Source organism: Phodopus roborovskii, unplaced genomic scaffold (genome assembly GCF_943737965.1).
Source record: "Phodopus roborovskii unplaced genomic scaffold, PHOROB, whole genome shotgun sequence".
NCBI lineage: Eukaryota > Metazoa > Chordata > Mammalia > Rodentia > Cricetidae > Phodopus > Phodopus roborovskii.
This window is the reverse complement of record NW_026126434.1, coordinates 4325942-4397650: the sequence shown is the minus strand read 5'-3', so window position 1 is coordinate 4397650 and position 71709 is coordinate 4325942. Positions and strand designations below refer to the sequence as shown.

Genomic DNA, 71709 nt, shown 5'->3' with positions numbered 1-71709 from the left:
CTGTCCTGACCCTGGACATGACTTGTGCCACAGTAGCTGCAGGAAGAGTCAGTGGTAGAGAAGGAGAAGGAGGTCACATGTAATCACTGGTATTTAGGACTCTGGCAGCACGAAGCAGCCACCATTCAAGACTGCCCACTCTCAGGGAGCCCCCAAGTGGTAGGCTTGGTGTGAGCCACCAGATCAAGGAGATGCAGGGAACCTCTCTGGGGAAAGCAGAGTTGAACTCAGAATCAGAGAGAGGAAGGCAATACTGAGTGAAGATCTCTTCTTGGAGACTGACTCTGAACCTTAGCTGTCTTTCACCCCACACCACACAGTGGCTTCTCCAGGCTTCAGAGAGGACCCTGCCACCACAGGGGCTTGGGCTTCAGAGCCCTGGGTCTAGCCCTGAGTGTGGGGACCTGCTCTTCTCTTGTCCTGAGTTCTGGGACCAGTCCTCTAATCCCAGGAACTAGGAAACTTGAAGAATTTATTTGTTCCCAAGATGTCAAGATTCCTGCTGTGGCCTGCACTGACTTGAGTCTGCAGAGTCAGAGGGTGCAAAAGTGAGGTCCTGTTTGACACTTCTTAAACCACAGCACCTGCAGTCAGGCCACATCTGTAAACAGCACCAAGTAAACCAGGGTCACTCAAGCAAGTACATCCAGGAAAGATGATAGAATCCCTGCTGAGAACAGCAGGCCACAGTCAGAGTTCATCTAAAGTTCCAGTTATCCTTCCTACCACTTTTTACCTTTGTCCTCCCCCAAAACAGAAGAAACCAGAATTCAAGTCAGAGCTTATTAATCTAGAACCTTAAGTAAATCAGTCTCTCAAGGTAGGGGAATTGATAAAGCAATGCTAAAGATGTCTGTGCCCACTATCTGGCTAGTGCCACCTAACTAGCTCATTACTCACCAAGCTCACACATCAAACAGCAGGATCTGACAGTCAGTAGTATTGACTTTATTTCTTCACTGATTTATGGCTAAGGATATCAAGCCATAAAATATCTATTTATGGCTGGTGGGAAGAACACTCAGGACCCTGGGCTTGGTAGTTTTGGGAAGGGCAATTTGGCAGTCTGTTTGCATCATAGATTACTAACTCTTGATTCATTCAAAAGATGGATGAAAGAATCAGGGAAGGGGGACACCAAAGACACAGGACGATGAAGAGACAAGAGCCCCTCATTCTGGCTACTTCCCCCAACTCTGTTTCAGGATTTAGTGCATTTTTAATCACTTCACTATGACTTATAAAAACCTAATAGCAGGTTCCTGGTGGAAGAAAAAAATAATGATCCAAGCCTGAGAGCCATTTTCCCACTGATTTCCTTTCTCTCCATTTCCTTCTGACCTTATGGGGAAAGGGAGAGCTTCACCCTCCGAAGATACCATAACTTAGTCCTCACTCATGGACTTTGTGTAAGAAAGGGATTGCTATTTTTCTTTCTATGTCCCAGGGAGCTACATTTCAGGTGATTAATCATCTTTACAGCCCTAAAATATTTGGGATTTATGGAAAGCATTAAACTCAGTTAAAAAAAAAAAAGAGAGAGAGAGAGAGAGAGAGAGAGAGAGAGAGAGACTTTCCCAAATTCAGGGTAAATTTAGACTCTCATTATGGGTGCCAATTTATGATCAGACAATGATTGTAAGGCTGTATGTCAAACCTTTTGGGGCTTGTATTTTCTTATTATTCAGCCAGGTTTTATTCTCCATGTCAAATGAATCACACACTGAATGCCATGGAATAAACAGCATGTTATCTTACCCCACACATATGATTCAGAGTCTTCCTCTCCAAATAAGAGCCCCCTGAGGAAAGGCCTAGGGAGTCCTTGTTTATCTCATTCCTCTGTGACAAAAATGTCTAATCCTTCAAAGATTGGGGTTTTGAGGGGCCAGTGCTCCTGGGGGGCTGAGTCCTGGGGCCAGGGCTCCTGGGGGTCCAGGCACTGAGTACCCAGGACCATGAAGAATTACTAGAGAAAAGTCCTAGGGCCCACCCAGCTGTGACTCACCCCCCCACCCCTCCACCACTACCCCACTCCTACACCACCCCACACCCACACCACCCACAGTCGCAAACTACCCCCCTACCCTCCAGCTACACTACTCTACAGACATCTCTATAGGGACCCTAGCAATGCTACTATCTGGAGCTGTGAATCTTCACATCTGCCTTCCCTGATCCCATTCCTGCCCCTGGAGTCTCTCTTTCTGACAAGCCCCTCTCATACTGATTGTTTCACTATCTGACTGGATTAGGATGCTGAACTGCTCCCCTCCCCAACAAGATGACTCCCTTATTCTTCACATGAAACAGATCATGTCTCCCATAAAACACACACACACACACACATACACACACACACACCTCCCTCCAGGATGCTCAGGTCTCCATGTGCCTAGACAAGTAATCAGACAGCCTGCAAGACCAACATTTCCCAAGGAGGAGCCAACTTGCTCAGTGATCTCCATAGGCTTTTTCAGGAAGCTGGTCTCACTGTCTCTGAGAAGACCTGTGTTCTGTCTCATTCCACCTTCCCCTATTACATCTGCCCTCCCCCATGTCCCCAGGACCTGTTGGGTCAGAGAAATACTAATCTCTGCTCAGGCAGATGTCTTATTCACCTCTAATATAATACAAAATATGTGTTACAGAAATTCTCCCTGACAACTGAGGTATCCCAAAATTCAGAGTGGATTGCAGAAGCAACAAAGGCATATCTAAAGGTGGTGTCCATGAAGACATGGAATTCCAGAGTTTTGATGAGCAGGATGGAAGAATCTAACAGGGAAAGTCAGTCTGCATATGACTCATATCACAGTAAGTTGAATAGAGATTCCATAAGAGAGAAAGAGACCACTCACTTAGCACCTGTGTCAGGCCCTAGCTCCTCATACAATGTGTTGTCTTCAACTCCAACTGCTCACAATCTCACTTTTAGAAAACAGAAGCTAAAAAGCTAAAGAGATTAAAAGAATTAACTCTCACTGTCCAGCTAGGAAAAAGCAGCTCTGAGCTCTGACTTAAGCCTCTATTTCCTTTGGAACTCAATTTTCTCCTTCAGCATCTTCATGGTGATGGGCATTCAGCTTCAGGAGATGCTTGCACTGAAGCCAGCATTCCATCCTGAACCCACTAGCTATGGGTGTGGGGTGCTTCACCCCAATTCTCTGCTGTCCCCACAGCCACTTGCCAACCCAATGAAAGGTATTGGTTGAGCCACCACTGGTGCATCTTGCCTTTAGGGGTTATTAGGGGGCCAACTACCTCTGTCATAGACTACCCCACCACAGGCCACTTTGGACAAGTTCTCCCTCTTTTCAGGGCTCCTGGAGCCTTGTCATGGGACTCTTGGTTCTGCAGAGCTGTTCCTCAAGGCATGAGTGCAGAAGGAGAGATCCTGGGTTTGAACCCCTAAGGAAACTTCTACCAGACCACTGCTCAGCCAGCTCACCCATAAATTTGTGTTGGGTGTTGGTGGAGCACACCTTAAATCCCATCACTTGGGAGGCACAGGCAGGTGGATCTCAGTGAGTTCAAGGCCAGCCTGATCTACAGAGCTAGTTCCAAGACAGGTTCCAAAACAATACAGAGAAACCCTGTCTTGAAAAACAAAAACAAAAACAAAAACAAAAAATTGTGGCTAAGAGGGAAAATTGCATAGAGGGGTAAGGAGATCTGAGGGATCTTCCTGGTATAGACGAATTCTGCTTCTTACTGCATGAGCTCATGCCATAGCAAGGCAAAGGATCTTTAAGTTCTGGATCTTTAAGTCCATTGCAGCGCCCACGTGCCTGAGATGCTTTTTAAGAGATGCTTCTGGGATCTAGGGATGGGCTTGGTCATTAGCATGCTCATCTGGTATGCAAGGGGACCTGGTTCAATCCCCAACGCTGCAGGCAGGAGGATCAGAGTTCAAGGTCACCCTCAGCTACCTACCAAGTATGTAAAAAAAAAAAAAAAAAAAAAAAAAAAAAGGAGAGAGGGAAGGGAGAGAGGGAGAGAAAAATAGCCTCATATGAGAGACTTTTCCAATGGGCTTAGAACCCCCCTTCATAACCAAAGGGATCATCCATTTAACTTTTCCTTTTTTCAGTCCTAGAGATTAAACCCAGAGCCTCATGCCAGCTCCTCCAAGCTCCTTCACCTCTGACCTTTACCTAGCTGAGTCATCCATGGTCTTGCAAGCTCAGCTTCTCCTACCCTGATAGTCATCCACCCAACTCTCAGATCTACTGGGAAAGCTGCCAACCCTCAGCAGACAGTATCCCCTCCTCCCCTCATCCCTACATCCTTTATTTCATTCCAAAACATAGGGCAGTGCAGGGACGAAGAGACCTGCGTGCCTCAAGACTCACATCACTGCCTTACCTCCCCTGAACTTTTCTGGTCCCACAGAGGATCAGGTATAAACCAAACAATCCAAAAAGAGATGAGTGAAATGATTACTAGCTGGCAAGAAAAGATGCACTCTAGTGAGAGCTGAATCATATCCCCAAGAAAGACACTAACATCCTAGCACCCTAGGAACTGCAAGTGAGGCTATTGTCTTTGCCCAATAGCCAAGCATCCTAAACAAGTGACTGCTGTCTGTACATAAAACACTCAGATGAACACAGGGAGGCAGCCTGAGGGTGAGGCTGCACAGAGCAAGTGGGTCACTCTTGCCCCCAGCAACTTCAGAGGGAATGAGGCTCTGCCCACACCTTAATTTCAGACTGGCCTCCAGAACTAGGAGAGAATACATCTCTGCTGCTTTAGATCACACAATTTTTAGTAAATCTGTTATGGAGGCAGTAAGAAATGAATATATACACCACTGAGGTAAAATGGCCAAGTGAGACAAAAAAGCAAACCATGAGAGAAGAAATGCAGATGACAGCATCCAATTTCAGCAGTAATAAAATGAATGTGACTAAAGCTACAGTAGAGACTTAAAAGGAAAAACAGGTCTTCTAGAGAGTAATGGGGTAATACACGTTAGAAGCCATAAAAAACAATCTTCGTATTGTAGGAAACAAGTAAGTAAACGAAGTTCTGTGCAAAAACACTGTCACAGCCCTGAGTAGGGAATTGTTAAATGATTTGATTTATGTTATGGTCACATGATGAGATTATTATGAAGCCATTAAAAATGATGATGTCAATCTGGGCTTATCAAAAGAGGAGAGAGTTCAAGTTCATCGCTGAGGGAGAAGAGTGCAGAACAGTCCAGTCCAACAGTGCACTATGTAGCTAGGAAAGGCAGTGATAAATAGACGCCAAATCACAGCTGCTAGTCTTATACATCATTTCTTTTTTGATTTTCTAATTTTTCTATAATGAAAATCAATGCTCCAAGAAACAAATATTCAAACAAGATGGATTTGGGTGCTTCTGCTGCTGAGCCAGTGTGAGTGACATCCCTGGAAGAGTCAGCCTGGGACCCACACCTGTTCACACTCACAGACAGAATGCACCAAGAATGTCCCTCCCCTGTGGTTTTCTTCCTGAGGCCTGGCTTCTCAGCCTGCAGTGCACTTTGAACTCTACCATCTCTAGCACCCCCCAGGCAGAATGGGCCAAGAATGTCCCTCCCCTGTGGTTTTCCTCCTGAGGCCTGGCTTCTCAGCCTGCAGTGCACTCTAGCACCATCTCTAGCACCCAAAGGGACATGTCCAGAGCAGTCAACACTTCCAGTTTACAGACAAGGGGATGAGTACGGGAAGCTCTGAAGGTGCTAGCCAGTCAAACAGGAGGCCAGACTTCTTGCTCCTGAGCCAAGCAACTCCTGCCTTGTCCACCCACTCTTGAATGAAGCTGTGATCCTAAGGCCTGGGCTGAAGACACTGCTGACAGTTTTAAAAGGGGTTTGAGAAGTTCCTAGGGCCTCTTGGAAGTCTAGGCTCACCAACACGCTCCTCGGACATTGCCCTCCTGTTCTCAGATCTCCACACACATCCCCACCTGTCCTCAGATGCAGCCCACCTCACTCATCTTGTCCTGAGCCTCTGACTGATGCCCCGCAGTCCTCCAAGTCATCCTCAAGCCCAGGTCAGTCCCAAGGCAACTCCTGTTCTTAGTCATCACCTGTGGGGTCCAAGAAAGTGGCTGGGCCCTGCTGCCTCTCCAGCCTTCACATATCTGTTTACCCTGACTCCCTCCTCCCAGCCAGGGGAGCACAGTTCTTCCCAAGTGACAGCTCCTGAACCTTTCTTCTACTAAATGCCAGGACTCAAGAACCCTCTACTAAGTGTAACTTTGACTCACAGTGGCAAGGAAGGCCACAACCAGCTCACTCTAACCTTTCTACAAATGGAACCCATTCCTCTAACCCCAGGAGCCTTTTGCTCCCTGCAAGAGAGAAGGGATGTCCCTTACTTTTCTCATTGTTGTGTCAAATACCTACCTAAACAACTTACAGGAGGAAGGGTTTATGTTGGTGCACAATGTAGTCCATCACAATAGGAAAAACTTGGTTGTGAGACCAGCTCTTGGCCATGCAAGTGGGAGCTTTGTACTGAAATTCTTCATATTCTGTGGCCCAGGAAGCAAGCACAGAGAGCTCAGGATGATCCGGGCTCTGTGATAACCCTGGAGACTCCACCCAGAAGACCACTTCTTCCATCCAGACCCTACCTCCTGAAGTTCCATGACCTCCCACACAGCACCACCAGCTGAAGATTAGGTTTCCAATACCTCAGCCTGTGGGGAGTATTTCACAGCCAACCCACAAGACTAACTTGTGATGGTTACTAGCTTGACAGGCTCTAGAATAAATGAGGAGCTGGGGCTCTGGCCATGTCCATGAGGGAGTGTTTAGATGCTTTGACTGAAGATGTGGGTGACAGCATCCCAGGGTCTGGAGTCCTGACTGGATACAAAGGAGGAAGTGAGCTGAGCAGAACCCTTCATCCCTTTCTGCTTCCTGACTGTGGACGGCATGAGCAGCAGCCTCGTGCTCCTAGAAACTTGATCTCCCAACCATGATGGGCTGTATCTGTTGCAGAATATTCCTTTACACTGTGAAGATGTGCCATGGTGATTGTTTTAATAAGAGCTGAATGGCCAATAGCCAGGCAGGAAGAGGTTGGTTGGATCCTCTGGGGACAGAGAGATCTCAGAGAAGAAGAAAGGCAGAGTCACAAGCCAGACACAGAGGGACAAAGATATGCAGGAGGAGAGGTGAAAGCCACGAGCCACGTGCCAGCGTGTAGGTAACAGAAATTAGTTGATTTAAGTTATAAGAGCTAGTTAGAAACCAAGCTTAAGCTAAGGCAGAGCTTTCATAATTAATAAGGCTCTGTGTCGTAATTAGGGGATTGGCAGTCCAAAAAGGCCTGCTACAAGTATCTTCGAACTGTGAGCCACAATGAAGCCCACCTTCCTTAAGATGGTTTTTATTTTTGTTTGTTTGTTGTTTTTTCCCCAAATATTTCATCACAGTGAGGGGAATAAAACACAAAACTCGCTAGCAAAACCCATGCTCAGCTAAGGGTCAGTAGACAAGTACCAGCAGCCCCCCCCCCACATACACCTCCACAGAAAACGAGTCCTTCAGGACCCCTATGACATGGCAAAGTGCCTGTACCTGTAGCAGTGACCATTCTCAGCTTACTCAGTACTCCACTTGGACTTCTTTTATATATTTTGAAATTCCTAACTATACTAGAGAAATGGACACTATCGTTAACAAAATGAAAGATTTTTGTTTGTTTATTTGTTTGTTTTGTTTTGTTTTTTTGAGACAGAGTTTCTCTGTGTAGCATTGGAACCTGTCCTGGCTAACCTCGAACTCACAGAAATCCACCTGCCTCTGCCTCCCAAGTGCTGGGATCAAAGGTGTGCACCATCACTGCACAGCAAAGTCGAAGTTTAAAATAAAAGTGGAGTAAAGTATCAGAAGAAGACAGGGTCTCAGGACAAAGGCAGAATCCTTATTATCCTGATTGGAATCTACACTCATTCATTCCACAAACACTCTGGGTTGTCCTGTGCTCCAGGAAGCGAGTCCAGGCCATGCTTCCTGTCTGCTGCAGTGTGATCTGAGTCTCTGGAGTTGGATGGGTTCTGAGGCCTGAGAGCCTGCCTTGGCCTGAGCTTCAGCTATCTGACTAACTCCACAAAGCAGGTCTAGATTCAACAGCCAGCATCTACTTTGTTTATCTTTGTGCCACGTGGCCGGGCTCTGAGGGGGAGTCCATCTCTGATCTGAGCATTTGACTGAAGGCTTGCATGTGTGTCTGGCAGTTGTCACTGGCAGCTGCCTGGGTCTCAGCTGGAGCTGTCAGTAACCCCATGCCTGCTTGCTTCCCACGGTGTGGTGGCTGGGTTTCAAGAGGGAGCCCCCCAGAGAGAAGTGGCAGCTGCTGGCTTCTTCGGGCCCAGAGCGGATGGCAGAACATTGATGCTTTCCCTACCACCTCGTGGTGAAGTAGCTACAGGGCACATACTACAGGAGAGGGGATATAAAACTGCAGGGAGCAATGCATGGTGGTACACACCTGTAATCTCAGCACTCAGGAGGCTGAGGCAGGAGGATCACAAGTTTGAGGCCAACATGGGTTACAAAACCAGACCCTATCTGAAAACAAAAAGAAATAAAATCAAAAGAGCACTGTGACCTGGGGACTGAGAAGAAATGAGAGCCACGAGGGTGAAAGGAATGCGGAGGACTTTGAACCTCGATGAACAGCCCTACCCCCCATGAAGAACCATACTTATCAGTGTAAGTCAGAGCACCAGACCCAGAAATGCCCTCTATAGCATCATGTAGCCCATACCCTCGTGTGGGAACTTGGAGCAGCTTGAACAACGACAACGGTTCCTTGTCATCACGCCAAGATATAGGTAGCCTCAGAAAGCACTGGTAACTTCCCAGCCCCTTCTTTACCACTCTCATTTCCATGTATCTTCCTCAAGCTGGCAAGTATCCCTGGGCAATGTTCCTCTGTGTATCCTAGAAAGGGCTACCAAGGGTCCACTCCATCAACCCTAAGGCCCAGTGTTTGCAGCAGCCTCTCCATCCTGTCCACTCATGCTGAGATTGCAGGACCCCAAGCTGGTCCCCTGAGGTGCTGTCAAACTATGGCCCCTCATTTCTAACAAAGTCAGCTCTTCAGCTACTAAAGGTGACTAAAGAAAGGGACTTTGTGTGACCTGCAGAAGGGAGAAGCCCCAAGGCAAGGCACATTTAGGTTTTCCTCTTTGGCAGCATCTTAGCTAAAGGATCCTACAGCCAAAGTAAGGATGACACACAGCCAGCAAGTTAAATATTACCCACCAGGGGATTTCCACCAAGCTTCAGCTACTCAAAAGGGCAACAGAATAATCTAGGGATGCACCAATTCCAACCTGACTCCTCCCAAAGCTACTGGCTCCCAAGGAACACAGGAGGGGGCATATCCAAGAAAAGTCTTGGCTCCTAACCTGACAGGTGGTGGCACGGGGCTGGAATTATTGAGAAATAGCTAATTAAGCTCCCGAGGAAGCTAGTCATCAAGGTGTTTAATTGGCAGCATGTGACCATTAGAAGCTAATGAAGTCATTCCCTTGCACTTTAATTAATGTCTGTCGCTCTGGCTGCTGCATGGAGTGTCCAAGGGTAAGAGAAACAGAAGGGCCTGCTGGCCAGGCCTGGACAGCCCCACTCACTGCTCTCAGAACCAAGGCAGAGCAGAACAGATGGGCTGGTGGGCTGAGTGGCTCCCTCACCCAGCCAAACCCCAGCCAAGCCCCTGAAGTTACTTTGGATTCACTTAGTGGAAAATTGCTGAGGCTCAGTGTGATACCTTCCAGGAAGGCCAAGAAGACAGTTAACTGGGGGACTTTGTCAAGACTCAGACACCCCCCTCCCCCCACTTCACTCCATACTTACAGCCCTGTGCCACTGGCCCCTCTGACAGTTCTCTACTTTGCTTGGCTTGACTCGGCCTGGCTTGTCTTTCTTTCAAAAAAGAAAATTGGAGAGAAGGTCTCAGATAGCCCAGGCTGGCCTCAAAACAAGGATGACCTTAAACTGCTGATTCTCTTGCTTCTGTCTCCTCAGTTACAGGTACACACTGCCAGGCCAGGTTAGAGAAGCATCCGGGACAGACATAGGGGTTCACTGCATGCTAAGCAAACATTCTACCCATTGGCTAGATCACCAGCCAATTTTTGTTGTTGTTATTGTTTGTTTGTTTGTTTGTTTTTGATGGGGTATCTTTGAGATGAGATCTAGCTATGAAGTCCGGGCAGTCTACAGACTCAAAATCCTCAGCCTCAGCCTCCGCCTCTTCGGTGCTGGCATTACAGGCTAGTTTTGAAGGCAGAGTTCTTATTTGTGGAACACCTACACCACTATTACTACAAATAGAAACCAGACCTCCTCAGTTCTGTGAGCAGCATTTCAGAGGAAAAGAAGGAACCCTCATAATGAGCAAGAACCTTTCAGACTTTCTGCTTCTCCTTCCTCCTCCCCTTCCCGTTAGCACCCTTCCTTCTTCCTGTCCTTACTACAGCCATATTATTCTTCCTGTTCCTTGGACACAGCACATTTCCCTCTCCCCCTCCTCACCACTCCCCCAACTCCCACAGAAGGGGATGTCCTTCTGTATGCTGTGAATATATATTACTCTTATTGGTTGAAGAATAAAGCTGTTTAGGCCAATGGACAGGCAGGATGTAGCCAGACAGGACGTATAGGCAGGAATAGCAGAGTAGGAGAGTTAAGGGAGGAGAAAGACAGAGAGTGAGTCAGAAGGGAGATACCATGTAGCAACCAAAGGACACATTATGGGTAATCCACAGCCTCATGCCAATACATAGTTTAATAGAAATGGGTTAATAATTAAGAGAGAGGTAACCAGTAAGAAGCCTAAGCCATCAGCTAAACAGTTCAATAATTAACACAAGCCTCTGTGTGTTTATTTGGGGCCAAATGGCTATGGGACAGCAGACAAAAGGCCCCTAGTGGTGAGACTGAGCAGCTGCAATCAGTGGCTTAGGATCATCCAGTTGTTGGCATGGCTTGCATGACTTTGTCCCACACATTCAGGGGCCTGGAAGTCGTGGTGGAACCTTTCGTGGAGCTCCATGGAAGGTGGCTGTGTCCTGGATCGCGCTGGGTCTCACAGGATTTAGTTTTCGTGAGAGTGGGTCGGTGTGGATTGATGGCCTCTCCACACACACCCAGCTCCCACACTGCTTTTCCTCCTCGTTGTGATGCCACCAAGGGCCCTTACTAACACACTGGTGCCGCGCCAGCTCCAGACCCTAGTTACCAGAATCATAAACAGAATGAGTCTCTTACATTATAAGGTCCTCCTCCTCCTAGCAACCCTGCCCCAACAACACAAAATAGAAAACTACGCTGTCTGCTAGATTGCAAGCCTTTCTCTGAGGGCTATGGGAATTCTGAACAAGAAAGGCACACACCACATGCCTGGAAGCACAGAATCAGGACCAGCACACTTTGCTGTCAAGGTCATAGATTTGCCTGTAAGGTCATGTAGTCTGTCTCCACCCTGCCACTCCACACTGAAGCCACAGGCAGCTTTGAGGCAGGCAAGTGAACCGAGCTTGCACCTGCGGTCCACTAGAATTGTGTGGACGCAGGAGTTTGAATGAGCATAGCAAAACCACCAAAGTAGAATACTCCATGGGTATATAAATAGTTTATTGGGAAATAAATTTCCAGGCTACCCCAGATGACAGACAACAGTGGCTTGACTGGAAGAGAAGAAACAGTTTTATGGGGCAGGCAACTGTGGGAAGTGGCCTGCAGACTAGACCAACTTGGGAGTTAGTGTGGGGAATGTGGCTTGTTTAGGCTGTTTGTGTTAATTGGGAACTAGGTGCCCTTTGCCTGAAGTGGTTGAACTAGGGAGCAAATAAAGGAAGTTGTGGCTTTTCTGACAAACAGACCCCTGCTGACAAGATTTCTGAGGAACACTGAGTATAAGTTTTTCATTATCAGATAATAAGAATCCAGCCTGAGTTGGGCCCAGGCCATAGTCTTTAGGATATTGTCAGCAATACTGCCATTGTGGGGGCCACTTTTCCACCTAGCAATTACAATGTATCACAAAGTACACTTTTGAGTTCTCTCCATCATTTAAAACTATCAAAACGGTTCTTAACTTACAGACTATATGAATAGCAATGGGCCAGGTTTAACCCGAGGGCCACATGTGGTTGACTGATTCCTGATCTACAAGAGGAATAAGGAAGAATAAAACTCGGTGGCTTATCACTAAGGTTTAAAATGCAGCATTACTCTCACCATTCATCAGAGAAGCTTCTCTTTGCAGCAGATGGAGGCCATTGCATAAAACCACGACTGGTCAAAATGCAGACAACAACAGACTGTGTGGTACCCTGCCCCAATGGATACAGCTGTAATACATCTCTTGCATCTAAGACCCAGGAGATGCTGCAGAAGAAGGGTGGGAAGACTGTAAGAGCCAATATGACTGTGAAGTTTGCTGTGAGATTGTGTCTCTTAAATATGACAGGGAAGCTAAACCCATGAAGCTTAAAATATAGCTTCCTTCAGTACCAATTGACTAATGTGGAAAGGGGATATCTTATGGGGCCCTACCCCTAGGCAAAGAACTACAGGAAACTGCTTGCTGAGAAGGGAGAATTAATCCCCCCCAGAGCTGAGCCTCATAATTAGTTATCCAATACAGAGTGGTCATCTTGAAATCACAGACATATAAGCAACACTAAGTAGTCTCAGAGGGTTATATTTTTATATTTATGTGCATATATATATATATATATATATATATATATATATATATATATATCATGGATTTGAGAGGGAGGAAGAGGGAAGTGGGAGGGGTTGGAGAGGAAAATGTAATTATATTTTAATTTTTAAAAAGTTTTAAGATCTGGTGCTGCCGATTGTGATGATACCTTGCTTGAACAAATAAAGCCTGTTTGAAGGTCAGAGAATGGAGCTTGCCACTGGCTAACCATAGAGGTCTACAGACCTCCAAGATCAGAGAGAAGGAGCAAGCCACCTCCACACTTTACCTCCTTAGTGTCTCAGCAAGCAAGAGAGGGAGTTCCGTTTCTCCCTCCTTATATCCTGTTTCTGCCCAGCCACCTTGCTTCCTGTCTGTCTGATAACTCCATGGTACACATGGCTCTGAGGCCAGCACCTTCCCAGCACTGTTTAAATGGAATGCTGCTTACCTTTGAAATGAGTCTGGGGTTTGAAAGGTTAAAGATTTTCCCAGAATCTCAACCCAGGTCTGGAAACTTTCCCATTCTGCTCTCTCCACTCCTGCCCTTTGATCCAGCCTTCTCCCTTATGCTACAGGGATGCTGTTGTCCCTGGTGGGCTTGCATTCATGTAAATAACTTCTCCTAAATACACTCAATGAAAAATCAATTACATAGCAAAGTGGCTGAGGCTTGGATAAACAACCTAATTGTTCCCTCTGGGGCTGCTTGCTAGCTGAGAGATCCCAGTTGAGAGAAGAAAGAACTAACATTCATTAGCATCCTGCCTTGGGTTCTGATTGCAGCTTGAGCCCAATGGCCAGGCCCCTACAGGACCTCAGAAGAGATGCCGACCTTCTGTACTCCTGCACAGAGGGTTGAGACCCTCAGGTTCAGGGTTGACCTCTTACCCAGGCCTACTTGAGACTCTAGCACCCCACACATACACCTCATCACTACCAAAAACCCTCTGAGCTGACCACATTTCCTCCTGGAAGGCTGTCCTGTTCATGGCCCTTGCTGCTCATGAGTTCTGTTCAAACTTGGACTCCAAACCCCACTTTCTCTTTTAGAGACAGGGTCTCTCTGTGTAGCCCAAGTTGTTCTCAAATTCATAGCGCTCCTCCTGCCCCTGACTCTCGAGAGCTGGCATTAAAGGCTAGGCCACCACTTCCTGGCTAGGACTTTCCTTCTCCTAAGTCAGGATACTAACTCTAGTTTCTAAGGGCTTAGAAAGATATCACATGACTTTTCCTGGGGAGATGTAAACAAATGTCTGTTTGGCCCAGATAGGGAATCAACAAGAGACTAAAAACAAGGATTCCATTCATGTCTAGCCTGGTGATCCAATCAGTTGAGTAAGAGTTACTTACAGGAGCATCATCAACTCATGGGCACTGCACCATGAAGAAAATACTCTATCCCAGCAGCTGTTAACTGTCTATCACTCGTGGGGGGGGAGCTTCTGGAGCCCCTCCTCTACTCCATGACGGTAAGATAGTGGGTTTCTTTTGCAAAATCACAGGTGCTGAGCACCCAAAGGGGAAAGAACCAGGTAACATCTGAAAGACACCATTTAAACCTGAGCTCTGGGCTGAAGAAGATGTGGCCTGGGGCTTAGGACAGAAAGAGAAGGCTAGAAGAAGAGTAGCCTTCACTCAGGGGACCCTGAGAGGAAGCTCCAACATCTAGAGTTGATAGCCCATACTCCAGCCCTCTCCCAGCTGGAATTATCTATGTGGCAAGGGCAGAAGATGGGTATCTAAGGTTAAATAAACAAGATGCAGTTCCTACCCTGGCCTCTGGGGGGGAACACAAATGCACATCTGCCAGTTCTAGATGATAAAGTGTCTCAACCATACAGCCATAGGAGCCATGGAATAACTGAGTGAGCCCTGAACAGACTAAAGATGTTAAGGTTCTAATGTCAATTCGTGTGTGTATGTGTGTGTGCATGTGTCCTTACATGAGCATGCTTCCCCAAATGTCCTTATCAAAACAGTCCCTAGCAGAGAAAGAAGCCCCCACCCATCTCTAATATGGTGCTTCAGGCCCCACATCCTCCCATGGGCCACAGAACATGAATGTTGAAGCACAGACACAACAGAAGCACCTTTTCACACCTCACGAAACCATATTCTTCAGGGTGTTTGTGACTCATAAATTTCTGCTTATTGAAACTCCAGAATGCTAACACTTGAGCTGCTCAGTCCAAACCATCAATCATGTATTTAATATCATGGGTGACACAACAATTGTACTTTCTGTTTAGTCACTGATGCTCAAGAGAGATAAAAGCATAGAAAGCCATGCATCCACACTCCTCAAGGCCCTGCCAAGTGTGTGCCCTCCAGCTGCCCGCCACTCCTTGCTGCCTGTCTCTTCTTCACCAACCCTGTTCATGCCCTGTGCTGAGCTCTGTCTCCTCTAGCTATCCTGGAAGGCTCCTAGGAACACAAACAAAAGGCAAAATGTACAAGAATTGGCTAGTAGAAGAGGCTCTGTTGGATGGGAAAGCCCAACAGCTTTTTTTTTTTTTTTTTTTTTTTTTTAATCTCCTGTAGTACCTGAGACCACAATGGAGCACACTGGAGTACAGCCATCAAAGAAGGTTTCCCCCACTGAAAATCCTGCTAACACTGTCCAAGTCCTTTGCACAAAAAGCTAAACTCCTGTCAAGAGAAACACTGATGAATTCTTGAAGGTATCAATGGCTGCTACTTTGTAACCCAGGCTAATTGTGTCAGACTGTCCTTCCTTGCCCTATAATCTTAGCTCATCTTCATATACAATGTGCAGTTCTGTAAACAATTACTCCATTGAGGAGACATGATCAAATGTAAGTTTACCCCCAGAAAAGGCACCAAACACAGACCAAAGAAACAATTCTGCCATGGTGTGGATTGGTGAACCCATGACTGTTAAATTAGGATTACATTCAGGAGCTGCATCAGCATATAGCCCACCCCTATTGGTTGGAAGCTGAGTCCCTGCAGTTCCCTGTAGGGCTTGGAGGCAGCTACTCCACAGAAGGTGCCAGGGGAAGACCTGGTAAGTCACATGACTTTCCTGTGCAACTCATGAGCCTCTAAGAGGAAATGTTTCAACATTTTTAATCTATTCTGACATCATCTATCCTTCCTTTCACTTATTCACACACTGTAGTCGTATAATTAGTCATAACAATATATTGTTGCCATTCTTATCATCATTGCTATTCATTTATGTAGTTACATAGTTTTGAGACAAGGTCTCATGTATCCCAGGATGGCCTCAAACTTTCTATATAGCTGATCAAAGTTGAACCTTCTGTCTCCCTCTCCTGACCACTAGGATTACAAGAGTATATGCCACTATGCCTAGTATATTTGGGCTGGGTATCAAGGGCTGTGTGAATGCTTTACCAATTGAACTACATCCTCCTACCTAACCTAGGGCATCATACATACTGGGGGTAGGATAGAACTCTACCATGGTGCTACACCTTCATCCCCTTTACTGTGTTCTTCAAACACTTGTCTGTTAGATCAAATAAGAATAACAGAGCTCCCTTACCCTGTGTCTGCCTGTCTTTTTCTGTAGGATTGTTCCCTATTACAGATTCTTAGCTGGTGGCTACCTTCTCAACACTTTAAATACTTGACCCTTCTCCCCTCAGCTCTCATGGTTTCCACAATGACCCTGCTACAATTTCTACATTTGCTCTTTGCTAAATAAGTAAAACTTCTCCTCTGGCTTCTTTGAACAGTTTCTTGTCTTTGAACCTCAGCATTTTTAATTGGGTGCACCTACATGTACCCTTTGGCGGATTTACCCTACCTGGTATCCTCTGAGATTTCTAGAGCTGGGGTTTGGTATCTGTCACTAATTTTAGAAAGTTCTGGGCCATGGTGAATTCAGATATTCTTTATGGCCCTCTCTCCTTTCTTTTCTTCCTGGTTCTGGACATATGCAGGTTCTTTCTTTTGTCCATGTCCTCATAGTGAGGTCCCTGCACTTGAGGCATCATCATCTGAAAAACAGTGAACTACAGATGACTCCAGCACAGACCCTGACACTAGATGGGACCCAGAAGTGTATATTTAGTGACCAGTGACAACCCCTCTTTGACAATTTTGCATGAGGAAGTCTGAAAGCTATTAGCTGAAGTGTGACTGTGACCCTGAGCTACATAGCATACCTCAGGGGTGATAGAGGAAAGAGACTTCTCCCATTGGGAACATTTGTGGGCCTGAACATTTTTCTCTGGTCTCTGCCTGCATGTCAGTGATACTTTGTATTGGGCCTCACATGCCTTTGGTGAGATCCAAAGTACAATATGATATTAAGGCCAAGTGAGCTACCATTCCTCTGCTCTCCTTTAACTCTTCCCCCAGACAATGGCCCCCATGCCAGACAGCAGGATATCCTGGGAGTTGATTGAAGATGACTTTAGACCTGCTAAGACAGAATCCCAACTAACTCATTCTTGGCAAATCCCCTGGGTGTTCTGACTCAGTCAGTGCATGACCTGGTGGATGACATCACTCATGGAGCCTGAAAGTCTAGCCTGTGGGTTAAATCTCAATGCTACCCCATCCCCAAACCCATCTGATATACTCCAGACATGCTTAAATAGCCTCTTCTTTAGCCTCCTTCCCTTCTTTCTTGGGTGAATGAGGAAGGAGCATTACAACCCTCTGAAACATTCTCCAGGGCCCCAGAGCCCAGTGTCAGATCCTATTCAACTTCCCTGAATGCCTATGAGGTTATCAAACACAGTATATAATTTCCCTGGATTTGGTGACATTGGTTAATAGATACATTGTTTCTGAGATATAGTCATTTTTATTTATCTTATCCCATCCATTCCATGAGGCTACCTATGGAGACATGACTTCTCTCAGAAGTTTGAATAGTTACCTTTGTATCCCAGGTCCCTCCCTATAGGGCCAATACCATCCAGGTCTGCAGCCAGCACCCTGCTTGTATACATACTTTCACTAACTGAACATCTAAAGACCATTCCCTGCTTCTGAACCTCAACTAGCATGGTATAGTCCTGTATGCACCCTTACAAAGATATCATGTGAGGGTTAGCCTTTTGTCTGTATGCAGAATGTCCCTAAACCCCCAGTCCTTCTAGATTTTAGGATTCTGGGGAGATTTGCACATGCAAGGTTCATCCAAACATCCAGCTATGCTTCAGTGTGAAAAAGAATTCTTTTGGTCCTACAGGTTCCCAGGGTAGACCCATTTCCAACTTTTCCAACAGTTGGTTCCCACTAGAGGAGGGGTGCCCCAGACTGGGCATATGGGGTGGCCAGAAATGCTTGCTATCGGGATCAGCACAGGGTCAGAACTCTCCAGAGAGCTGATGTCTTCAGAAATTCTGTCACAGGAATCCCTTACTCATCACACCTTCCAACTTTACTCCTGTCCCAGGCTGCCATAATGATCCCTATACCAAATGAATATACCCTCAATTCAAAAGGCTCCATGAATCCTACTTACTGTGTAACCCCAGGTGACAAAACACTAAGCCTATGAAACACTCAACAACACAGAGGGGAAAATATACCTGTAAGCAAGAACTAGAAATATCAGGCTGTTTAGAGCTGTGGCAGAGGCCCATTAAAAGATGAAGGAGGCTTGGATTCACTGCAGTGAGAGACAGCAAGAGAATAATTCAGGAAGGAAGTGGCTGTTTTACCTAGGCTGTGGGAAATTCATAGGTGATGTACAGGGAGAGAGAACGGGAAGCCAACAGCAGGCAGACTTTAGCCTGAGCCAACTGAAGAGTATCTGAGAGCATCAGGTGACTGGGCAGGAGAGCAGGCTTGAAGACCCATAAAGAGTGGCAGGAGCTGAGGTGAGGTATAGTGAGATACCCCCCTGCCCACACCTGAATGAGGGTGAGATGGGTATGTCACTACAGTGAGGAGGGCCATATGGGAAGAGCCTTGACACCCTATTAGGCAGTGATAGGCTTCTGCCTATGTGACATCTGAGAAGATTCTGAGGCCTGGGAAGAAAGTCATTTCAATTCACATCCTAAACAAAGAATCCAAAGTTGAAAAGTGAACAAGATCAGCTAAAGGAAGGGATTGGAAGACTGAGGAGCAGCTCCCAAGTCATGTCTGATTTTGAAATACTGGTGAGTGGAAGGCTAGAGGCTGCCATAATGCAGGCTGGGAGGGGGCAGCAGACAGGCCCCAGCAAGGCCAAAGCACCAGCCTTTGCAGATCATAAACCTACTGGCCAGAAACTTCATGGGGCAGCAGCCTCCAAGGCTACCATTAGAGATGCCACCCAGAAAGGCACAGGAACTACATAACTGCCCACATTTAACAAGCTCCTGCCACTCAGGAGATCTCTCTCCATCCAGAAAGCACAGCCCCTTTTTGGGCTCACAAGAGTGAATGTCTAGACAGGACAGCTTCATTCCTGCTGTGCTACCGGGTTCCATAGCTTTAGATGTAAATAACTCTGTCCTGCAGAGTTTCTTGTTTCCTGGATGTCTGTAGTGAGTATGTCCATCTTCACTGCCCTTGCCTCTCCACCCACACTGGCATCACTGAGCCAGGGCTCAGCCACCGTCCCCTCACCTACATAACTAGAACTGTCTGCTTGTTCTTTCTGATTTAGCCCTGCTCATGTGTCTCTATTTTTCCAGAGAAGCCAGAGTAGAATATCTACAGCATAATCCCACCAGGCCACATCCCCCCTTTTAAACCCTTTCCTAAGTCTTCAGGACACATCACACTCCATTACACGACACTCTGGGACACACTGTGATGCAGCCCATGGCCTCTCCAGTCTTGGCTCTTACCAACCCTTCTCAAACCCCATGCTCAGCCAGGAAATATCCCTTCATTTCGCTATGTCTTGGGAGCCCCCACCTGAGCTCCACATGGACCATTCTCATCTCCCTGTATGGCGCTGGCCAATGGGAGAAGAGCCTTGGGTGCAGCTGAATTGTCTAGGAACTGCCACAAGGGAAAAACAAAGCAAAAGAAATAGGTGGGCTTCTGATTAATAATACCCTTTACAACTCCATCTCTCCCAGAGGTTCCCATTTTATCATTTGACCCTTACCAAATGAGCTTGTATTCTTTCTATGCCACACTCAAAACCTAGTGTGTATTATACAATCCCAGCACACAAACTTGGGGCAAGGACTCCCCAGTCTGTGGCTTCAGCGCTGAACAGAGTGAATCAGGATGCCATCCTCTTCTGCAGCCAGTGTTTTGCATCACTCAGGCCTTAGCAGCAAGTCCCTAGGTGTCTCTTCTTTCTACTCTGGTAGCTCCATCCTAGACTACTTAGTACTTAGACAGCTCCATCCTGGACCATACAGGTAGCTCCATCCTGAACCATGCAGGCAGAGGTAACAGGCTAACACACACACACACACACACACACACACACACACACACACACACACACGAGAAACCTCTCTCCTGGATAGTATAGTGGAGGCTAGTGGAGACTAAAGCCTGAGACATAGGTGCAGCAGGCTTGAATTCTGGCAAAGGGTTTAAAAAGGGGGATGTGACCTGGTGGGATTATGCTGTAAATATTCTACTCTGGCTTCTCTGGAAAAATAGAATGAGACTCACGAGCAGGGCTAAATCAGAAAGAACAAGCAGACAGTTCTAGTTATGTAGGTGAGGGGCCGGTGGCTGAGCCAGGCTGCTGTCAGTGTGGGTGGAGAGGCAAGGGCATACTCACTACAGACATCCAGGAGTTACTCACCAAGAAACCCTGGTTTTCCTGCCAGCCTGGTCCCACAGCTGCGCCAGTCCCAAATAACACACAGAGACACTGTATTAGATATAATTCTGTTGACCTGTTACTAGCATTTCTTATTGGTTAGCTCTGTCTTAAATATTAACCCATTTCCATTAATCTAAATATTTCCACGTGGTCTGATCTTACTGGAGAGAAGGCCGGCATTCTGTTCTCTCTGTCCTCCATGTTGAATCTCCTCTCTACTACTTCCTCTCTCCTCCTTGTCTCCTAGTCCCACCTATCTTGCTTTCCTATTGGCCAACAGTGCTTTATTCATTAACCAATTTGGGAAACATATTTGCAGAATGACATCTCCCATCAAGCTAGTTTTATGCCAATTTAACACAAGCTAAAGTCATCTGAGAAGGGAGAACCTCAGTTAAGAAAATTCCTCCATAGGATCAGGATATAGCCAAGCCTGTTGGGCATTTTCTTAATTAGTGATTGAAGGGGAATGCCCAGCCTGTTGTGGGTGGAGCCATCCCTGGGCTGGTGGTCCTAGATTCTATAGGAAAGCAGGCTGAGCAAGTCATGATGAGCAAGGCAGTAAGCAGCATCCCTCTGTGGCTTCTGCATCAGTTCCCACCTGCAGGTTCCTGTCCTGATTTCCTTCAATGATCTACTACAGAGTATAAACCAAATAAACCCTTTCTTCCACAACCTGCTTTTTTGTCATGGTGTTTTGTCACAGCAATAGAAATTCTAATTATGACAGTCTCCTTCCCAGTTTGAAGACTGTCAGTTCTGCTGTGTCCTCACATGGTACACAGGGTAAATGGCTCCCTCAGGCTTTTTTCATGGGAATATGTCTCATCAACAATGGATCTAGCCTCCCAAACTGCACTGCATGCACACTGTGCTCCCTAATCCATGGCTTCATACTAACATGCAGTAACAGATTTGTTTGTTTGTTTGTTTGTTTGTTTGTTTGTTTGAGACAGGGTCTCTCCATGGCTTTGGATGATTATGTATACTTGCCGAGATTAGAGGGAGGCCCAGAGAGGTTGTTATTTGTTCCAGGTCACAGAGCATATCTGGAACTATATTCCCAAAGTAACTGTAACTATGCTAGGGAGGGAGGGAGAAGTTATGGGAGAGAAAGAAAGAGAGAGATGAGGAGAGATGGGAAGGAGAGAGGGAGGGAAGGAGAGAAGGGGGACAGATGGACAGACAGAAGAATTTCTGAGCAGCTGGAACAGCAGTTTTGTTTCAGAACACTAATTCTCTTAGACACAGGGGCTTGCAGAAACACTAGTATGCAAGTTATACTAAGACTGAGATAAAAATTTGATGTGATTTCTCTCAAATGCACTGTGCACTATTCAATAAGTAATTAAAATCTATTTTATCAAATAATATAATAAAATATTTTCCAATTGTAATGAATCCTGAGACATTTAAGCTTATAAAATGTTTAAAAATGTCCTTCTACACCTCTTATTAATCAAACGATAAAATTAAACTCTAGTGTCTGGATCCACTCCTTCCTAGCAATGTATACCTTTCTGTTTCATTAAATTGGTTGAAGAGTTTATCTCAGTGTCTAATCAAATTAAAGAAATAATTTCTGCTTATTTTTACAAATTATTCTTATACCCAGAAGCTAATTCTGAAGTTCAGAACATAGGTGCACTAAAAAAAAAGTGAACGTCTTCAATTATGTTTTGTTTATTGTAAATACCTGCCATTATGGCTACATGGGCCATTTATATGTGGCCAACTGGGTCGTGAGAAAAGTCTTTTGTAATCTATTATAAAATGGACTATTTCCATCATATCATTCCTGATTTTGAACTTTACTTTCAGTAATCTTTTTTTACAAGATTAGAAATAATCCTTCTTACAATGGTTCTTATAACGGTCCTAAACACATGTATTGTAATGTTGGCATGAATTAAAAACTTAATTCAGGCTTTTTGTCACAGAAAATAAGGCAGATCTCAGATTGACTTAGAAAGGAAGACCAGCTCTGCTGAAGAGATGTCTATGTGCATAGCATTTCCTACAAATTAAATGAGCTAAATCTGAGCTTGGAGGTTTTGACACTTAAAGTGTGTAATAAAATGAATGCATTTACTTTTAAAAATGCATTGGAGAAAGTGTATTGAAATTTACAATATTTTAATTTCCCAGTCTTTCTTAATGAATTGGATGAGATACATTGCTGCTAAGTGATATAATTAATACTCTTTGAATAAATTTTGGAAATGGCTTTTTGTATATCCCAGAAATCAAGAAAATGAGTGGTTGTAATTATGGGCAACAAGTCCTGAGGAAGCCTTTTCTCTTTTAACAAAATTGAAGGAGAAAGTAATTTTCAATGATAGGTTATTGTGTGGTGTGGGCACTTGAACTCAGAAATGAAGTAACTGATGAATCCCCATAATAAAATATCCTGCTCCCATTAGCTCATTATATAAGCTTTGTGAGCAGGCACATCTATAAAAAATAAAATTTGATTTAGAGTTTGGAAGTCTGCTTACACTAACATTCTGGCAATAAGCAACACTGACAGGGAATGCACTAATGTCATTTAAAGCTATTGTGGTTGTGGAATATTCATCACAGACTCATGTGTTTGGACACCTGCTTCCAGCTGGTGGCACTCTTTGGGAAGGTTGTGGAATCTTCATTATGAGGTGGTGCCTCACTGGTGGAAAGTGGACCTCTGTGGGGTGGGCCATGAGTTTTTACAATCCAACCTTACTTCTAATCCTCTCTCTGCTTCCAGTTCCACTAAGATATGAAGATGTGAGAGTTCCAGCTGCTCACCCTCCTGCCATGGTGGGATATATCATCTCAAACCATAAGCCCCCCCCCAAAAAAACCCTTCTTCCCTAAAGTCACTTTGTTAGACATTTGGTCACAGCAATAAGAAAACTAACAAAAGAGTGGCAGTTCCAAGTATACTTTTAATGTTTAATCTAGAACTGACAAAATTCATACTATACTTAATGTTATTTTGATCATTTGCATATTGATTATTGTTGATATGATCATTCACTCAAGATATAATTTCAGCATTTAGAACCTTAAGAAATTTTGTTACCAAAGTGTCTGGTTACATATGACAATGAACTATATACTCATTAATGTTGAAATGTCAACTTTTAAATTTGTTTACCAAAATAATTTTATGCAGCTTTGTTTGTTTACCAAAAAATTTTTTTAAAAATGTTTAGGAATGAACAGATGGCTCAGCACTTAAGATGTGCTCTTGCAGAGGACCTGAATTCAATGCCCAGCATCTACATGCTAGCTCACAATCATTTGTTGTGCCATGGGATCCAGCGCCCTTTTCAGGCCTCCATGGGTACTGCATACACATGGTGCACAGACATATATAGCATACAAATCACTTACACTCATAAAATGAATACATCTTTTTTAAAAATTTCTAGTTATTTGCATAATGTTACTTACGAAAAACATACTGGTTGGTCAGTAAAACATGATCAAACATGAAAGCATGGAGATAGAATACAAAAAAAAGACAAGTTTGGAAGGTTAGAAAATAAAATTTTTTTTTTTTTTTTTTTTTTTGAGACAGGGTCTTACTCTGGAACACAGGCTGGTCTAGAATTCACTTTGAAACCCAGGCTAGTTTCAAACTTGTGGTGATCCTCCTGCCTCTATGTCCTGGTTGTGGAGCAGCTAAAATTTCTAAGTGTTAAAGAAACACTGTGCTCATGGAGTTTGGTGTAGATGATGGTGTATGGCTGCTATCTATATGACAGTATGACTCCAATAGTCTAATAAGGGACAGTGGCTCCCTTCTAAGAGTTCCTGCTTGGAGAACTCTGAAGTTGTTGTCTGTGGAATAACTTCAATTCCCTGAGATGTCTGAGAAGGTTAGGGGTTTTAGGATGCTACAGGAATGCATGAGCAGGGATGGTGGTGCTGACTGTGCCTGGCACAGAGCTAGCCCAGGGACTCCCGAACCTGTTCCCTCACCTTACACTTCACTGCATCACTTTCTCCTGGATAAATTAATGACCCCATGTGACAGAGTTGTCAAGGCCATGTAATCTTCACAGGCTCTGTCCACCACACGCAGCATACAAGCTAGGATTTTACTAACAGACTGATTGGATTCTTTGGGAAGGAGAGGAAAAGGGACCATTTGCCATGGTGCAGGGGTAATACTGATGCAATTGGAAGACTGAAGATGGCCACTGCACTGCCACTAGCTTGCTACAGGACTGCAAGGACTTTACATGACCTGCTCTTGTCTTAATAGTCCTTCGAGGTGGTTATCCTATCATCCTCAATTTGCAGACAAGAAGAAATAAAGCACAAAAGATGTGTAAGGTTAAATAGCTGGGAGGTGACCGAGTTTGACAAAGCACTGAAGACCACAGTTCTGAAACCAAATGCTGTCCTGCCCACTGACACTTGCTACAACTTGCCAAGATCAGCGCCTATAAAACTGTTGTAGTGTGACCCATTCATTCTCTCTTCTTCCAGACAGGAAATAGGGCATTTCCCCTCATAATTGCCTACATTTATGTTTATCTAGAAGTCTCCACATAACATCATTCCTATTGATTCTCTGACAAGATTATGAAGCATAATTGACTTCATTACTATCTCCTTTGTTTCTTTGTCTTTCTCTAAGTGAGAAAATGTCCCCAGACCCTCTCAGAGTTGGCAGACCCCTGGGTGTTCACCACATCCGTATGGAAGCAATCAGACTGCTTCTCAGACCAAGACAGGGCAGCTGACACAACCCTAGAATCCTGAGCTCCCAGGGATCACCTGGCTGAGTGAGGATAAAGAGGAGATGCCAGTTAGCTTTCTGTCTCTGGAACAAAATGCTCAAGATAAACAGCACATGGGCAGGTGATAAATTTGGCTTACAGCCTCACAGTTTTCAGTCCATGCTTACTTGGCTCTGTTTTGGGGGAGCCTGCAGTGAGGCAGGACACCATGGTAGAATGTGTGTTGGGACAAGAGTGGCCAGAAAACAAGAGAGGAATGAGTTCCAATAGACCCGTAAGGGCATGACCCATGACCTACTTCCTCTGGAAATTTTCACCCCTTCTCAATAGCACCACCAGGGACTAAGCCTTTACATGTAAACTTCTGGGAGACAGTTGAAGTCCAAACCACAAAAAGCCCTAACTAGCACAATATGATGTCTCTGAAGTTCTGGGCTCCTGACTGGCATGTTCTATCCTGCAGGGAATTGTAGATGTCCTTCCTCTGTGCCACTCTTGGTTCTGAGAAGAAACCGGTCTCACTCACCCTGCCATTGCCTGAGCTGATGTGCTTGTGCTGTGGTTTTACTGAGGTCAGAGCCAGGTATCTTTGAACTATGACCCACATGGCCAGGAGGGATAAACATGCAAACATAGTGGGCTGGCCAGGGAATCCACTTCTGAAAGCTATACCATGGTGTTCTTTCCATGGAAGAGCCTCTGAGGAAAGTGGGCAGAGACTGTGGCCAGTGCTGCTACACATCAGGTATATATCAACTCTTCAGTACTTCGTCACAATAACACCAACAGGAAGAAGGAATTCCATTTTGGGAGAAGTGCAATTGGGTATTAGCGGTAATGAAAGGAGGACCAGAAAACTGTCAATCTGCAGGAAGTGGGTACCCCGGGGAGGGGCTTATGCAGTTTTGAAGGTCTCCCAGAATTCCTTGCCTTACCTATTCCACAGCTATGGGAATAGTGTACCCTGAAAAGATAAACTGACTCACATGGGTGCTTTTTTGTTGTTTTGGATTGGAGGGGGAGGAAATCACTTTTGTTTTCTTTTCTTCCCAGTTGACTAAACATGACATCCAACCCGCAGGCTCAGCAAACAACTTCACTAGCAGTATGAGAGATTAGACAGGACAAGAGCCTGGGGTATTCTCTCCCCGAATGAGAAGAGCCCAGGCTGTCTGTGCCTCTGAAACAGTGTGACAATCATCAGGAAGGAGCAGCTGTCAAAGCTGTCTCCTGCTCCTGTGGGGCCACCAAGCCACGGAAGTCTTTATTTAATTGGTTTATTAATCTTACAGGATAGTGCCGGCTTCTGTCTCATTGTCCCTTACTGGCTAACTGGGTCTGGACTTTGTAAATATGTTTAATTAAGCTCCAAAAGCCACAGCCTTTTCCTTCTCCCACCAGGAGATGATGGCTGGAAAGGAATTAAACCAACAGCCTCCCTGCCCATCTGCTGTCACATGGGGTTGGATGTCAAGGAAGTGTTCACCGAGGGAAGAGACATACCACCTCATCTCAAGGAGTATGGCTGATCTTCCAGGTCATGGGGAAGAATACTGTTCTGGAGAGAGAGACTCATTGAGATGATTCCAGAAGATTAGGAAAGGGCACCCACAAATTTCTGTATACAAAGCTCTCCTTTTCCAGACTCATACCTGTTTGACAAGGAGTTAGATCTGCTTGTAGGAATGACTTTTATGGTGATCCCTGAGCCCAATGAGGTACTGTTCCCACCTTGGGAAGGCAGTGAAGGGAATATGAAACCAGGAAGAAAAAGTGAGATTTGCTGGAGATGGTGCTAGAAGAAATACACACAAACATGGGCTATACAGTTCCTGGAAGAAACACATATATATGAACATGGTTTATACAGCTGCCGTTTTACAGACAGGTATCTGCATGACTTGTCCTTCTAAAGTCATGGCAGTTGCAGACAGGGGTCACATAGTACAGGGTACATGGAGATTAGGAGAGGGGAGGATATAGTGACAGAAAGATGTGGAATGAGGAAAGCTGGGAGGGAAGGAAGAGGGGAGGTTGGGTGGGTATGTGGATGGACAGATGTAAAAAGGACTGGGACTAGGGACTCTGCTCACTATGACACAGCCACTATGACTCCAGAAAGCGAGTGATGCCATGATATTATTTCCACAAAAAAAAAAAAAGCCTCCAGGGAGAGTGGGCAGAGAGTATGGCCAGTGCTGGTTTGAATCAACTCTAAAGAGCTTATCTTCATAATAATGCCAACACAAAAGACAAAAGAACAAAAGGGAGCCCATCCGTGTGTTACAAAGAAAATATGCTCAGTAACTCATGCAGGCTTCATTTACATGTCTATTTGTTTTTATAAAGTGTGTCCACAGGCACCCAGAACAAACAACTACAAACGTTTCTACACATCTGGATACTCAACCTCATGTTGATTCTAGCTGGCTGTCTCATGGCAGCAGAACTAAAGCCTAAAAACAGACCAAGGACCAGGAATCTGCCTGTGGACAGGCATGCAGAAAAAGCCCTTTAACCCAGAGGGCCCTTTAACCATCTGCACATGGTTGGGGATGTCCCCGTTTCTGTCTGGGGAAATACAACCTCTGATCGAGCTAGACCAGGAGTAACGGGAAAAGGATGGCAATAAGTAAAGATGGGCTTGTAGGGACAGCAGGGATAGGAAGTAGTCAGTCGGGGCCAAGCTCTGAGCAGCAGGGAAGGATCACTATGAACATCAGGCCCCATGGTCTTCCTGAGACGGGGCTTCCCCAGAGCTACTTGGGACAACATTTGACCATCCTTACTCTAGCCCAAGATCTAGGAAGCTGTCCCTTCCTAGGTTCTCAGGAGTTCACCCTTCGCTAGTGATACCCACCCTGTCTTTACCACCATCAATGTTAGCAGAAGACATAATGGAAACTCCTTCTCTACAGAGAAAGAAGGCCAAGCTCAGGAAGGGAAGGGATAGATGCTGGCTAGCAATGAGCACACAGGTAGAGCTGAAGGGACACTCCTTACCTCTAGAGTGTTCCTTCCTGATGCAGAAGATTGGCAGCACTTAAAATAGGACCCATGACATGAATCACCCAATACACACTCACACGCACAAACATACACTCAACTCACTCATATACACACACTCATACATACACACACATACTCACATGCATATACATACACACCCAAACACATACACACACTCATTCACCACTCATGCACATACATACTCATACACACATATACATACACGTTCATACACGCACATGCTCATAATACACTCACAATGATACTACCTACCTCCCTTCCTCCCTCCCTCCCCTCTCCCCATTAGAATCCTTGCATTCAAAATGGTCCCTGACCAACAGTGTCAACAGTGAATCTTGTGAGAGGTCTGGGAGTCAAGTCTAAGTGACCTGTGAGCACAAGAACCTTCTAGAAACCTTACTGCGGCCCCAAGTAAAGGCAGAAGGTCAACAAGATGACATCTGATTTCCCTCTAAGCAATATCAGGTTAGTGGTTCCGAGAAGGCTTAGTCAAGGCCACTGCAGACACACACTGCTGCCTTGAGGCAGGGGCTGAGCTCCTGTCCCCTCCCTTCTGTGCCAGCTCATTGCTGAGGTCTCCTCCAGGACCCAGCTGACAGACCAAAACACACAGGCTCTACTCTGACAAATTGCCAGCACTTGGCTGAAGAGACATTGCTTATCAAAGCAGCCTCATTAATCTCCTAATGCCAACACAGTGAGGCTGGTAACAGTCCTCTCATCTCCCACACCTACATGCTGGCTCCTAGAAACCCAGCAGTGGGAAACAGTCTCCTTCCCGAAAGAGAGCCAGAGTGAGGGCCTGGCTGAGTCCTACATCTGGTTAGTCCAAGTGGTCCCAGACCTCATATTGAAGTCCTGGAGCCTGTATCTGGCTTCACTGAGATATCTTCAAGGGCCTGCGGAGCATCAGACAGAGAAATCAAGAAAGTGACCCTTGGAAATTGTTGCAGGATGTTGGATATGTGAAGGAGAGGTTTTCTAGAAAGCTCCAAGGAAAGCCTGAAGAATTGCAGAGACTGTTGCCAAGCTTTGAGTTTGTGATTCAAGCTACCTTCACCCTCTGGCTAGACAGTGCTTCTAAGGCTCTACTGCCCTTTTCCTCCAGGTGCTGTTACTGTGTGTCTGTCCCCCTGAGATGGAAAAACCTTACAGGATTTTCTCTACTCTCAAAACATCCTCATCTTCTACTGGCCCTGCCCACCCAGGAGCCAGACTCCCACACTCTCACCCAGATATGGAGGCAGAACAGAGACTTAGGTAGAAGGGAGACAAAGGAGAGGCCAGGAAGGAAAGGGCCGGGAGCTACGAGGACACATCTTCACAGAAAGAATATAATGAGCATCCAGAAAGCTGCTGCCAGGTGCAGTGAGGCACTCTGTACTCCCAGCCTTTGAGGAAGAGGCAAGAGGGTCACAAGTTCCAGGCCAGCCTTGGCCACAAAGTAAGACCCCTGTCTCAAAAACTAAAATCAAAACAGCACAACAATGGAACAGGGATGCCATCACTTGCTGTGGCTACAGGTCAGGCCCAAGGTGGGTGGGCTTCTCTAGCGGTAGGGCTGATGTAGACAGAAAAGCCAAAGCTTTATACAGGAAATATGGGATTTAGACGGTAAGCACACAGGTGTCCATCTTCTTTATTGCTTTTGTTCAAATGGACAGACCAGCTGGCCTCTGTCAATTCCAGCAAACCTGCCAAAGCTCTGGAGAGCCAGCCAGAGCCTGGCCAAGTGCTTATTAAAATATTTGCTGAGACAACACTGCCCCCTGCTGACCACAGGTCCTCATGCCTCTGGAACAGCTCTGCCCAGCAAAAGGCTTAATTTGTTTCCATCCAGCCCTGCACTTTGTGTCTCCCTGTGGCCCCTCTTTGTTCTTACAATCTGCTTAGATTTGCTATGACCCTACAGGCATAGTAAAGGGCACCTGTCAGGGATCCAGAAGAGCCCAGACTACTCGCCAGGCCAGCCAGTGTCTTTGCAACTTCCTTGTCCTATAGCTGTTACTGAGTCTTGGCTGGGGAAGCACACACCTGGGGGGGGGGGGAGCAAAGCTCCAGGCTGCCTTAGTGAAATAGGGATGCTCTTTCCTTGGGGTGAAAATGTGTGACAAAGTAAGGAGTGAGTCAGCATGCAATGAACCAATGGCTCAGACACACCAAACACACACACCAGCAACTAGAAACACCCCCTCACGCACACAAGTGTGTGTGTGTGTGTGTGTGTGTGTGTGTGTAAGAGAGAGAGAGTCTGTATGTGTGTATCTCTGTATATGTATGAGTTTATCTCTCTCTGTGTTAATGTATCTGTGTGTGTATGTGTGTGCATGTCTGTGTGTCTGTGTGTATCTGTATGTGTGTGTCTGTGTGTGTGTCTGTATGTGTGTGTGTCTGTGTCTGTATATGTATGTGTCTGTGTGTTTGTGTGTAACTCTGTGTGTGTGTGTGTGTATGTGTGTGTTACACACACTAAGGCCAGAGGAAGAAGTTGGTGTCCTGCCCTACCATTCTCTGCCTTATTCCTTTGAGACCGTCTCTTACTGAATTTAGTGCTTGTGCATGGGTGTTATATGGGTGGGGTTTTGTTGGTTTTCTTTGTTTGTTGACTGGGCTGGTGGCCAGTAGCCAGAACTATCCTCCTGTCTCTGCCATACCTCCCCCATAACATAGGGGCACACAGGTGGCCTTGCTCAGATTTTTCCCTGAGTGCTGGGATCTGAACTCAGGTCCTCACAGTTGCACCACACACTCATTCACTGAACCATTATTCCCAGCTACATAATTCATCTTTGTGGGTTTTTTTTTTGTTTGTTTGTTTGTTTTGTTTTGTTGGTTTTTTTTTCAGGGGAGGGGGAGAAGGGGAGGTTTGAGACATGATTTCTCTGTGTAGCCCTGACTGTCTTGGAACTTACTTTGTAGACCAAACTGGCCTCAGACTCACTGAGATCTGCCTGTCCCTGCCTCTCAAGTTCTGGGATTAAAGGTGGCATCACCACCACCCGACCATGATTCATCTATTAAAGAAGTAACTGGTCAAATCTCCAGGTGTTACATTGACTTCCAGTAAATGGTTGTTAAATATTCCGAGCAAACTGATACTTCAGTCTCTCTACCAATGGGAAAGAATATAGAAGAAAGGGAAGGAGTACAAATTACATGGTCTTAAATAGTACTGACTTATATGCAGGGCTCTGGTCACATGGAAGCCTAGATGAGAGTTGTCCCTTCCAATCTCTGATTTTCCTCCATTCTCAGAATCTTCTAAGGTAGTTGTAAAAAAAAAAATCTGAGTGTTGATCCTATCTCAGCAGTGTACCTCTGCTCCACACAGACACTGGAGAACCCAGGCTGATAGATGTCCTGCCTCCTTACAGTGGCAGCTTCTGGCTATCACTGTGACCAAGGAAAAGGAATTAAAGAATTCTACCTGGACATTTAATGTCTCAAACAGAAGTTGTGGCCTAAGTCACACCAATCCTCATTCCACTGACTACAATGATGAACACGGTACTGTCCACACTCCAGGTAGGAGTCCCAATGCCGCTAGAAGAAATGAAGTGAACAGTGGTGGGCACAGGCTGCTGTTCATCACACCACTCCACAGCATCTCTTCTCTCAAAAACACAAAGTGATAGCAATGGTGGTGATGGCAATGATGCTGATAAGATAGTGATGATGATGATGATGATGATGGTGATTCCAGTGATGGTGATGATGGTGATGATGGTGGTGATGGTGGTGATGGGGTGGTGACTGTGGTGATGATGATGATGGTGATGAGATAGTGAAATGATGGTAATCCAGTGATGGTGATGATGGTGCGATGGTGTTGACTGTGGTGACTGTGGTGATGGCGGTGATGATGATGGTTATAGGTGACAACCATTGCTTATTCTTTTCCAATAACTGTGTTCAGTGTTTTTTTTAACACTCAGAACAACCTTTTATGGTAAGTTCCATTTACATCCCCACTTTAAGTTTTGTTTTATTATCATTATTGTGTGTGTGGTAGGAAAGGTGCATGTGCAGTAGTTAGAGAACAACTATGGGATCAGCCCTCTCCTCCCTCCTCTGCATGAGTCTTGGGAATTGGATTCAGGTTGCCAAGCTTGCATTGCAGACACCTTTATCTATTGAAACATGTTGCTGAACCCTATACCACATTTTATAAATAAGGAGATGAAGTACAGCACAGATGTATAGCTCGCCTAGATCACAGAGCTAGTCAGCGAGTGCAGGGATTGACATCCAATCACTCTGGCACTGGAAAGAACCCATGTTTTTAGCCAGTTTGGCTTCATCCCTGTGAAGTTAATTCTAATTTTGCAAAGGAGGCAGGCCTGATTTCTAGGTAAGCTAATGATTCAAACCAAGCACTGTAACTACAAACAGGCCCACAGAGAAAGCGTCCACACATAGGTAACTGTGGAAAGGAAGTTAGTCAAGTCAAGCTGTTTAAAGTGAGATTCAGTTCCAAGAGAGGGTATCCAAGGGCCCTTATGGATGCCCTGACAGTGGCCAGAAGCCTCTCCAGGTAGTATCTGTCCCTCTCCCCACAAAAAAGTATAATATCCCTAGCAATATTTCTCAGACAATAAGGGGAGAGCACAAAACATCTATTGAATTTTCCCAGACAGTAACCTCCCTAGTCACACAGGTCACTTAGTAGTGACCCTGGGATCATTTCACTCTCTATCCCCTCCTTCCTCTCTTTTTCCCTTCCCTGAGGATTCTACCTGGGGAGACACTGTAAGGTGAGGGTTTCACCCCAGGATCCAACATCTCTTCCACTCTGCCCTAGAGAGAGCGGTGGGGTACTCCCCACACATCACCATAAGGATGGCATTAAGGCTACACATATACACAGAGCAAGTGAGACACACAGACAGAGACATGGGGGGAGCCCCTGGTGATAATAGCAGCCCTCTGTAACTACAATGAAAACGCAAACTAAAAGTCTGCTCCTCCATGCTATCTCGACACTACCACAAAACCTTGATAATGGAATTGGGAGACACAAATGAGGGGTGGCCCCTGGATTAGAGGTGTAATGGATAGACTTTTATAAGCGGAGCTCTGGCTGCACCCTAGATGACCAGCAGGGGGCTCTGATCCAGCACTGCAAATGGAAACCACCACTTAGCCCTGCCACCTCCTCCTGAGATCTCAGAGATTCTCATCTCATCACAAGGGGGCTGCTGACCCAAACACAGAATACCTCATGGTCCTTGTTAGTGCATTTCAGAGGGTGAGCCATCTGCTTCCCATTATCAAGCTTCTCCCCTGTAATTCTGTCTTCCCTTTTCCTGAAACCAGAATCTCCTCACAAACTAGTTTTCATTTGTCCAGTTGGATGCTTGCTTGCTTGTTTGTTTGTTTCAATTTGACACAAGCTAAGATTCCTCCCAAGTTGCTTTTGGTCATGTCAATAGAACCCTAAGACACATGGAAGCCTGTGCTTGCTATTGTGTTTAAACAGCCATCAATGATACATAGTAAGGCCCCAACCTGCCCCACCCCCACATTCCTCTCACATTTTCTCAAAGCCAACTCTATCTACCACTAAGGGATTCTACTGAGAAAAACATCTGGGAATTGTGATTGCAGGCTCTAGTCAGTAACTCTGTGTAGAAGGTCTAGACTGTGAAGAGGCTCCAGACAGCTTAGGGGCATGGCTGGCATTCCTAAAAGCAAAGTCCTATGGAGTTCTTATGAACATGTCTCTGGGTAATTAAAAGCACAAAGCAAATCTTCCCTTTCTCGAAAGTCTGCCTGTCAGACAGACCCAAAGTGGGAATTGTGCAAGACATACAGTAACAGCTGGCCTCCTGGTGAATTCTGACACACTGCATGCTGTGCACAGCTCATTGTGTGGATGAGGGAAGGCTCCAGATGGAGAACAAAAACAAGAGGATTGAGGATTCCACGATACCATCATACCCCTGGTGGGAGAGGGCAACAAGGGCCTTCCATGCTTTCCCTCCAGGGCTGCTGGCTGACCCTGTTTCCTTGCTGTACTCACCCAAGCTCAGTCTTAGCTTCTGGCAGGGTGAAGGGAGGTTAGACCTGCCATGATCGAGCACCACAGACTAAGATCCAGGAGCTGGCAGAGTTGCATCCCTCGGGAAATTTGAGAGAGAATTTGCTCTGTTTCCCCCCCTAATTTCTGGTGGGTTTGCTTGCAGTCTTTGGTGTCTTTGACTGTTATCTGCACAAGCAACCTCCTCCTGTGTGCCTGACCACATCCAAATACAAACACTGGTATTATCAAGCTAACAACCCAGAAGTACCATCATCAGGCAGAAGGATGGGAATTTCAGAGTCATTCTCTAATACTTAAAGAATAAACCCACCTCTATGAGTTCCCTCTGAAGAGACAGTGACGATACAGTGGTTGGGTGTTGTGGGACACTTGGTTGCACTGTGAAAACCGAGGCTGTGTTAATAAAATCGGCCTTGGATGGGGGGGGGGGGGTAAGAACCAGCAGCTAGTTGACAGGAACCAGCCATAGGGAGTATGGAGGAGCCAGGAAGACAGACAGAGATACACACAGGAAGCAGTAAGGAGAGACTTAGAGTTCGGAGGTATTTTTGGTTTGGGACAGCTGCAGAGACTGTTTTGCTGACCCCAAAAGGTCAGCTGCTTGCTTCTTGGTCTCTCGGTAGCCAGTTTTCACCTCAACATCTGACTCCTGAGTCTTTATTGTTAAGTAGAACAACTGGGTCTTAGTTTCAAACTACGTTTGGCAGAAGCCACAGAGCCAGTGCCAGAGGAAATAGAAATCCCACCAGGCCATAGCCCGAGCGGCAGGGTGCTGACTGCAGAGCCACAGGGCTGCAGATGGCAGTTAAAGAATAAGTAGATTTAGGTGCAGCCACTTAGTCAAGGGAAAACAACAGTTGGGGGCCAGCTAACTGACATGTGAGCCCACACACCTTCATTCCTCCAGCTGTGCTGAGTTCAAGAACTTCAGCGGGTGGTGCATATGGTTCTAGGCTTGGTCACCAACACAATCCTCCATCAAGGAGTCTAGGAACCTCTTTAATTAGGTACCCATGACTGAACATTAGGCCTATCCTGACCCCAGCTCTGCTCTTGGTCTCTGCAGCATCCCTACAACAAGATATCCTACCCAAGCCTCATTCCCAACACAGGTTCCTGGGTCATAGTCCTTGCATTAGAACTCTGCCCAGGGCTCAGCACTGAGGAGACAATGACACTGCCTCACCTTTGGCATGTGTAGAATGTTGCCTTGACAGTCCTCAGCCCGAATTCTCACACCAAACCACACCCCCAAGCTATAGGCCTGGCCTTTGCCTGAATCTTAATATCCCTTTGTTCAGAGCAATGATAACCAGTTTTTATATATTAGGCACTTAAAGATACATATAGTGTGTACTTTCAGGACTCAGATTTTAATAAAAGTTTTGAATATGAAGAAAGTACAAAACACTGCGCAAGGTTGCTGAGAAAGTATATTATTTTGCTGTGGAGGCTTTCAGAATAAGGCCTGAACTGTCCTCGATGCAGAGCCAGGAGTCCTCTGGACAAAGCCTTGGCACATGTCTGCTGTTCTCTTATGACCTAGTCCGAAACAAAACCGAAGTGTCACCATCTCCCTCTGTATCCTATTCATCCCTCTTGCAGACCTGCTGCCTGAACACAGGGATGAGTCAGTAGCTTGGTTGGTACTGTTACAGGCCCTGCCACCATGGATGATTTTCTGGTGTTGTTCAACACTGGCCTTGCCCATCCCGGGAGCTTGTAACCTGTCTCTCCGAAATCTCTTGTTCTGTTGTTTATTTCCTCCAAGGCTTTACAAAGCTGTACAGAACATTCTTTCTGTTTCCTCCCACCTGTTGGGGGTGGGGATGATGCTGAGAGCTGAGATCAAAACAATCTGTGAGAAGGGGTGGCAGTGTCCACTTTGCTCTGTCCCCATGCTGCTGTGGGCCAGCCTTGGTTGTAGAGTGACTGTGCAAGAACTCCTTGGATCTGGAGTGCCCACAGTGCCTGGTTTCCATGCACCAAGGGAAACAGGCATTGTTATCCATCTATAGACATGATGCAGCATGCCTTTCCCTCTCTCCCTCCACTGGGCTCTTTCAATCCATCTCTGAAGGTCATATTTGGACCAAGGAGCTGAGAACAGAGTTCAGAGGTCTGGTGTCTAAATCAAGCAATTGTTTCTTCCTCGGAAGTCGATTATTTCTTTGGCTTCCCACTTATCCTCAGTTCTGTTATGTAAATGTCTATCTCAGGAGCACTGGCCAGCAGGCACTTAGCTAGGATGGCTCTGTGGCCTCAGAAACTGTGATCTCCTGGGAGCCAGAAATGAGGAAGGAAAGGAAGGGTACGGTAGAGAAAATGGGGTTCACTTCCATGTAGGGAGTCTAGGCAGAAGACAATTAGAAAGAGAGTTTAGTTTTATACCTATGTTTTCCCCCCAGGGCCACCTGGTGGGGCGTGTCCCTAAAGGGCTGACTGGCTGGCTCCCAGACAATAGGAATAAGCACAATTCAAGAATCCTATCAACTTCCCAAACCACCATCAAGGAGATTCCGGTTCTAGTCCTCCAGCCCACTTCTTTGCCTCTGAACTGAACAGAGTATGACTCAGACTTCCTGAAGCATCAGAGGGGCTCAGAACTCAGGATTTCTCTATCTTGAAGAGGACAGTTGCCTGAGTCATTAGTCTGTTGCTGTGAAGAGACATGATGACCAAGGCAACTACTATAAGAGAAATCATTTAATTGGTAGCTTGCTTACAGTTTCAGAGGCTTAGTCTATTTTCATCATGGCAGTAATCATGATGGCATGCAGGCAGGCATGGATGCAATAGCTGAGAACTACATTCCTGGGTCATAAACACACACACACACACACACACACAGAGAGAGAGAGAGAGAGAGAGAGAGAGAGAGAGAGAGAGAGAGAGAGAGAGAGAGAGAGAGAAGGGGAGGGAGGGAGAGAGAGAGAAGGGGAGGGAGGGAGGGAGAGAGGGAAGGAAAAAGAAAGAGAGAGGGGAGCTTGGCATGGGCTTTTGAAATCTCTAAGTCCACCCTCAGTGTGGTGATATATTGTTTATGATGTTTATGATTTATTAAAGCTTGCTCAAGGATTCAAAAAAGCAAAGTCAGCCACAAGCCATGGAAGCCAAGCACACACCTTTCATCCCAGGAGCCAGAAGTTAGGAGGTGGTGGTTCACACCTTTAATCGTAGGACTCAGGATTAAGAAGCAGAGGGATCTCTCTGAGGTCAAGGCCACCCAGGGATACATGAGATTGAATCAGTCTAAAAGAATAACAGATCACAGGCCATTAATGCCAGCACTACAGGGGTATAGAAGATAGAAGCAGGGACTTCAGTGGTCAGTATGATGCATTCATTCTCCAGCCACACTGAAGGTAGGAGCATTCATTTTCTAGCCACATTGAGGAGAGGCAGCAGTTTGAGATTAGGTGAAGCGCTCATGGGTGGATCAGCCCTTTCAGCCTGAGCTTGAGGTCAGAGCTAGTGGCCAGCTACTTTGTTTTTCTAATTTTCAGCTTGAAGCTTGAACCCACTCCCTCTCAAGTAGTTCTACTCCCTGATGACTAAGCATTCAAATCTAGGAGCCAATGGGGGCCATTCCTATTCAAACCACCACAACAGCCATCCCAGGAAGGGAGACAGCCCACCGCCCTGCATCAAAGAGTCATAAAAACTTTCCTGTCCAAGAACACCAACCTTCAGACCTGCACACACCCTCTTCTTAGCCTGTCTGTAGTTCACCCACTCTCTTAGGCCACTTGACTGGCTGTGTGGATGGAGCCTGTAGTGTTTTGAATTGATTCCTGCCCACAAATGTCCTCTTCCCATGTGATTTTCATCACCTGGCATTCTGTACTTTTTGACTCATTGAATTTCTAGGACTCCCTTGTTGAAGAAAATGTCTCATACAGATTTTATGTCCAAGAAACATCAAGATACTCACTGAGGGGCTCAATAAATTCCTCAGCAGTTAAGAGTGCACATTACTCTTCCAGGAACGCAAATTTTTTTTTTTCCTAGCACTCATGTTGGGCAGCTCACAGCTGCCTATAACTCTAGCTCCTAGAGATCTGATGCCTCCTTCTGACCTCTGTGTATATCTGCACACATGCATATATACCCACATTCAGACACAAACACATACACATAGTTTTAAATGATATAAAGGTTCTTAAAAAGTTCAAAGTCAGCCCCTCTGTGATTTTTTGAAGTCTGGAGAAAGTACCCATGAAGGCTGGCTATTTCCAGAATATCTACTATGTATGGGTGCTGTAGAAGACACAGAAGACTACCATGAAATCCCTGTGGTACTGCCATGTTCTTTTTACTGATGGGATTGGGGGGGCCTAGGTGGGGGACCTTAATTCTAGAAGGCAGATATGCCCTGACAGTGACTAGCTTAGACTGCCCCTTCTGAGGGAGGCAAGACTGAAAGAAGGTACAGGAGTCAAAGCTGTGCCTGTCACATCGATACACCCTTAGAAGACACTGGCACACACTCACTGGCCTTCCAGACAAAGAAAGGGAGCTGCTGTCACATCCCAGCTCAGAAATATGGAGACCTTGAAGGAAGGCCAAAAACAGCCCTACCAAGAAAATGTTATGCCTCCCTAGTACCACTAGAGGACAGTGTAGCTCTCTAGGAGGAGGGATAAGCCAGGTTGAGCCCCAAGGCAAGCTTTCCTGGAATATGGGGCTCCATTGTTGACATCTTCATGCATAACCTTCTTTCTAATGTGATCCTGATAACACATTGCTAGGGCAGGTTGGAAATTGCTGCCCAGTTTTACACTCAAGGAAAGGACAGTCCATGTCCCAGGCAACCCAGCAGAGAACTTTGCCCAGGGGGGCAGACTCTTGGTCCCTACAGAACCAAACCCAGGTTGAATCCACAGCTGTCTACAAGGGGGATGCTAAATCTACAAAGTTGATGCTAAAACTCTACCCACTATCATCGCCTCGCCTCCATTTCCCCAAACATTCTGTTCCCTGTGTGTCTATTCCCAAGAGATTTAGAGAAAAACAAGAAAGAGATGGAAGCCTAGTGGTTGGTTCAGACTCTATAAGCAGCCTTAATAAAGTTTCCATGAAGGAAGTTAGTTCATTAGCACACACACTGCCAGCCCCGCACCCTACCCCTACTACCGCCACACACACACACACACACACACACACACACACACACACACATCCTGGTGTTTTAAGGTCCCTCACTGGAGCATTACTACTTTTTCCTCCAGTTCCCACCCTTCAGAGTTTCCTTATGAACACAGAAATCAGAGCCACTTAATGGTTTTCACAGAAGAAGAGAGCCCCTCGGACTTAACAAGGACCAGAAGCAGGTCCTCACAAAGTTTAGAAGCCCAGGGTGATGAACTTTATCACACACACACACACACACACACACACACACACACACACACACACACACACCAGGGTTGTTGGGAATTGCAGTCAGGCACAAAGGTTCCTCTAGATTCCTCTAGAGCAAGGCCTCATGGCAAACACCAGGATGAGATGGAGGGATGCTCTCCCCCTTACAGATGCTCCTCTGGTCTAGGACCATCAGCTCACAGAGTGTGGTGAGTGCTTCATGACTCATGACAGAGTGGGGATGCTGGAGGGAGAGAAGTGAGAAGAAGCCATGAGGAAGAGAAAGGAAAGTATAGCTGAAGCTGCATCAATAGCCCCGCTTGATGCTCAGTTCTCTGCAGACTGTGGAATAATCTGAGAGGTGTGGCAGAATGACAAGAAACTAGCTGTTTGTGTGTTCTTGGGGGCACTGCCATAGGCAGCCCTGGTAAGGCCATGCATCCCTCCTCCTTCCCGAGGTTCTAGAAAACTATCATTCTTGGTTTTAATTTGGTGCCCCGGATTCCAGGGTCATGTGGGAATTCTCTCATCTGTGAGGTGATGGTATCCAGGACACAGAAGCACAGTTCCTACCCTTCAGAGCTCTGTTGTGTAAAGAAACACTCTGATGTGCTAGACCAGTGGCATCTTTGCTGATAGAGAGACCGGAGCTTCATCAGGTGGCCTTTCCCATGCATATGTGGGCAGGGTACTTGGGGGAGGAGACATTAAAGGGTTGGGTCAAATTTAAAATATAAGCCTCTCTCAGGCCATAGGAACAGTGTGGACTGGGACATTGTGTGAAGAGCCCATCGCAAGTCCCGGCAGAGAAGTCTTATTGTTGAAGACAAATCAATACCAAAGTGGCTTGTCTATATTGATTTACGCCTGTGTGCCAGCCTGCCCTCCCTGTCCTCTCATTTCTGTTTTTCCCTGGAGCTGCCCTCCCTGACCAGACAATGCATTCTCCATCCTCCAGCCTCGGGTCAGGAAGGTCTGTCGGTCTCACTATCCTCTCTGTCACTCTGCTCTCCCCTCTACCCTTCCTGACTCTTCAGCAACATGGCTCCTTCCCACCCAGGACCTTTACATGTGCTGTGGCTTTATTTTTCTTATGCTGACTGTCACTTCCCCTTTCCTCCTTGGCAAGTCATCACGTCTGTCCATCACTGCTCTTCCTCCGTTTCCCCTTCCTTGGAGAAAATGTAAGAGGCCTCTCATTTGTTTGCTTGAGAGATAAGCTTAAAGAGATACTCTGGCCAGGTGTTGGTGGTGCAGCTTTTAGTCCCAGCACTGGGGAGGCAGAGGCAGGCAGATCTCTGTGAGTACAAGACCTACAGAGGGAGTTCCAGGACAGGCTTCAAAGGCACAGAGAAACCCTGTCTCAAAAAAAAAAAAAAAAAAAAAAAAAAAAAAAACAAAAACAAAAAACAAAACAGAGGAGAGAGAGAGAGAGAGGACTCTGGAGAGGAAAGACAGTTCCACAGGGCAGCTTCTAGTCCTTGCCAGTGTCACCTGAGAGCCAAAAGCTCAGACCCGCCACTGCTTTGGATAAAGGAGTGTTCTTGGTGTTCACAGCCCTTCCTTCGGGTCCTGCCTTTTCCTCTTTTCTCCTACTGCCCCCTTAGTCCAAACTGTAAAACTCACAAATTTGGCTGATCTGCTAGGGCAGTTGAAATTCTGTGAGGATGGGACCAAGTCCAGTTTCATATCCCCAGTGCCAGTTCATAGTCAGCAAGTAATAAATATTTTATGGGATGAGTTTGTGTGCGTGTGTGTATCCTGGGCAAGACTTCAGAGGGGCAGCTTCAGCTCCCATGTAGACAAACTCTGTGACTAATGTCAAAGACCACAGGTACTGCTCAGCTGTCCCCAGCTCCAAAGGCTCCCAAGAGTTTGTCAGGTGCTCCATTTAGAGAATTAGGTGTTGAATGGGACACTAGGTCTGCAACAATAAAAATCTATCATCCTCCACAGCAGTAACAAATGCACATTTCACCTTTGAATGTATCCTATTTACTTGTCCTATTTACTTATCCTATTAACCCAGAGGCTGTGGTTAACTGAATGAGAACGCACCCCACAGGTTCAGATACAGGTTCAGATATTTGAACACTTGGTTCCAGGATGTTGTCTCTGTTGGGGGAGGTTTAGGAGGTATATGTGGCCTTGCTGGAGGAAGTCTAACATAGGAGCTGGGCTCTGAGAGCTTACAGCTCCCCCTGACACACACACATACACACACACACACACACACACACACACACACACACACACACTTCTGGTTTATTCTTTCTGCTTTGTACTTGTGGCTGAGTTGAGAGGTTCTTAGCTTCCTGATCCAGTCGCCATGCCTGTGACTGGATTCCCACCATGCTTCCCGCCATGATGGACACATCCCTCTGTAACTGTACCCAATAAATTCCTTCTTCCATACATCACTGTCGGTCATGGTATTTTATCACAGCCACAGAAAAGCAACTGATACAAAAGTCTTTCTATGGGTCCCAGAAACAGTCCCAGAGCCAGGTATAATGAGATATCTGGGGAAAGAACAGAAAATCCAGGCCAAATCTCTGCCCTCATCAAGCGCAGAGTTCAAAATGAGCAATAGAAATGGGAATGGAGACGTCTAGACAGGGGAAAGTGTGGATAAAGGGGTGTGGAAGACAAAGCGTTAGGGAATAGCTTATAGCTGGAAGGAATGTGCTCAGGGAAGGAGACTGCTGCCTTCTACACGAGGTAGTGTTTCACATGTGTGATGGCAAATCTCAACTTCAACTTGATGAAGTCTAGAATCACCTTTGTATGGGCCCACATGTGCATACATGTGGGGGATTATCTTTACTATGTGAGAAGACCTGCCTACTGTGGGTGACACCATTCCCTGGACTAAGACCCCATATAAAAGGGAGAAAGTGGGCTGGGTTGATCACCAACATTCATCATGTATATCATAATCATATTTGAATGTGACCTTTCTGCTGGCTGTGATTTCATTGCCTTGGTGGTTTATATTCTCAAACTATAAGCCAGGGTAAACTTTCTCTCTTAAATTGCTTTTATTGGGTATTTTATCAGGAAAAGTAATGTGGCTCCTCCATATGTTAGCAGAGACTGGGGTACAGGGGGAGTTAGTCCATGTGAATAAATCAAGACAAGCAAAGCCTGAAGGTGAAGGTAAGTGTAATTCCAGAAACCAGTGTCTGTGCTGTGTCTGGAGAGCATTAGATGGTTGAGATAAGAACATCCCACAGGAGCTGATTTGTGCTGAATCTCAGAATGTCTTCTGCCCAGTGTGCCCAGATTTCATTCTATAGGCAAATTTTGAGGTAGAAGTATTATCTCCTTCCTTCATTTCTCCCTCTCCCCTCTCTCCCTTTCTCTCTCTTTCTTTTTTTGGTTTTTTGGTTTTCTAAAACAAGGTTTCTCTGTGTAACAGTCCTGGCTGTCTTGGAACTCACTCTGTAGACCAGGCTGGCCTCAGACTCACAGAGAGCTAGCTGCCTATCTCTGCCTCCTGAGTGCTGGGATTAAAGACATGCACCATCACCACCCAACTGTGGACTGTGGATTTTTTTTCTTTTGACAAGCAGTGTATTTTATTAAGAGAATTCTAAGAAGAATGGAAGCTGGATTAGGAAAGTGGTTTAATCTGCTAAGGCTGTTATAACAAAATACTATAAACTGGATGGCTTATAGACAACAGAAATGTATTACTTTATTCTAGAGGCTAGGAGTCCAAAATTAAGATAAGACAGCAGCAGACTTAGCACCTGATAGGAAATTACTTTTGATTCACAGACGTGTCCTCACTTGTGAAAGGGGCAGGGAAGCTCTCTGAGCTGCTTTGAGGACACTAATCCACTCATGAGGGTTCGCTCCCTGTGACCTAGTCACCATTCAAAGGCCCTGAACATCCTCATACTCGGTATTAGGCTTCAAGGCAGGAACTTGGGTGGAGGCATAAGTGTTCAGACTGGAGCCCAGAGACAATGATCTCAGCTGGCATTACTGAGAGCTGACCAGGTACCGGTGAGGGCTTCTGTCTCCCTTCCCCCTCCATGGAAGAAAGTAAGGCCAGTGATTGTCACACAGGACAAATAGGAAAGATAAGGCAAAAGAGATTCACTTGGCCAAAGCCACATATTCAGTCTTTGGAAGACTTAGGAAGCCAGCCCACATATCTCCTGCCTCCTGCAACTTCTAAACCAGCATGTATGGGGTGGAGCTTTCCTGCCCTTATCCCCAAAATGTTCAGGACAGAGAAGAAAGCAGGACGTAGAACAGGAGAGTCTGGTATAATATTGCATGGATGGATACTGCTTAGCTTTTATCAACTTGACACAAACTAGAGTTGCTTGGGGAGAGGGAGTTTCAGTTAAAGAGCTGCTTATAGCAGATTGCCCTGCGGGCGTGTCTGAAGGGCATTTTCTCAATTAATGATAAATATTGGAGGCTCAGACCATTGAGGGTAGAGCTACCTCTGGTTTGTCACCCACATGGGCCCGGGTTATATAAGAGAGCAAGCTGAGCAAGCTGAGCAAGCTGAGCAAGTCAAGCGGAGCAAACCAGTAAGCAGCACTCATTCCTTCAGGTCTCTGCTTCAGTTCCTGTTCAAGCTCCTGCCTTTACTTTACTTTCCTCAGCGATGGACTGTAATCAAGACTGTGTGATCCAACAAACCACCCCCCCTCCACCCCATGTAGCTTTTGGTCATGGCATCTATCACAGAGACAGAAAACAGACTAGACATCAGAAGGCATGACAAGGAGACACACACACATTCTATTTGTTTAGATCCTCCAGAGCAAACACCACAGGCATACACAAGAACTAACAAAAGTGGCCACCCCAAGAAAGGAAGGTCAGGCCCAAGGTCAGAAGGATGATGCCTTTTAATATGGCTCCTATTGTGTACATGGAAAAGTTATTTTTTTCCAAGGCCACAATGTGACACAGAATGAAAGGGCTGATTTAAAAGCTAATTCTTAAGAAGGCACAGAAGTGTCTAGGGGCTCACAGACAAGAAGAGTTTCCAAGGAGCATTGGAAGACAGTAAGTAGCCATTAACCTCCCTGGGAAAACTCCAGGAAAATAGTGAGGTTGGAGGTAGCTAGAACATGGCCACATCCAGGTAAGGGTTCCTTGTGATGGTGCTTACAAGACCCAGGAGTGGGTAGCATTGAGGCATCAGAGAAGGAGAAAGCAAGATGCAAAAGTCAGAAGCCTAAGGTACCTGTATAGGGAAAAAGAACACTGGTCCAAGGGGCAGGGCATAGAGGGGCAGGCAGAGGACCCAAGGGAATGAATGGAACATCTCCAGGTCTCAAAGGTTAAGACTGGGGGCAGAACAGGGTTGAAGGTCTGCAGGAGGAGTGGCATCAGATATCAGGATAGAATCAGCTAAACCCAGGGCTTCTCTCCCTACTCCAAAGGAGACAAAATGACAGGCTAACTGAGGATCACTGCTTGTCAGCCAATATAGATGTCATGGCAGGGCTGGGGGAAGGAGCTTTTTAGACCACCTAATCCAGTGACTGCTGAATAAAGTGGAAAGGTGTCAGGCAGTCCCAGGGAGGGCTTCTCTGTTTTGTCTGTTTACACTTCAAGGGAACCCCACAACTTGATCTTGAATTTCTACTTTCTGTTTTTACATACAACGATGCAGACAAAACTTAACACAATTGTGTTAACACAATTGTCACCACAATTGCACAGTGTGTAAACAACCACTTGGGCATCAAAGGGTTATTTTTTTTTTTAAGATAAAGCTCCCTGGGAGGGAGGGAGAGCAGTGCCTAGGAAAGCAAGGAGAGATACAAGCAGATCTAGCTACTTTTACTCCCCTTTAAGGCTGCCTGGTTACGGTCCTGGGAAAGAAAACCCCTGCATTCCTCCCCTTTAACTGGGTTTATTGTTAAAGCACTGGGGCAGCTAATGCTCACAGACCTGTAGGAGCAGGCTTGCTGGCCAAGACCACGGACTGGATACCTTTCCTGTGCGTCCCTGGGTAAGACCCTTGCTTCTTCTCTGGGTTTTTAGGGGAGATTACCTTGCTTAACCAGAAACGTGGGGCACCGGGAGGGAGGACAGAGAGTGGGTTTGAAGACTCCCTTTTAGTCCCTGTCAGTGGTCTCAAGGGTAAGTTGTAGCAGCCAGGAAAGAGAGGTCTGAGTGGGGACCTGGTAGGTGCTTCCTTGGGGAGCCATCTGATCATTTCCCTAGGGCTGGCCTGTGGGAACCTTCTGTTCTTACCAGCAGGGACAGGAATAGGGGACCTTTGTGCCTAGGTCAGTGAGCTCCTGGCTGGAAGGTGAGGGGCAGAGGGCTTCAGGACTGACAGCTCCTCAGTACCCCCTTTTCCAAGCTCACCTTCCATTCCTTCACCTCTGGGACCTACCCCAGCTATCAAAAGAGAAGGCTCACCTAGCCCATACCAGCATCCTTGGTTGGGGTGGATAGCTTGTGGGCACAAAGGCCATTGCAAACAGCCTGTGGCTGTTCTTCATACTCCAGGGAAAAGATGGCCTCAGGCCCTAAATGAAGCAGCATGGACCCTGCAGGGCTTCCCACCCAGGGCCCAGGCTGCTGCTGTCTTAAGATGCAGGACACTGGCACAACTTGCTAAATCTGTGGGTCATAACCCAGCTCCTTTACCTTCCCCAGGGCCACATCTGCTACCAGAGTCTTTAAACTTCCCTAGGCTGGCTCTGTGGGGTGTTCAGAGTAGGTTTGGATTTGCCACCCACCCTCTCTTCACGTAAGTTTGACGCACAACATTAACCCTGAGGCCAGCTGCAGTGTGAGCCTGGCCAGTCTCCTGCTCTGGAAACAGATAACCAATCATGAGGAAAATCTCTAAGCTGGGTCAAGAGGGTCCAGCAGGTTCCATCTCGGGTAAGGAATGAATCTTTTCCAGAGCACAGATAATCATAGACCACAGGCAAAATGGAGTCACCATTCCTACAGACCCATATCTGAAACAGACCAGAGTGCAAAGTGCTTAGTAATAGCTGATACTGCTGCACTTCACAGTTGGCAATAGGCTTTTAATTTACCCCGCGGTGGGATAGATGGTTCCCCATTTAGTGTGTAGATGGGGCACTGGTACTCAGAAGCATAAAGGGATTTCCTGCTATAAAGCCAGCTACCACTGGCATCCCTTGTGTGCTGGTAGCATTTGGACCCCAGCTCATTTCATGTTGCTGTGGTGTGTGTGCCTGTGTTTAATCCTGTTTAGAAAGATGAGGAAAACTTTGTAAAAGGCTGAGGTCTAAGACAGTGAAGGTTTAAACTGGAGCCTGGAGCAGCTCAGGCAGTAGACACAGTGCCCCGGCTTCAACAATGAAGAATTTGAGCACTAAAGGAGGCTCAGCCTTTTTCAGATCATTGAAGCCATGTGTCTCCCAGGAATAAGTCAGGTGCTATGCAGCATGACAGTATCATAAGGAGGAAGGTGGTGATGAGTGACATCCCAGCAGCCACCTCCAGAAAAAGAAAAAAAAAAAAAAAAAAAAAGGAAGAGGCAACAGGTCCCATGGTACAAGGACACTGGTTGGAACCTTAGAAGTGGGTTCCCAGATCAACACAGTCACATCTTATCTGCTTGATTAAGGACATTTGTTTCCTTGAACACTGTTATCTATCAGTATCTCAGCCATAAAATGGTGTCACTTTGAAAAGTGACGGGGAAGCCACAACAGAGATCATGACTGCAAAATGCCTACCACTGCCCTGTCTGTCCAAGGGCTCACTCCGTCCTTGCCCTATTATTCTATAAGGCCTGGGAGCAATTCTGAATAGAAGGAAAACATCTTTCTCTAAAATGAGGGTTCTTCTCTATTTCCTCTCCCCCATTCCACACACACACCCAGCCAGAAATAAATTGCCAAACAGAATGCGCATGTGAGTGACGAGTGACGAGTGACGGCACCCAGCCGCAACAGCATGCCAGAGCCAGGGAGTGAATGAGCTGTGGCATGAATGAGAGGGGGTGCAGCAGAGTCTGGGGAAAGGCAGCGGCTGCCGCTACAACTGCAGGCACGCCGCCATGGTCAATGGCAAGGGGGCTGGGGAAAAGCAGCTGCCAGCAGGCAAGTAGCCGTGGAGGAGGGTTGCACAGCCTGACTGTGAGGATCAGAGCTTTGTCCCCAGAGGGAAGGTTTGTAACTCCAAGTGTCTTGATGCAGCATCCTGAGTTTAGCCTGTCTCTCCTCTGACTCCTCTAATATGGATCCTTGCTGTCCCCTTCTGAGAGTCCCAGTGAAGGGCCTGGCTGTGACATTTAATAGTAGTGAGTCCAGGGCCTGCACAGCAGGAGATGCCTCGTGCATGAAAGTGTTAGGCATCGTAGCCATCAATGTGTGACACAAAGATACACAAATAATGGTCACTAACTCCTAAGGACAAAAAGCATACAACTTGTGGAGAGACACACCCACGCTTGTTTTCTTCCCTAGTTTCTCAGCTGAAGACCAGGTGGGATATGGAGTTCGTGCTTGGGGGCTGTGCCCTGTGAAAGTGGTCTGTCTTCTAGCCCTTCCAAACCTCAGGGAGATGAATGCTCACATCCTGAGAGGCCTGGGAGAGCAGCAATGGCTCAGGGATAGCAGCTCCACAACTGCTGTCATACTCATTCCTATTGGGATGTTTGTCAGGGGGTAAAATATCACCTACTGCCCCTGTTCATCTCCCACGCTTAGTGTTCAGCTCATGTGCCATACTGTGGATGCACTGTGTGTGCTGGAGAGGACTCACAGGCCCTTTGATGCATTTGACTTTACTACAGTACTAAGTAAATGACTGGAGATAGCTAGTCCCATTCTGCAGATGAAACTGAGGAGGCCAGTGTGGTTAAGACTAAACAGCTACCCCACTCTGCTGACTGTCACCTGTATCCCAACTTCTTAGCCACCAAGTCAAGCCATGGAGAAGGCTCTTGCTCCTGCTCTGAGCTGTCCACTCCTAGCCTTAAGCCAGCTTGTCAGGCAAGCGGTAGGATGAGCTGGTTGAGCTTAAATGTGGGAATGTGGGTTTTCCTCTAAACTGCGGGCCAAACTGAAAACCTGCAGCCGTTTGGTGAGCAGAAATTGGCATGTGGAGCTGGTGACAGGACTGAGAACAAGCAGAGAGAGAGAGAGCCTAGGTGTTCCTCCCCAGCAGGAGACTCTGGGATCCTGCAGGCTGATGAACCATTGGGTTGAAACCCATTAGCTAGGTACAATTTGTGCCAGCTCCACAGATGTCACCATGTGGCTGTGATACCACAGGAAGAGCAGGTCTGTGATGGATGGCAAACAGGCTGCTGGGGGATTGCATGTATTCCTCAAGAAGACAAAGTAAAAACAGTATTGGAGATGGCCTCACCTGCATGCGCCATGCTCCCCATGAGCAGTCCAGGTCTCTGCTGCTGATGGGTATTAAGAAAGCATCTCATCAAGGAAATGTGCGGACTGCTAGAAGAGACCCCAGTAAGCAAGTGTGTACAGTTGTCTTCAGAGCCCTTCGGCAGCTGATGCAGAGACTCTGCAGGCAGCCACAGCACATCAGAGCCATCTTTCCACAGGGAGCTCCTCTCAGGGTGCGCATCCACAAACTTCAGGGACTCATCTGGTTCAGTCTCCATTTTTCACTAAGGTCAAAATTCAGAGGTCTATAGTGATCTGCCTTGGGCTGCACAGCTGCAGAGCTCTGAACCATGAGAGCTTTGGTGTGTTCTCAATCCAGGCTCTGGAGTACAGATGATTAATAGAGTCTGGTATGGGTCAGAATTTTGGAAACAGTGGTACTGGGTCAGGAAAGCCAATCAGCTTTTACCCTCTGGACTGGTGTAGTCTGCTCTGTGCGTGGCTCTGCTTTGGAGGCAGGGTACACATTCTTATTAAGATGACACAACTGATAACCTCCTTCCCAGCACTCCTGGGTTCACAATGCCATGCATGCTTCCAAAAGTCCCTGGAGAAGAGGACAAAGAAGCTTTAAGGTGGCTGGGGGTAGAGTTCTGGGGTAGAGTGCTTGCTTAGTTTGGGAGGCTCTAGATGGACTAGATCCCCAGAACCAGAAAAAAAAAATAAATCTTGGGCTACCTTGACTCATCTGGGGTCAGTCAGAGCTAGTGAGGCAGCCCTTGCTGAGAAACTCCAGGCAGAAGTGCAGAAAGCACACCCATGTCTCCTCTGCAGGTAGAACCAGGAGCCATTATCTGCAGGTTTAGAACCACACAAATGGCATGCAAAAGATTCTCTGACCCTGCCCTTGCCCTTTTGGTGTGTTCAGGGCACTTTAGGAGCACCATGTCCTCCCTGCACTGTGTGCATGTGGTGGAGTGAATGGGTTTGGATGGACTGTCTTCAGATAGGCTCAGACACAATAATTCCAGGACTCTAGCAGGGCAATACTGACTCCTTAATTGGTCCTAAATGGATGAGAGGAGGTTGCATAGAGCAAGGGAATAGAATTAAGAGTCAGAAAGTGTGGGTCATGATGTGCCTAGCACATGTGGGCAGCAAGGACATTGTAGATGTGCCTCATCTTCCAAAGAGTTCTATCTGGGTGTGGGTCTGAACCCAGTGGAGCTGAGGAGAAGATAGTGAGCCCCATGGGATACCACGGCGGGGCCTCTGGCCTGCTGGGCTCATGCCCAGCATCTCTCAGCCGTATCTCATCAATGGCCAGGCTGGCTGCCAACGTGGGTTAGAGCACTTGTCCCAGAAGCACAGGAAGGGCTCATACATGCCAGGGCTATAGAGCTGTCTGTGTGTCCTCTGGCAAGAAGTGTCCCCTCTGGCTCCCCGCTTGCTAGAAACTCAAAGGACCCCAAGAGGCTAGGAAGACCAGACCAAAACTACAGCAAGACCAAGGCTTCATCTCTTTGGGGTTATTTCTAGAGAGATGATTACCTAAAACAGGGTGGCCAAATGCCGAACACATTGTGCAAGAAGGAAACTGGGGAGTGTCCTGACTCAGGTAGAGTGTCCCAGAGACTCAGGACTGAACTCATCCCATTAATCTCCTTCTGATGCCAGGACAAGGACAAGAAGTGGAGCAATCTGTCTTTTTGCCATCATTTTGCCCCCCTCCTGCTGCACTTCAGATGAGAATTCCTCTCAAGGGCTTCAATGGGGTGCTACCCTCCCCACAGGCTCAGAGCAGGGCAAAAAAGACACCCATCCCCCATTCATACCCATCTTAAGCCTAGCTCCTATCTGAAAGCAACCTACTTTCCAGGGGCTAGGCTAGTTGTACCTCCTGTGTGCAGTAGGCTCACTAATGGGCACTGAACACTGGGAATGCTGTGCTTTAGGCACTTTGCCTAGCACTTTACCCATGTAGGTTCCATCAGTGCAGACCTGCATTCATTCTTTGCAGCTAGATTGCAAGTGTTTGTAGGGCTGGGTTTATGTCATAAGAATACTGTATTCAGTCCTAAGTATACAAGAGGTACTTACAAAATGCTCAGTGGATGGAAGGTTGTCACCTCATGATTCAGAGATGGTTTTATACAAAAATGGTCATTTTTCTTTGCCAGGAGTCTTTGGTATAGAATCCTTCCTCACAATGATATCGCTTTGTTGAGGGGTGAGAGGCATAAACCATGCACACATGCCAACATGGGGGATGCCTCTTGAAGGTCCCTGTGGAGGTGAAACTGGTCCTAAGCCTCAGAGTTGTCTGTGGGGACTAAGCTCTAAAACCCAGTGGTATCGGTTATGGGAAATAGTGTGGGGCAGCGTGCCTTGGAGGCAGAGTGGATAACATTGGAGCTCAGATCATCTCTGAAGTGAGGGGACAAGAGGAGAGTGAGACTGATGATGTAAAAAGCAGTGTGACCCAGCTGGGGTGTGGGTATCCCCCTCCCTCCCTGTGACCACCCACCTGGGCCTCCTTCCCAGGAGGTCTCTGTGACATCATAGATTGTAGGAGCTCAACCCTAGAAGGTGTGGGGTCCAGATGTGGGCCCCAAGTGTTCCACACAGAAGATGAAATTATTAGGACACATTGTATGGGAGGAGAGGTGGGTGGGAAAGATGTTTTCCACGGCTTCTCCTCAGCTAAGAATACTATGTTTTTAAAGCTATTTAGGAACATTGAGCACAGATCAACTAATGAGGCCTGGGAGTCTCCTGCAGAGCAGGTGGTCATTCTCTGCAGGTCCCGAAGGGGGAGTGGTTGCACAGCCAAGGTCCCCATGTTCAGGCTCTTCATATTATGCTCCTCTCCAGGAGCAAGCTCCAGCCCTGCTCTTCCATGGAGGGGAGAAACCAAAAAGGAGACAAGCAAACCAACCTAGTCTATTCTGCACCATTAGACATGCACCCCTTTAGCCCGGCTACTGCCTTCTTCAAGGCTGCCCACCAATAGGGTGTTACCCAGTAGGGAGAAGCTATCCCTGGACACTAGCTAGCCCAGCCACAAGACTGGCATACTATCGTGGACAAGCTCAAGTACAACTGTCCCCTTCCTTTTCTGGCTGCCTGGTCAGTGGGGTTCAGGCACCCCCCACACCAAGGATCCTGAAAGATTTGGGATTTGCAATCTGCAAAGGTGTCAAGCTCCGGCTGCCACCCTGTCTGTCATCCTCAGAGCACCTTCCCCACAGTCTGAGAAGTTGAGAGAGGGCATTCGAAGCCAGATTCCAAACCAGTGCTCTTCACCAGACACAAAGCTGCAGAAGCACAAACATTTTGTGCACGTGTGTAAGCATGTGTGAGTGCACACATAATGTGCATATGTGTAAAGGCCAGAGGACAGTCTTGGCTGTCACTCCTTAGATGTTGTCTGATGTTATTTTTGAGACTTCACCAGAGTAGAATAGGCTGGCCTAGCAGTGAGCCCAAGAGACGTAGCTATCCCCACCTCCCCGGTGCTGGAGCTACATACATGTACTGCTATGTTCAGCTTTTCCTAGAGATCAAATGAGGGTCCTCATGCATTCAATAAAAGCACTTTATTGGCTGTGCTATCTCCACAGCCTTCTAAAGGGCTCTGGGGCTTTAATGGGCACTTGTTTTTGTCTTAAAGTGGGATCAGAGCCACTGCCTAAAAGGAGTAACCACTAGACATCTTTCCTACTTCCCTGTCAGGTTCAAGGGGTAGAGGGTGTTGGCAGAAGTAGTGTCTCTCTATCCCTCTTCAGACACTCAGTAGCTGTGCACTCCGCTATCCTGGCTCCCCTGCCTTGGGAACTTTGTGCTCTGTTTTTCTGTAGGGAAGCCCCTCTGTGCAGTGTTTGCTTGTTTGACTCCTTTGACAGCTGCAAGCCTCAGCCTAAATCCAACCTGCTTACAATGGCTCCACTGGCCTTATCAGAAGACATTTTCTTTGTCCCCATTACCCACCAAGTCTCTTGTCACTTACCCATGGACATGGGAGTTTCCTGGCTGTCTCATTACCCGCTTCCTATGCCTGGCTGTCCCAGGATGGAGGTCCATGGCCCAGCTTGTCCACCATCACCTATCTAGCACCTGGAATATCACTGGTACTACATAAATGTGTGCAGCCCCAGAGCTTTGATGCACCATGAGGGCATTCTTCAATTCAGATGCTAAAAAAATAAAAATCCCCCCAGCCCTGTGTGCATGCCATGGGGGGTGGCAGGGGAAACACACTGCTCCTTCACAGGACAGGCTGCAGGTAGGAGTAAGATCAGGGAAGGAGCCAGGCTGACTCCAGAGTCTGAATAAACACGGGAAGTTCCTGGGCTCAGTTCAGATGCCAGACAGCTAGGCATACCATGTCAATCTACATGCCATGCACCTTCATTAATGCACAGATTGCCTTCAGGTTTCCACCCCTGATCCCACCCTAAGGCATCTAGCAAGCAGATACAGAGCAGCCATTTGCTGAAGTTGCTCTAGCGATTTAGGGAGCATGTGGGAGACTGCTCTTATTTTTTATTTTTGCCATTTTCCCAGGTTCTGTTCCCAGTTTTCACTTCTGGCCATTACATCATGATCTGGGTGTTTTAGATTCTCTCCAAAACCTGTTCTGTCTTATTTGAGAAGCACTTTGATCAGACCTTGTCTTGCTTCCCTCCCCTCCCACAAAGCTTCCCAGGCAGCTTCAGCTCTGGAGGGGATGGGGCGGAAGGAAGAGGAGGAGGATGATGACTGTGGTTCCTGGAAGAAACAGACCACCAACATCAGGAAAACCTTCATCTTCATGGAAGTGCTGGGATCGTAAGTCCTGGGGCTGGGCTGCCTGCTGGGGGAGGTTAGCCCCTGAAACTCACTCCCAGTTGCACTAAGAGACTAGGGCAGAATGTTATAGCCCTGGAGTTGGGGTCAGAAAAGTGTGCCTGTTACTTTAATGCTCTGGAGCCCATAGGAGACACCACCACCTACCCCCAGATTCTGTATCCTGAGCCACCCCAGTAGCTCCTGACATACTCCCAGAGAGCAGGTGGGTTCCTTGCCCCTATCAGTTCCCCTTTACCCTTCCTCTTCTCCTTATTCCAGTGCTTTATAAATGCTGGAGTCCATGGTGTCTGGGCCAGCCCCTCGACAGCAATCACAGGGCTGGCTGACTCCATGTGAGGCTGCTTGTCTGGAGGAGACTCACCACTCAGTTCTGCCTGTCCCCCAGGAGGTCACAGGCTCTGACTTAGGCCAGCCAGCAGCTCCAGCCACCAGTCTGCGCCTCTTCAGAGCCCCAGCTGGTCAGCTAATGAGCCAGGGATAATTGGGCCTAGGCAAGCAAGGAGTCCACAGGCTTGCTCCCTCTAGAAAGCTTTCTAGCCAGTGCTGGCAATGTGTCACATCACTCTGCCTGGCCAGGAGTCTGTGACCTCAGACAGTGAGAGATCCCCATTCTGTCTGTAGACAGACAGGCACCAGGCACCACTGAGAGTCAGGCTATCACTACACAGGGAGGTATCTGACTGTGTGTGCAGTGGGGTCGGGGGAGACACAGTGGCAGGGCTAGTTGTCAGAGCCCTGGCCTTCCTTCAAGGGCCCAGCCAACATGGGGCTGGCTAGAAAGAGGCAGTTGGCAGAAGAGAGACAAGGCTCACCAGTGAATCAGAAATGATTTGCTAAGCTCCCCCTAAGCTCAAACAATGGAGAGCAAGAATCCCAGGCTGATGAGAGCTGATGTGGCACCGTCTCCTAGAAGACATTCCAGAGGCAATCATGGCCCCCCTCATGGTGACCGGGGAGCCCCACCATGGCAGCACTGTGCAAACCTAGAAGGACTCAGGAGCCATTTGAGAACTATGGCTTCAACTTTTAGACATAAGGGAAAGGTGGAATGGATCCAATAAACCCTTCCACCTAAATCCAACTGTTAACATTTCACTGATCAGTCATCCCCAGTCTCACACCTGCAGATTCAGCCATCAGAGAGTCACACATAACAGGAGAAAACTGAATCTGCCCTGAATATGTTCAGGTTTTCTCCTGTCCTGATTCCCCAACAATGCAGCACAGCTATGATTTGAACAGCATTCACCTCAAAAGCTAAGATTCCAACATGAACCATCAAGCTCCAGCTTCCAACCCTAGCTAACCTGATGTTCTGATGGCTGATCTCCAGGGCCCTTCATCCCTGAAGCATGTCAGATCCTGCTGGGTTCCAACCATCCTGCCCCAGAATCTGCAGAGACTGCCAGAATGAAGGAGTGGGTAACCAGCCTCCTTGTCTTCTAGGGACAGAACTGGGGTTATTGCATTGATAAGACAAACCTGGAGTCCTGGCTATTCAGGAAGCTGAGGCAAGAGGATCACATGATCCCAGGAATTTTAAGAGAAGCAGTCTGAAGACAGTAGGACCCCATCAAATTAAATTTAGAAATTCATAAATAAAAGCTAATTAAACGTATCCAGAAGCCTTTCTTCTCTCATTGCACATGAGCCTGTCCTCTCCTACCACCACACCATGTTGATGGGCAGTGAGCTGGCTCCGTCGATTATTGATGGGGCTTGCCATGTGAAGAAATGTCCACAGCTAAAGCAGCCTCTGGGGACAACATAGGGAAAAGCAGCTGCCTGGTGCCCAAATCTGCCCCATGTGATCTGCAATTTGGGAAAGAGCATACTGGCATGTCAGATAGGTTATGGGCAACCCACTCATCTGAGCTCATGGTGACAATGGAAACTGGTCCCTTTCTGGCATGCTCTCTGCCAGCCAGAGCTACATTTTCTGTCTCGGCCTCTTCCCCACAGAGGAGCTTTCTCAGAGGTGTTCCTGGTGAAACAGAGAGTTACTGGGAAACTCTTTGCCCTGAAGTGCATCAAGAAGTCACCAGCCTTCCGGGACAGCAGCCTAGAGAATGAGATTGCTGTGTTGAAAAGGTAAGTGTGTGTGTGTGTGTGTGTGTGTATGTGTGTGTGTGTGTGTGTGTGTCGGGGGTTAGTGTCAGGGCCAGCAGGGGTTGGGGAGGAGGAGGCAGGTGAAGCTATGGAATTCTGACCTGCCCATCCCTCAGGGTTTCCACACCTGTGGAGTTCATGCCCTTGGAATTGTTGTCAGGTTAGTCAGACAGCTGAGCCAGATGAATTGTTTGCCCAGCAACTGACTGGTGAACTCACTAGCACATATGTGTTGGCCAGAGAGTGAGTAGCTCACAGAATCGAGAGCCAGCTGATGGCCGACAGCGGGAAGAATCAATAACTGAGTAGGCAGCAGGAGATAAGAATTAGCCTTGGTTTGATCCAGAGAGAACCCACGCTCATCCTGGAAACTGCCTGAGGCTGCACTGATGTATCGCCAGCATTCACAGTGAGACTCTTGCAGTGAGCCCATGGAGTGCCTGTGACACACTAAGAGTGACAGGTGCACTAACACATGGTCAGAACCATGGGATGAGGTAGGCGTTGCCTAGGAGCCCACGTTGCCAGCTGGGGGGAAGCACCCATAATTACCTTGTCTCCTACCTGACTGCCTATAATTCAGCAGGAAGTAGCTTATGGAGGCGACAGGTTCATCTTTTGCTGGCCCACATGCCTGCTGAATGTGAATTATTCAATATGTTTTCAAAGAAGAAAGGCTTTGGCAAGTGAGTAAAATTTTGTGGGCAAGGAGGCAGCACAGAAAAGAGATTCAAGAGTTTTTGAAAACTTTTTTTGTACAGAACCAGGGAAGTGTAAGGAGAGAATGTATACTAGAATCCCCACAGCTTTGTGTGGGTAGCATCAAGGACAGGCATCAAGAACGGAGTGTGGACTGGAACACGGTTTGCAGAGGGGCCTTTATGCCAGGATCAAGGATACTGGCTTTATTCTATGAACAAAGAGAACTGACAGAGAGATTTCAAGTAAGGAAACAGAATCAGATTAATAATCACCCCTCTTGGGTATGCAGGAAGATGGGTTAAGGAAACCAGCCTAGAGGACAGGAATTCCATTATAAAAACCCTCACAGCAAGTTATGCAGGGTTAAAAGACACAAGAGGCAGGATTGTGTGAAGACAGTTATGGTTTAACCAACAAGAATGCCAAAGAGAAGAACATTTAAAATGATCCTGAGACCAAGCCAAGTGCTCAGTAAGTAGAAGGTGATACCATTGCTTGGAATAAAGAACAGAAAGCATAGACTTCAAGGAAACAAGAAGAAATAGGTTGGAACTTGGTATTGTAGACATCCACTTATCTCCACATGGAAGAGCCTGGGCTGGGGGTTGAGGGGAGGGAAACAATGGTGAGCTTTCTCACTGCACTGTATTAACAGCCTAGATATTTTTAAAAAGATTTTTTTTAATTTTACAGTGTATTTATCATTATGTGTGCATGTGTACATGATGTGTGGACACATATGCCATCGTGGGCACGTGGAGATCTGGTTCCATAGGTTGAACTCAAGTCTCCAGACTTGTACGGCAAGCACCTTAATCAGTGAGCTATCTGTGTTTTTCTCCTTTAATCCTGACATAACTATAGAAGAGAGATGCACTTTTCAGACCAAAATCAACCAAGCAAACAATAAAGTGAGGATTTGAGAAAGCCAGCTAAAGTTAGGATATGCCAGAGTCAAGTGGAATCCTAGACCCCCCAACTCATTATCAACCACCTAAAGGCATCTTCCTCCCCAGGCATCCACAGAAAAGCTGCTGGGGAAGCCAAACCTCTTGTCTGTCTTGATCCTTCTGCTTAACTCTAGGGCAGGACTTCACAACAACTGGTGGACCAGACCATTTTATCCATATTGAGGGTGGCCCTGTGCATTGTGGACTACTTAGCAGTCTTTCTATCTCCACCCTGTAGATACCAGTGGCAGCCCCAGCTCCCAACAACAACACTCAAAAATATGTTTCTGGAGGCCTGGAAAAAATGGCTCAGCAAATAAGAGTACATAAAGCTCATACAGAGGACCCAGGTTCAGTTCAAAGCCCCTAGATGATGATTCACAAGCACCTGTAACTGCAACTCCAGGGAATCCAACACCCTATGGCCTCTGTAGCAGCCATCTGTAGGCATATGCTGAACATAAATTCATGCAGGCATGCGTGAATGCACATATACACATACACACAAATACTTCTTTTAAAGAAAGTTATTTTAAAAAATACATTGCAAAAAAAATAAAAAATAAAAACTGTATTGCTAGATATGGTAGTAAATGCCTTTTAAGTTTAGCACTTGGGAGGTGGAGGGAGGAGGATTGGCACAAGTTTGAGGCCAGCCTAGTAGTAGTATGCATGGTAAGTTCCAAACTAGCCTGGGTCTGACCTACACAGTAACATCCTACCAAAAGGAAGGGAGGGAGGGAGGGAGGGAGGGAGGGATGGAGGGAGGAAGGGAGGGAGGGAGGGAGGGAAGGAAGAAAGGACTAAGAACCATAATGCAAAGGTCAATTAGAGGGATAGATGATTGGAAAATAGATATTAGATGTAGATAGATAGATAGATAGATAGATAGATAGATAGATAGATAGACAGACAGACAGACAGATTATACATGGTGTAGCACAAATTCTAATAGACCTTAATAATAAAAGCCTGGAGTCAGATATTGGGAAAAATGTTGAAAGTTCAGAGAGACGAAGGAGCAAACCACAGCCACCTCTACCTCACTAACTTCCCAGCCAAAAGAGACTGTGCTCCAGTCCCCTCCCACCTTATCACTCCTCCCTCCACCCAGCCATATTACTTTCTGTCTGTCTGTACAGACCTCCAGACCTCTATGGTTAACTAGGGCTAGCTCTGCCCCCTGATCTCCAGGCAAGCTTTATTTGTTAGAACATAAACAAGACATCACTACATCATGAATGGATACATGGATAGTTGCCAAATGCCCTTTAAGGGGCAAATATCCCAATAAAGAACCACTTGTCTAAGGCATTCCATAGAATCTGCCTTTTTTAATATCTCAACTCCTTTTTCATGGTTACTATATTAATTACTTCTTGACATCCCCCCCTCAAAATTGTAAAGAAAGAAGGGTGTAGTGGCATCTTGCCTCACCAGTGAACTTGCAATGGTGGCCACACTTTTAATCCCAGCACATAGGAGCAGAGGCAGGGGGATCAATGTGAGTTTGAAGCCATGCCCACAGGTTGTGACCACTATGGCAAGTTCACTGGCAAAGCAAGATGCCACTGCAGGAGGGGCTTGTTTTGATTCACAGTTTGAAGGATCTAGTCCATCATGGAAAAGAAGAGGCAGGGTCTCAAGGCAGCTGAGTGAATCACATCCACAGGCAGGAAGCCAAGAGATGAAGGCTGATACTCAGCTCACTTTCTCTCTCTCTTTTAATTTAAATTAGAAATATTACCTTATATATCAATCCCAGTTCCCCCTCCATCCCATTCTCCCATGCCCCCACAGATCCCCATCCCATCCCTCTTCTGCTCCATAGAAAGGGTAAGGCCTTTTATGGGGGATCATCAAAGTCTGTCATAACATTTGGGACAGGGCCCTCTATGGGGAATGGGCTCCCAATGTCCATTTGTACTCTAGATATAAATGCTGTTTCATTATCAGGGGCCCCATAGACTGCCCAGGCCTCCTAACTGACACCCACATTCAAGGGGTCTGGATCAGTCCTATGCTGGTTTCCCAGCTATCAGTCTGGGGTCCATGAGCTCCCCCTTGTTCAGGTCAGCTGTTTCTATGGGTTTCTCCAGCCTGGTCTTGAACCTTTTGCTCATCACTCCTCCCTCTTTGCAACTGGATTCCAGGTGGTCAGCTCAGTGTTTAGCTGTGGGTGTCTGCTTCTACTTCCATCAGCTACTGGATGGAGGCTCTAGGATGGCATATAATGTGGTTATCAATCTCATTATCAGGGAAGGGCATTTAAGGTAGCCTCTCCACTACTGCTTAGATTGTTAGTTGGGGTCTTCCTTGTAGATCTCTGGATATTTCCCTAGTGCCAGATTTCTCTTTAAACCTATAATGGCTCCCTCTATTAAGGTATCTCTTTTCTTGCTCTCCTCTATTTTCCCCCCAACTCAATACTTTCTCTTTTATCCAGTTGGGAACCCCAGACCATGAGATGGTGCCACCCCCATACAGAACAGGTCTTTCATCCACAGTTGCTTTGTGCTGGCCTCCTCAGGAAGGCTTCTCAGACCCGGTCCTCTTACATGTTGCCATCCAAACTATCTGGTAGAAATTTGGGTCTGAGCCCACAGTCTTTGTTTGGACCACCTGAACAGGATTCTTATCTTTCCCAGGATCAAGCATGAAAACATCGTGACCCTGGAGGACATCTATGAGAGCACCACCCACTATTACCTGGTCATGCAGCTGTAAGTTAAGATGACCCTCGCCCGTAAAGAGGCCTAGGGGAGGAGGGCCAGGGGAGAATGAATGGCTGCCAAGTAAAGTCAAGAAAGCTCCAGGGACTCTGAAATGCTGTCCTTCTGGGTCAGTGTGCTGTCTGGTGTGGGCTGACTATTGAATTGGTTCATACCAGCACAGACTTGCAGTTGTGCTATTTCCTATGAGCAGACAATAGCTGTTCATGCACTTTGCTACCCATAAGGTCTTCTTGGACTTCTTGGACTTCCCAACCACTCAGCCACTGAAGAGGTAAATGCCAGAATCCTTCTCGGGCACCACCTTAATGAATCTATTTCTATGGGCTCCACAGTAGGCCTATTAACATCATTCTAGGATAAAGTGGTTGCGAGAGTAGAAAACTTAGGTAGATTATTTCAATTCTCAGCATAAAGAACGAATTTCTCAAGAGAGATCCACTTAAATTAAATGCAGGCTACGTGGTATATCCTTCTGTGGGACTGTAGAATGGTCTCTGTGTCTGTCACTGTCATGCTGAAGTAAGAGTTGTATCTCCTTTGTGTGGTAGCAGGGGGTGGAGCTGTTGGAACTACAAGGTGTCAGGTTTCAACATGATACCTAGAAATATTAAGAGTACACTCAAGGAGAATTCAATCTTTCATTAGAGGCAGCAAGTTCTCTAGCACTGTGTTCTAGTACTGACCGGAAACTTTTAGAAACAAAGTATATATGGTAATGGAGGGTCAGACTTAATTTATAAGCTCCAAAATTCTCATTTCCCATTCCATTCAAGTTCCAAAATACTCCTATGTCCCTGTCTGAAATCGCAGCCATGAGTAGCCCAGTTTCCCTACAGATGAAAGAATTCCTATTATAAAGGTATGCATAATTAATCTAATTTTCACACTTTCTCCAATTTTAAATCACCTCTGTGTTAAAATGACTTCCTGTGTCCCAGGAAAACAAGGACAGTATCCATGGGAAGGAATTCCTAGCTTTTCCAGGCACTCTAGCCAAGGCCATTTGAATTATAATAGAAGCTTCCAGAAAGAGATCACCCAGTGCTTGAACCAAAGAGAGACCCTATTGGTGGTCTCAGACATGCAAAAGGAGCATTCTGAGGCAGGAGAATGCTTCCCTTCACCATCATGTCCCACTTGAGGGTGCCTGCCTGCACTTACAGCTATGGCTACAGAAGTGCTTGGCTGACCCAATATGAAATCAGATTCTTGTACCCACAGTGTTTCTGGGGGTGAGCTTTTTGACCGGATCCTGGAGCGTGGTGTCTACACAGAGAAAGATGCCAGCCTGGTTATCCAGCAGGTCTTGTCGGCAGTTAAATACCTCCATGAGAACGGCATCGTCCACAGAGACCTAAAGGTGACGGGACAGGAGCACTGGGTGGGAAATGCATGCCAGGAACACTGGGTGAATTTCACAATGTTGTATCAAGCCTGAGAAGCAGAACTCTCAAATGAGAATGTTGGTCTGGTTGGACTCTGAGAGTCCTTATGCTAACCATGGATGCTCATTGTTCAATTACACCTTAGCCTTTCTGTGAGCCTTTCGAATGCTCTCCCCATTACAACAACAAAATAGCCCACTGCCATAGTCAAATTCAAGCATAACAATCAATCACTAAAGGTCTAAATCATAACAGGCACTACAGTATACTTTGAGATATAAGAGATAATTAGCCAAGGGCTCTATCCCTCAAAATGTAGTTTAGGGTAGTTGGGAGTGGGGAGAGGTGAGCAAAGCCAGCACCATAAGCGAGATAGAATTCTAAGGTGCAGACCAAGGGCACAGATAGCAGGAAGGTGGAAAGAAATAGGGAAAGGGGTTGTGGCCTCTGAGTTGGGAGTCCAAGGCTTAGGGTTCCAAGAAATCCCATATCAAGAAGACTGGCACACTGTTCAGATGGTTCCTTCCTACGCTGTGTATCTCCTTTTGCAGCCTGAGAACCTGCTGTACCTTACCCCTGAGGAGAACTCCAAGATCATGATCACTGACTTCGGTCTGTCCAAGATGGAGCAGAATGGAGTCATGTCCACAGCCTGTGGGACCCCAGGCTATGTGGGTGAGTTCAGGAGCCACAGAAGCTGGCCATGTGTCTATTCAACCACTAGTGTTTGAGTTTGCTTTCTGTTGCTGTGTGTGATAAACACCATGACCAAAAGAGGAAAGGGCTTTCTTTGCCTTATATCTTATAGCATGAAGGTAACTCAAAAAGGAAACAAAAAACAGGAACTGAAGGGGAAGCCATGTAGGAATGCCACTTGCCAGCTTGTTCCCCATGCTTGTTCAGAGATGACACCACCCACAGTGGTCTGGGCCCTCCCACATCAGTCATTGCCCACAGACCAATCTGATAGCAGCAATTCCTTGACTGGGGTTCTTTCTTCCCAGATAACTCTAGCTTGTATCAGGTTGACATAAACTAAACATCACAGTCGATATCGTGTCAGTTTGACACACAAATATGTAACTATTAAACCATAACCTTTCTTTTCTTATTTGTTTCCAACATATCATGCTGACATCACAATATTAAGCACAGTCTTTAACATTTCCAACACTTTCAAAGTTCAACAACTTTTTAAAATATCCAGTCTCTTAACTGTGGGTTCCTGTAAAATATAAAACAAGTTAAATACAGTGTGCAGCTTCATTTGAAGCAAAGCAAAACCAGAATCTAACACAGTAACTAGATCAATGATGACACTTGGAATTAGTTGTCTTCTTGGCTCCAAAGGGCCCATGGGCAGCTCATTTCTCTGGCTCTGCTATACACAACACAAAGTTTGTTCCATAGACTGAGGATATCTAACCGCATACTGCTACCATCCCTGGTAGTCATCTCAGTCCTGGCATCTGTAATATCCTGAGGTTTCCACTGTAATGGAGCTGCACCTTCAGCCTTTCCTGGGCTCACTTCATGGAGACTCTGACAATGACACTCAGTGCAAAGCCTGAGCTACTCTCCATAATCCATTCATGCTTTCAAACCAGAACCCTGTGGCAGCCTCTTCTACCTTATCTGCCAAGTTCTGCTGCCAGCTAGATGTGCAGTCCCATGCACCTCTGACTATAGCTTCTGTGTGATGACCCTGGAGAAACACTTCCCAGAAAACTTCAGCTCAATGATGCTGGTCTCTTGCTAATTAATCTCGGCTAATTTTTAAGTGGCCATATGCCATGGATTCTTAATTCAAACTACCTCACCCACAACCCTGATAGCCTTTACTTCCCTGAAATTTCACAAGCCAGGCCTCCATCATCTGCACCCCACTTAAAGTCCCTCTTCTAAGATCCCATAATAGCTCATTAATATCTGGACATCTGTAAGGAGTAGGGATTTTCCTCCTGCCGCTGGTCTGGTCCCGCCACAGCGCCAGCCCCAATTAACACACTGAGACTCTGTATTTGATATAATTCTGTTGGCCCATTACTTGTTTCTTATCGGCTAGCTCTGTCTTAAGTATTAACCCATTTCTGTTAATCTAATATTTCCACGTGGTCTTCTTACCAGGGAAAGGGGCCAGAGTCTTGTCTCCCCAGTCTCTCCATATTGATTCCCCTTACTACTTCCTATTTCCTCCTTGTCTCCTAGCCCCTCCTATCTTCCTTTCCTATTGGCCAACAGTGCTTTATTAATTAACCAGTATGAGAAACATATACAGAAGGGCATCTCCCATCAGACATCTGATGGCAGCGGCCATGGAGGAGTACTTCTTACTGGCTTGCTCAACCTGCTCTCTTATATCTCCCAGGACCACTTAACAAGGAGTGGTACCAATCACAATGGCCTGGGCTGCTGTTATATGGTTTTTACTTGTTTTGCTTTTGGGGGGCCCCCCACCCAGCTCCCAAATGAATCATACTTGGAGGCTTATTCTTAATTACTTAATTATAAATGTCCAGCCTTAGCTTGGATTGTTTCTTGCCAGTTTTTCTTAACTCAAATTATCCCATCTACCTTTGCCTCTGGGCTTTTCTTGTTCTCTTACTTCTGTAAATCTTACTCTTACTCCATAGATTGCTCTGTAGCTGGATGGCTGGGTGCCTGGCCCCTGACATTCTCCTCTCCTTGTTCTCTTGCTTTCTTCTTCCTCGTTTCTATTTCTATTAACAACCTCTGTCTGCAGCCTTGTCTATCCTTGTTCCTGCCTCGCTATTGGCTGGCTATTCAGCTCTTTATTAGGACCATCAGGTGTTTTAGACAGGCTAAAAACCACAGCTTCACCAAGTTAAACAAATGCAGCATAAACAAAAGTCACACACCTTAAACTAATATTCTACCACACTGGGCTCCTCCTCATCCCACATCAACCCCAAATCAATAAAATGCCCCACAAACCCACCCACAGGCCAATCGGATGGAGGCCACTCCTCAATCGAAGTTCCCTCTTCCTGGATAACTGTAGCTTATGTTAAGTTGACCAGCACAGCTGTGATAAAGCTCACAGAGAAAAATGACTATGTGTGGACATGTTCATCCTTGGGGACTGTCTAATAGAGAGCCGTTGGTCAGTCCATTTGCCTCTCTAATCCTGCTCTTTACAGAGCTTTCCCTGAGCCCTTCCAGTAGACTCTCCACCATCACAACCTGAGACTGGCAGAGAGATAAGGGCTGAATCACTAGCTCCCTTCCCCGCTACACTAGAACCCCTAACTATTAGGAGTCTGGATCCACATGATGATGATGAGTTTGGACCCAAGGGGTATGAGCACTTCATATAACTCTATGATGCACACGGGAATGGAGGAAGCTGCCCATTCAGCTGCCAGAACTCCTGAAAAGAGAGGTGCTGACAAGGCATTTGGTGATGACAGTTCTGGGACTTGAGAGGAGGAAGAGGAATGGGCTCAGAAAAGTAGAAGCCCAGACTCCCGGAAAGAACCTGCTCTCTCCCATACAAAGTTTAGTCACCCATCTAATACCCATGAATACTAAACCTAATACTGGGGTACCCTCAGAAGGCATCTCTGCCTGGCTTTCCCAATCTGAGGGAGGCATGGCTGATGACCTTACTGAGCCCTCAAGCTCCTGCCCTCGACAGGTATCCAGAGATAGATTAGCAAGTTTCTGCCACCTTCTGGGGGCTTCCTGAGATGACTAGGATAGGGGAACTCTGCCTTCCAGGGCTTCTGTGGCAGTGGGGGAGAGACCATACTACCCTGCAGATCCCTGCTCTGAAAACAGAGACTGGGGTCCTCCATGTGGTCCTTATCATGAAGGCTCCCCATGTGAGCACACACAGTTGTTAACTCCCAGAGGGTACTTAGTCTGATGAAGTTGGAGAACTCCAGGCTGATGGAGGAATCATAAGCAGCTTATGGAAACTCCTACATTGATGGGGGAGTAGGTCTCTCCTCTCAGGAAGAGTTTGTCTGCTTAGGTAGATACAGTCCCTGCCTTTGGGGAGTTTTCAGTCTCATAGACGTTCCCTACCCTACCCTTCCATCCCCTACTCCCATCCCTTTTCCTATTCTCTACTCCTCGCTCTGGCCTGCTCTCTTGTCCCTAGCCCTGAAGCTACCATTGATTTCCTACAGCTCCAGAAGTGCTGGCCCAGAAGCCGTACAGTAAGGCTGTGGACTGCTGGTCCATCGGCGTCATCACGTATATATTGTGAGTAAAAGCTGGCGTCGGTGTCGGTCTCAGGAACTGCTCACCCTGTGTCCTCTCAGGCATCTGTGTGTGCATGTGTGATCACACAAGGTCACTTATGTATACGTACACACACACACAAGCTCACTTATGTACATAACTCTGAGCTCTACCAAGCCATGAGCAGAAAAAGAATCCAGCCTGCCCTCACTCTTCAGCCACCTGGATCACCCTTCTTTGGGGCACTGTATTGTCACCCTATGTGCAAATATATTGAGTTCCAGTCACTCTGTAGAACTAGCAAGAACATGAGAGACCAAGGCTTAGAAACCAGATGGGCTGAAGCATCTCTGCTCCCCATACTCAGCAGTGACACCATCTGAAGGCAATGTCATGAACTAGTTTCTCAGGCATGTCCTCTCCTGCACACATCCTCAGGCCACTCCCTTTCCTTGCCTTCCCATAGTTCCCCCCACCCCACCCCCACATACACACACCTAGCATTCCTCCACCATAGCTGCCAGCTTTGTTCTTAGGGAATAACTTTTGCCTCCTAGTGTGGATCCTGTTGAACAATACTCTAACTCATTTACTCAAATAATATCTGTCTGAGTTCCTAGGCTGGGGCCTGGGGGTGAAGCCTGCCCCCCAGTTGGGAGACAGCCTGCCTAGCATGCATGAAGCCCTGAGTTCAGTCATAGTACAGTATAAAGCTGAGTGGCGAGAAGGGGGCTAGAGAGAAAGAACTCCACAGTTGGGAGCACTTGTTGCTTTTTCAGGAAACCCACACCTGGCCTGCAACTCTAGCTCTAAGGGGATCTAATGCCTTTTTCTGGCCTCTAGTGCACATGTGACACACAGACACAGATTAACATATAAATAAAAATAAAGCATCCTTTTTAGAAAATAAAACCTGCACGGTAGTCCACAAATATAATCCTGGTACTCAAGAGAGAGATAGAGGCAGAAGAAGCAGAAGTTCAAGGCCATTCTCAGCTATATAGCAAGTTCGAAGTCAACTTGAGCTACACAAGACCCTGTCTCAAAAAGTAAACCAAAGGAGCCTAATCTCTTGTGATATTCTCCGTCATTCTTAAGGGTGCTTTGTAGAGAACACCTGAGAGCCAGAGGAAGTAAGGCTCAGTGGGCAGACATCCTGCACAGGGTCCTTCCAGAGACTCTTCTTTAGGACTCAGCTCTTTATATGCTCGCTCTGTGGGATCTGCTCCTTCGGAATGATGGGTGGGCCTATCTCCTGGTCACACTGCTCCTCTGGGACTCTCATCGACTATGAATGTGCACAATGGGAGGCTGGAAGAAAGAGAGGTTGGTCCAGGGGGGGAGGGAATGTCTAGCAGACTCCCTCCTTCCTGTCTTCCTGCAGGCTGTGTGGGTATCCCCCTTTCTATGAAGAAACAGAGTCAAAACTTTTTGAGAAGATCAAAGAGGGCTACTATGAGTTTGAGTCTCCATTCTGGGATGACATTTCTGAGTCAGGTGAGTATGAGGGCAGAGACTATGATAGAAAATATCATACTGGAGACGACAGTCCCTGGGGCTCATACAGGAGAAGCTGCCAAAGAGGATAGAAAAATCTATAACTGGTTCAAGGGCTAGGACCCCTGCCCTTGCTTTTCTGGAGGGAAGCACAGTACCTAGGGAGAGGTGAGGAGGGATGTGGGTCAGATGAGAGGCCACTAGAGAGAAGTCCAGCAGAGGTGAGGGCTATAAGTGGGGACACAACAGGTAACAGGACAGAACAGACCCTTGTGTGGGAGAAGGCGGCATGCGTGCTGGGCAGTGGAGGAGAAGGCAGTGTGCATGTTACAAGTGAGAGAAGGTAAGTGTACATGATGTATATAAGAAGGGAACATATGTGCTATTTGAGAGAGAAGGTAGCATGCATTCTGTATGTGAAAAAGGAGACATGCATGCTTGTAGGGCCTGGTAAGTGGTGGTCAGAGATGGGAGAAGCCAGCACTCACATGTTAGTCCACGTGTTTACCAGAAATCGCATGCACACAGTGTGCAGGCACATTGGTATGACGTGACTGGCAAGGTTCCCCTGTATGTGTGGGTGAGGCTGCCTAGAGCTCTCTTCATGGTGGCTTGTGGTGGGTTGTTAGGTGGTTTGGATTTTTTTCTCTCCTTCCTTTAAGCTTTAAAACTGCCTCTTTGCAAGATTAGCTAAAGATGCACTCACTGCCACCCACCAGCCTGGAAGTGAATTTCTATCAGTCATGAAATCTGGCCCTTAGCTGAGCCTCTGATATTCCCCTTAGCCAAGGATTTTATTTGCCATCTTCTGGAGAAGGACCCAAATGAACGGTACACCTGCGAGAAGGCCTTAAGACACCCCTGGTAAGTGACAGATGGGATGGGCTCTGTCTCCTCCAATTCTGGTTCCCAAGACCAAGCTAACTCCCATGACCCCTGGACATCAAAAGCCCATACTGAGACATCTAGGAAATACATACATGTTCATCAGGCCCAGGTAGCCTGCAAACAGTCCTGGGTTGGGCCAGTCTGACCTGCAGGGGCCAGCCAAGTGCTCTAATCACTTCCAGAGGGTTCAGTCTTCAAGGGTAGGTGTTGGCTCCTACATGGTACAATGTTGAGTGCTAGATACCAAAGAGGCAACCTGTCCTAAGGGGTCATGTTGCTGGGGGTGTAGCTCAGTGGTAGAGTGCATGCCTAGCATTCAAGAGGCTTTAGGTGAATCCCTAGTTCTGCAGATAGTGTGCATGCATGTGTGCATATGTGTGTATGCACTCACGAGTGTGTGTATGTGTGCGTGTGTGTGTGTGATATGAATTGATAAGATGGGTAAATCTGAGGCACTGCCTTTTCATATTGTCCCTGGTCCTCTGCTCAAGAACTTAACAGCTGTCCCTACCTCTTCCCATGGCAGGCACAGAGTTCTTTGCATCTCCAGGTTTCCCCTAAGCTTATTCAGTCTTTTTTCAAGTTCCCAAAATTCTAGCCAACCATCTCTGATCCAGACAGACCTAGGAGCTAGACCTCTCTTCCTGCCTCCCCTACCCTCACCCCAGGCTTGTTCTTTAACACACCCTTGGTCACCACAGAGAATATCCCTCCTCTTGATTTCTATGTCACCTGTAGGATACAGATCCATGCACTGAAACCCTGACTCCCTAGTCCATACAGTACTTCCATTTCTCCTTATAATTACACTGCTTGCCATGAATTTTTCTAGCCCATGGTATGAAACACCACACAGCTAGAGTAGAGACTCCTAGCAGCCATGGCTCCATCTCTCTCACCTCTTTCGAGTCCCCTGGTGGTTGTACAAGTATCAGGAACATGTCATTTATCTGAGGAACACTCAGAGACGGGTGAAGCCAAAGAGAGGAATAAGGCATGACCTGCATAAGGGCATCTTGCAGAGGATGGCCCTACATGGACTGACTTCTGAGCAAGGACAAGGGTCCAGATGAGTGGTGACAGGGTGCCCTGTGATGTAAAGGAAGAGGTGAACAGTTGAGGCAATCTATGGCACCTACTCAGTGCTGCAGGGTAACAAACACATAAATATCCATGGACAATACCTGCCAGTGCTCACAGCTGCACCCAGCCAGCCCTTGCTTGCAAACAGAGCAGACCAGTCAGTCCCCAAGACTACAGTTTGCCAACACTGTTATCAAAGCCTTTGGTTCTGCCAAAACATAAGCCCCAATGACCTGCCCAGGGAAATATAGGAGGCCTCTTCTGCTGGAACCACCCTTCTCCTGGGATAGCCTATCCATTAACTCTGGCCCTGCATACTCAGAGCCCTGTCCAACTTCTGACCTTGAGTGTCAGGGCCACCTAGTAGCCAAGTCCTCTCCTACATGCCAGGATTGACGGGAACACGGCCCTGCACCGGGACATCTACCCATCTGTGAGCCTCCAGATTCAGAAGAACTTTGCCAAGAGCAAGTGGAGGGTGAGCTGTGCTCAGAGGCTGAGTGTGGTGTTCTGGGCCCTGGAAGGCTGGACCATCTGGGGTTGGTGGACAGGTTTCCCAGGTCATCCCTCTCCCAGGCAACAGCATGGGCATGGGCAGGTTGGTTTCCAGAGGCCCCAGGGAAAAGGTGGAACCCAACAGCCTCTGCAAGAGCAGAACCAGACATTCCCTGCCTCCTCAGCAAGCCTTCAATGCGGCCGCAGTGGTGCATCACATGAGGAAACTGCACATGAACCTGCACAGCCCCAGCGCCCGCCCAGAGGTGGAGAACAGGCCACCTGTGTCCCCAGCTCCTGAAGTCTCCAGACCAAGCTCCCATGACAATGCCATCACAGAGGCCCCCATCCTGGACCCAAGCACACCCCTTTCTACACTGACCCCACTGCCCTGCCCACACAGCTCCCATCCTTCAGCTCCTGGGGGCCGCTCCCTCAACTGCCTGGTCAATGGCTCTCTTCGCATCAGCAGTAGCCTAGTGCCCATGCAACAGGGCTCCCTAGCCTCTGGGCCCTGTGGCTGCTGCTCCAGCTGTCTAAATATCGGGAACAAGGGAAAGTCATCCTACTGCTCGGAGCCCACCCTCTTCAGAAAGGCTAACAAAAAACAGTACGTAGTCTCAGGCAGTCAGCCTCACCCTGCTCATCCTTTTCAGAAGGGGCAGGAACACTTGCTGGAAAAAAAAAAAAAAAAAAAAAAAAAAAACATGAACACAAAAGTCAGGCCCACTGATAGGCAGTTACAGGGTGGAAGGAACTCTGGGTCCAGTCAAGAGAAGCTTCTGCCATCAGCCAGAGAAACCAGCTAAGCCTGTGGTTTGAAGTTTGCTCATCTATAAAATGCATCACAGAGGTACTGCAGAGGTCTAGTGGAGAGATAGGCTGGGCCCCGGCCCTGGAATACAAAATTTACCTCACATGCACAATACATTCTGTCCCAAGTACTGAACAAAGGACAAGGCCGATGTATGAATGAGAAGTACTGGTACTAGATCCATTCTCCGACTTCTCTATTTGGTGCTGGAAGGAATAAGAGAGCCTTGGAGGTCTTTACAGCAGGGCCTGTACCATCATCAGAACTTCAGAAAAGGATGACAAGGCAGATGTCATGGGGGTGAAGAAAACTAGCTGTTTTCCTTCTTCCCTCAAATAATTCAGGGACTGAGTCTACTCTGTCTCCTTTCCAGGAACTTCAAGTCAGAGGTCATGGTACCAGTGAAAGCTGGTGGCAGCTCCCACTGCCGGGCTGGGCAAACGGGGGTGTGTCTCATTATGTGACCCCAGGAGCCTGTGAAGTTTTCAGGTAAGGTCTGAGACTGGAAGGCCAAGTTGAGGACCAGGGGAACTGATGTCTAGAAGGGAAGACCCACTCCTGGGGTTAAAGGAGGGACTGGGTGAAAGCCCCGCCCTCACACAGAGTGCTTCCCTTTTCAGGAGACAAGGCTGACTCTTCTCTACCTTTCTAAGCTGGCATCTGCCCTGCAGGAGAGGACGGTGAGCAGTGGAGCAGGGCTGGCAGGAGCAGCATCTTGAAGCAGTAGCCCGTTGATGACTGGGGCAGACACTCACAGGATGTTACAGAGGAGCCCCAAGGCCTGGACATTGCCTGAGGTCATGGGCAGGACACGTGGCATCCCAGCCTCCAGGTCTCCCATCCTGCCCATTCCATACCCCCCCAATCCATCCGTGACTGTGCAGTGTCCATAGATAGTGCTCATCTGGATCTGTGCTGTTCATTGTGAAAAAGCTTTGTGGGCTGGCCAGGCCGTGCCACTTTCTCCAAGCAAAGCCATAAGGAGTCTGACTGGGACTCCCCGCTCTGCAAACTCACTCCAGCCTCTCTGGCCTCACA

General features: G+C 46.9%; 1 protein-coding gene across 3 annotated transcripts; it reads left to right on the top strand.

The window, feature by feature from the left end:
- The first annotated feature begins 45427 nt into the window (after positions 1–45427).
- On the top strand, positions 45428–71495 carry Camk1g (calcium/calmodulin dependent protein kinase IG). Of its 3 annotated transcripts, none has more exons than XM_051186687.1 (13): positions 45428–45616; positions 53654–53783; positions 55767–55895; positions 60214–60288; positions 61522–61660; positions 62237–62360; positions 65840–65915; positions 67279–67391; positions 68177–68255; positions 69753–69840; positions 70043–70467; positions 71045–71160; positions 71292–71407. In XM_051186687.1, exons 2-12 carry the CDS (start codon positions 53683–53685, stop codon positions 71133–71135), a joined length of 1440 nt encoding a protein of 479 aa, XP_051042644.1. In that variant the 5' UTR covers positions 45428–45616; positions 53654–53682; the 3' UTR covers positions 71136–71160; positions 71292–71407. The 3 variants fall into 3 exon arrangements, with proteins under 3 accessions (XP_051042644.1, XP_051042643.1, XP_051042642.1); XM_051186686.1 differs by lacking the exon at positions 45428–45616 and adding an exon at positions 46397–46503 and having other exon boundaries at positions 71325–71495; XM_051186685.1 differs by lacking the exon at positions 45428–45616 and adding an exon at positions 46397–46503 and having other exon boundaries at positions 71292–71493.
- Positions 71496–71709: the final 214 nt, after the last annotated feature.

What these genes read in the sequence shown, in the direction of transcription:
- Camk1g (XM_051186686.1), top strand. Translation starts at nt 46,452, where the DNA reads ATGAGGAAAATCTCTAAGCTGGGTCAAGAGGGTCCAGCAGGTTCCATC. An exon ending in TCCAGCAGGTTCCATCTCGG is followed by an intron (nt 46,504 to 53,653) that starts GTAAGGAATGAA and finishes CCTCCCACAAAG; the next exon opens with CTTCCCAGGCAGCTTCAGCT. An exon ending in GGCGTCATCACGTATATATT is followed by an intron (nt 65,916 to 67,278) that starts GTGAGTAAAAGC and finishes GTCTTCCTGCAG; the next exon opens with GCTGTGTGGGTATCCCCCTT.